At 45.1% G+C, this 71475-nt stretch overlaps 4 protein-coding genes across 4 annotated transcripts; 2 read left to right on the forward strand and 2 right to left on the reverse strand.

The window, feature by feature from the left end:
- Nucleotides 1-15542: 15542 nt before the first annotated feature.
- On the forward strand, nt 15543-19036 carry LOC125552871 (uncharacterized). Its single transcript, XM_048716574.2, has 8 exons — nt 15543-16021; nt 16119-16268; nt 16470-16527; nt 16610-16702; nt 17421-17453; nt 18181-18272; nt 18390-18449; nt 18569-19036. Exons 1-8 carry the CDS (start codon nt 15614-15616, stop codon nt 18776-18778), a joined length of 1104 nt encoding a protein of 367 aa, XP_048572531.1. The 5' UTR covers nt 15543-15613; the 3' UTR covers nt 18779-19036.
- Nucleotides 19037-19231: 195 nt separating this feature from the next.
- On the reverse strand, nt 19232-21555 carry LOC125552870 (putative serine/threonine-protein kinase PBL7). Its single transcript, XM_048716572.2, has 2 exons — nt 21054-21555; nt 19232-20424 (listed from the first exon to the last, which is right to left on the reverse strand). Exons 1-2 carry the CDS (start codon nt 21298-21300, stop codon nt 19346-19348), a joined length of 1326 nt encoding a protein of 441 aa, XP_048572529.2. The 5' UTR covers nt 21301-21555; the 3' UTR covers nt 19232-19345.
- A 138-nt stretch (nt 21556-21693) lies between these two features.
- Nucleotides 21694-23079, reverse strand: LOC125552872 (uncharacterized). Its single transcript, XM_048716575.2, has 4 exons — nt 22923-23079; nt 22700-22864; nt 22160-22347; nt 21694-22037 (listed from the first exon to the last, which is right to left on the reverse strand). Exons 1-4 carry the CDS (start codon nt 23012-23014, stop codon nt 21823-21825), a joined length of 660 nt encoding a protein of 219 aa, XP_048572532.1. The 5' UTR covers nt 23015-23079; the 3' UTR covers nt 21694-21822.
- A 5003-nt stretch (nt 23080-28082) lies between these two features.
- On the forward strand, nt 28083-32531 carry LOC125529013 (ABC transporter F family member 1). The gene is made up of 5 exons (XM_087517350.1): nt 28083-28466; nt 29288-29361; nt 29447-29657; nt 29842-30076; nt 31295-32531. Exons 1-5 carry the CDS (start codon nt 28260-28262, stop codon nt 32344-32346), a joined length of 1779 nt encoding a protein of 592 aa, XP_087373476.1. The 5' UTR covers nt 28083-28259; the 3' UTR covers nt 32347-32531.
- The last annotated feature ends 38944 nt before the right edge of the window (nt 32532-71475 follow it).

Genomic DNA, 71475 nt, shown 5'->3' on the forward strand with positions numbered 1-71475 from the left:
GGGCTTTGTCGTCGCAAGGATTTCTCTCTCTCAAAGTCTTCAAGGTGGGTTGCTCTCAATACAACAAAAGCCGTGCACTAACTCTGAGCAGCCACCAATTTATGGTGTAGGGGGTGGGCTATTTATAGCCACTAGGCAACCCGACCTGATATGTCCGAAATGACCCTGGGTCACTAAGGAACTGACACGTGTTCCAACGGTTAGATTTCAAACACACGCGGCAACTTTACTTGGGCTACAAGCAAAGCTGACTCATCCAGCTCTGGATAAGATTTGCTCTCATTGTCTTCGCTCGAAGACATAGGATTTTGGTTGAGCATCACTTCAGTCACTCTGACTTTGTTCACTTGGACCCCACTTAACAGTACGGTGGTTCCTATGACTCAACAAAGAAGAAAAGGAAACAACGAAACGACTAAGTCTTCGCGCTCCATAGTCTTCACTCAATGTCTTCTCATGCCATAGTCTTCAATATGAATATCTTCACATACTACCATTGTCGTCAATGTCATCATACATTTTTAGGGGTCATCTCTGGTAGGTAAACCGAATCAATGAGGGACTACTACCTGTGTTATCCTACAATTCTCACAAACACATTAGTCTCTCAACCAGGTTTGTCGTCAATACTCCAAAACTACTAGGGGTGGCACTAGATGCACTTACAATCTCCCCCTTTTTGGTGATTGATGACAAACTGGTTGAAGTTTTCAACGGGGATAAAAGTATGTGAAATGTAAAGGATTTAGGTATTGTCTTCATAAGTGGCAAAGGCTCCCCCTGAAGATGTGCATATTAGTACTTTGCTTTTGGAATGCAAATGCACATGGCAGGTTGTACTTGTGGAGATCCTCTTCACCATATGAAGACAATTCATCATGCATGATTTGATATAATGAAGATAATGACATGCATAATGAAAAATGGACGTATGCAAGATGACCTAATTGCGGAAGTTATCATCGCACATGCGGAATTTATCATCGCATCACAGAATAGCAAATAAGTGGCAGACGACCATCGAGTTTAAGTGTTACAACTCAAAGAACCAAATGTATCAAAAACAAGAGTTGTAAAAACTAGGCAAAATATAAAACCACCACCCATATGGACCCGCTTGAAGACTATCAAACTCATATGCTTCTCCCCCTTTTGTCAGTAAGGACCAAAAAGGTTTGAAGACATAGAGCATCTACTCGTTCCCATGAGGAGTAGGTGAAGCAGCAGGGTCGTCGTCGTTGTTTGGCGGTGCAGACGAACTTGGTGCAGTGTCGATACGCGCTGAAGGTGGTGAAGTAGCATCGTCTTCATCATCGATGACTCTGGCATTCACAGTTTCCGCGGAGGAAGAATAGTCAGAGTCTTCAAGGGATGGAGTTTGACGTAGGACAGCATTCCGTGGAGGAGTGGAGTCAAACTTGAATTTTTCAGTGAAGCCATCATCTTGAAGATCTGCTTCAGCACTGAGCAGTGTCAAACTCTTCCATGATCGCCGACAGGTCTCATGAGTGACAAAAGCATTCTTGGTAGCAAGATTGCGAATGCGATTGACGTCCACCAATAGACTTTGCATCTGTCGCTTGAGCCAGTCATGATGCTTATCTTGTTTCTGATGCAGTGCCACAAGAAGTTCTCGGTCATTCAAAACACGAGAGCGCTTGCGAGGCCTTTGGGCAATGGTGCTATCAGTAGCTTAAGTCTGCGCACGGTGAGGCAAACGAGTAATTCCAGCCAATGGATAGACACGTGCAACAGCTTGAACTCCTTCAATGTTTTGCGAGAAGCTTTGGTGATCAGCAGTCTAAAGACTAAGAGGCTCCTTGGCAGGCTCTGGGTATATGGCTTCAACAGACAGATCAACTTCTGGCAAAAAGATGATATGATTGCGTGGAGAGGGTTGATAGTTGAAGGCAGAGTGGAGCTTGATCGGACGCATGATCCAGGGAGCATATAACTTCAGGCCAAAAATGTCAGATCCTGATGTAGCAAGTTGGCGGATAAAGAAGTCTTGTGCATTGAAGCTTTTGCCGTGAAGAATATGGAAGACCAAAGTCTTCATTGCACCTTCAAGCTTTGCATGAGGAGAATGTCCTTTGATGGGCCAGAGAGTTCGCCTTATAATGTGATAGATAGTACGTGGCAGATACTCAAGGTCTTCAACAAGGAACTCCTTAGGATATTCCGCATTAGGAGACAAAGGCTTCATCATGCTAAGAATCTGACTCATGTTGGGTTCAGGCTTGTGAAAGATGCTCTCCATAGCAGCACTGTGAAGCTGACAAGCAGGTTCATAAAGATCACCTGGAGTGGGCAGGCCTGTGAGCTCAATGACATCAAAGGCTTTGGCTTCATGATGAACATTGCCTGTCATCCACTCAAGGATCCAAGTCTTCATGATGAATGGCAGCAGGTGTCAATTCCTGATCAGTATTCTTGACATTTTTCTTTTTCATCTCCATCTTCTTGGAGATACGAGAGAGATCTTCAGACTGCACACTGTCTTCAGGAGGTGCAGTAGCCAGTGGCTTCGCACGTGAAGCTTTTGAAGGTGCAGTTGACTTTGAAGCTTTAGCCTTCTTTTGCTTCTGCAGCTTCGGAGTAGGATCTGGGGCTTCATCAGTGTTGGCATCATCGTCAGAATGATCCACTTTGGCACCTTGAACAGAAATGTGAGTGATGAGGCCATCAAGGTTGTAGAATGGTCCGATGATATTGGGTTCAGCCTCACGTGAGCCGTCAGCCCGGGGAGCAGAAGGACCAGGGTTGAAGTCTAATCCCAATGACTTCTTATTTTCCTTGGCCGATGCCTTTGCGTGCTGGAAGTTACGCTTGAAGAGATTATCGTCACGACACCAGAGCAGTGATGATGGGTCGGCATTTTCAGGCTGTGGTCCTCGGACCATACAGGGATAGAAACCCTGAGCAGTAGCTTCAGCTCTTGTCTTGGGAGGAAGGCTTTGGAAGAGAATGTCACCTCAAGGACTCTTGATGGCATTCTTCTCAGCATACTCCTGGGTCACGAACTTGTATTTAAACCATTGTTCGGCCCAATATCTTCGAATCCATTGGATTCGTGTCTTGCGCTGATTGTAATCCTCCTCTGGATCTGTCTTGTACAGCTCTGAGAGGTCATCAGGCAAATCTCTTGATGTTCCCCCACGACACTGTCTGCCACCCTTCCTTGCTGATTTCTCTGTAGCCATGAACTTCAAACTGAATGGCTTCAACACGTTCAAAAAGGCTTCAAAGGCTTCCGCTTGCTGGACAAACAGGAACTTGCTTCGGGAGAGTTAATGTGATGCTGTAAGAATTCTGCAAACGAATGCAGACTATGAGAACCAAGGGATTCTCCCACGGACATGTACCTATGACAGCATTAGAGATGCGAGGGAAGGGGAGAGGTCATATGCATTCTCAGAAGATTTTGAAGATAAATCAGTTTGAAGACATTGACCTCATGATGCGAAGACATTCACTTATGTGCTGAGAGTTGGTTCCAGATTTGTACGAATCCACGAATAAGTACAAGTGAGGAATCTAACTAGATGTGAAGCTTAAGTGAATATACTAGGCATTATATGAGATGCAGACAGGATAGATCTAACATTGAGTAGGCAGAAACCACTTTCGGTAAACAGGATGAATCTTTTAGGATCAAAAACATGGTAAAAAAGAGAGTTTTATTTACCACACTTTGAACTGCTAGATGGGAAGAGTAGGAGACCGAGTAGTTCAATCCACCGTGCCCTAACTTGGCGACGGAGGACACCTACGGCGGCGGTGGAGAGGACGATGTCCGTGGCCGGCGTGAGGACGGCGTCGGTGAGGTCGCGGCAGCTAAGCGCTTCGTCGCCGGCGTCGTCGAGAGCTAGCGGTGGCGCTAGGGTTTTGACGAGGTGGAGAGGTGGAAGAAGGTTTTCTTTACCGTAGGGGACATGTATTTATAAGGAAGTATGCGGCACAACGCAATTACGCAGGTGCCCCTGGCGGTTCACATCTAAGGGACACGTGGCAAGCATGCAACATACTCGGAGTTCTCCCACGTTCCCACGCCCACCCGAACTGTCGGATGGTCGTTCCGGCTTCTCCGGATTTCAGGCAATAAGGATAGAGCATTTAAAAACAGACTTAATGTTTGTCTCTGTATCTTCTGCTGACAAGGACGCAGAGAAGACATTCGACAGTTTCAATAGAATGCATATGATTTGGACAGATAGAGTTTGAGATAGAAAGCATAGATAGATTAGGGTCCGATCACATTCACTTAGTTCAAAAAATTCAACAAGGAAGATATAGCTATAAGTGAATGCTGTAGAGGACAGAACACTAGTATATGTCAGAAAACAACACAGTGAAGATAATCATGAAGACAAGTTGAAATTTAAGACAAACCAAATGTGAAGACATAGCAAATGTAACGCCATGAGTAAAACACTTCAAACAGAAGAATTTGGTGGTGGCGTTACCCAACGTATAGGAAGTATTAGACCCAGACACGGCGCACAATTATCGTGGCATTCCGAAGTCAAATTCCACGTTAATGTATTCACACTCAGAATGTAAGTCTTCATTGATTGAAGATATACTTTACTTCGTGTGTTGCACATCTAAGTCATTATCATGCATAAGTGTTAGGATGTGTGCCTGATCACAGGACATTTGAGGATTCCAAGATATTTAGCTCACACCGTAACTTGCAAAACCTTTTCTCATCCAAGGGCTTTGTGAAGATATCTGCCAGTTGCTCTTCAGTGTTGACGTGAATGATATCAATATCTTCCTTCATGACATGATCTCTGAGAAAGTGATGACGAATTTCAATGTGCTTTGTCTTCGAGTGCTGAACTGGGTTGTTGGCAATCTTGATGTCGCTTTCGTTGTCACAGAAGAGAGGTACTTGTTTTAGATTGATGTCATGGTCCTTGAGAGTTTGCTTCATCCATAGAAGCTGAGCGCAGCAAGATCCAGCAACAATGTATTCAGATTCAGCAGTGGAGAGTGATACGCAGTTCTGCTTCTTTGAAGACCAACAGACAAGTGATCGTCCCAGAAAGTGACATGTGCCCGATGTAGACTTGCGATCCACCTTGTCACTAGCATAATCAGCATCCGAGAATCCAACCAGATCAAACTCTGAGCCCTTTGGATACCATAATCCTAATGTTGGGGTGTAAGCCAAATATCGAAGAATTCACTTCACAGCTAGGTGATGCGATTCCTTTGGTGTCGCTTGGAATCGAGCACACATGCAAACACTAAGCATAATATCTAGCCTAGATGCACATAGGTAAGTAAAGAACCAATCATGGAGCGGTATACCTTTTGGTCGAACTCTTTACCATTGTCGTCGGGACCCAGATGGTGTTTGGCTGGCATTGGCGTCGTGTAACCTTTGCAATCTTGCATTCCAAACTTCTTCAGGCAATCTTTGAGGTATTTTTCTTGAGATATGAAGATGCCATTCCTTTGCTGACGAATTTGAAGACCGAGGAAGAACTTCAGCTCACCCATCATGGACATCTGATATTGCTCTCGCATCATGTATCCAAACTCATCACTATACTTCTGGTTGGTGCAGCCGAAGATAATGTCATCCACATATATTTGGCACACAAACAGTTCACCATCATATGTCTTCGTGAAGAGTGTGGGATCGAGGGATCCAGGTTTGAAGCCTTTGCTCTTCAGGAAGTCTTTGATCGTATCATACCAGGCGCGAGGAGCTTGCTTGAGGCCATACAGTGCTTTGTTTAGCTTGTACATCATATCAGGATGTTTTGGATCTTCAAAGCCAGGTGGTTGTGCGACGTATACTTCTTCTTCAATCTTGCCGTTGAGAAATGCACTCTTCACATCCATTTGATATAGCAAGATGTTGTGATGATTTGCATAGGCTAGCAGTATCCGAATAGCTTCAAGCCTAGCCACAGGAGCAAATGTTTCATCGAAGTCAATCCCTTCAACTTGAGTATAACCTTGAGCGACGAGACGTGCTTTGTTTCTGACGACTTGACCATGCTCATCTTGCTTGTTTCGATATATCCATTTTGTGCCAATTATGTTATGCTTGCGAGGGTCAGGACGCTTGACAAGTTCCCAAACATTGTTCAGCTTGAACTGTTGAAGCTCTTCTTGCATAGCTTGAATCCATTCAGGTTCCATAAAGGCTTCAGCAACTTTCCTGGGTTCTGATATTAACACAAAAGAAAAATGCCCACAGAAATTTGCTAACTATGTTGCTCTTGAGCGAGTAAGTGACCAGGTGCATTGATGCTATCAATTATCTTCTCGATCTGTACTTCGTTTGCAACACGAGGATGAACTGGATGAAGATTTTGCTCTTGCTGATCATTATCAATATTGGAAGGATTGTCTTCAGGCTGAGCATTGTCTTCAGGTTGGTTAGGTGCAGAGATAATAAGTTCCTCTTCAGGCTGTGCTTCAGAAGGCATGATTTCACCAGTTCCCATTAGCTTGATAGATTCACTGGGTGAAGCTTCGTCTAGTGTATTTGGCAGGAGCTCTCTTTGTGAACCATTGGTTTCATCGAACCGTACATCCACAATTTTGATGATTTTGTAGAGATAGAGGTTGAAGACTCTGTAAGAGTGTGAGTCCTTTCCATAACCGAGCATGAAGCCTTCGTGAGCTTTAGGTGCAAATTTTGATTTGTGATGTGGATCCTTGATCCAGCACCTAGATCCAAATACTCTGAAGTAACTGACATTTGGCTTCTTGCCAGTGAGTAGCTCATAGGATGTTTTATTCAGAAGCTTATGAATGTAAACCCGGTTGATGACATGACATGCTGTATCAATAGCTTCAGGCCAGAACTTTCTTGGTGTCTTGTATTCATCGAGCATTGTTCGAGCCATCTCAATGAGGGTTCTGTTCTTGCGCTCCATGATGCCATTTTGCTGAGGTGTGTACGGAGCAGAGAACTCATGAGTGATTCCCATTGTATCCAGATAAAGATCAAGTCCAGTGTTCTTGAACTCAGTGTCGTTGTCACTTCTGATATGCTTGATCTTGACGCCATAATTGTTCATGGCACGGTTGGTGAAGCGTCTGAAGACATCTTGCACTTCAGTATTGTAGAGAATTATGTGCACCCATATATATCTTGAGTAATCATCAACAATGACGAAGCCATAGAGACAGGCAGTTGTTGTGAGGGTAGAGTAGTGAGTAGGGCCAAATAAGTCCATGTGTAGCAGCTCGAAGGGTTGAGATGTCGTCATGATTATCTTCGAGGGATGCTTTGCCCTAGTCATCTTCCCAGCTTCGCAGGCACCGCACAAATGATCCTTCTTGAACTTGACGCCTTCGATGCCTATGACATGCTTCTTTTTGGCGAGTGTGTGTAAGTTTCTCATGCCAGCATGCCCCAGCCTCCGATGCCATAGCCAGCACTCTGAAGCTTTTGCAAGAAGACATACGGCAAGCTGTGGTCCTGCTGAGAAATCTACTATGTACAGATCATCTTTCCGGTACCCTTCAAAGACTAGAGATTTGTCAGATTCCATAAGTACAAGGCAACGATATTTTCCAAATATCACAATCATGTTCAAGTCGCAAAGCATCGAGACAGACATTAAGTTGAAACCAAGGGATTCAACAAGCATCACTTTATCCATGTGCTGATCCCTTGATATTGCAACTCTACCTAGACCCAATACCTTGCTTTTACCAGTGTCAGCAAATGTGATGTGACTCTTATCAGATGGACGTAAAGTTGAGTCCATGAGAAGACTTCGATCACCAGTCATGTGATTAGTGCATCCGCTGTCCATAATCCATTCTGAAGCACGAGGTGTCATACCCTACAGTACAATTAGGGGGATAGGCTTCACCAAGAGCATTGTGAAGCATAAACATTTGACGGGCAAGAGGATTATTGAAGCTCAGATCAAGATTAGGACTGATAGGATGAATGGCAAACGATTCAGGAACAAAATACATAGTAAGACCATTTGGGCATTTGATCTTGCGCCCTACAAGATGTTTTAGGTCCCCAGCAATAGCATCAGACGCCTTTGATTTCTGGCTGGAGACCTTTCCCTGCAAGAGAAAGTTAATTCTTCTTAACCACCCACATCTTCAGGGGTGGCTTAGAAGCGATGAGTCTAAGTGCAGCATCTGAGAATTTGGGCTTTGGAGCCCTAGCAAATAGCCTTGCAGGAGATGAATGATACTCATATGAATAAGCAGAAAAATTCTTAGTTCTATGAACATAGCGGTTTGAAGACACACGCTCATATTCATAAGTCTGAGTATGGTTTCCCTGCAAAACATTGGCGTTAGGGTGACTCAGGTGAGTCCTCGGTTTGTATGAAGCCTTTGGACCGTATGAAGCCTTAGGTCTGGGGTTTGTCTTCTTCCCAGGTGGTGTCATGATGACATTCACTGGAAGATTCTCAAGACAGCTTTTGGGAACCCAGATCTTCTTCATAGGTGGCCCATTCCTGCAGTTAGTACCAACATATCTAGCAAACACTTCACCATTCCGATTCTTGAACAGTTTATAGTTTGCATCAAAGGATTCATCAATGACAACAGGGTTAGCACAGGTAAAGCCAGATAAGGTGGATGGGTCCACTGAAGGTCCCTTTGCAGCAACCCATGTGGTTTTGGGGTACTGCTCAGGCTTCCAGTAGGAACCATCAACATTCATTTTCCTCTCGAACCCAACACCCTCTTTCCTAGGGTTTCGGTTCAGGATCTATTTTTTGAGGACATCGCACAGTGTCTGATGCCCTTTCAGACTTTTGTACATCCCTGTTTCAAGCAATGTCTTCAACCTAGCATTTTCATCAGCAATAGTAGTGGTATCCTTAGCAGAGGGGTTAGTTACCACATCAGTAGTTGAAGACAATGCAACAGTAGCAGCAGTGGAACATTCAGCAACAGAGGTAGCGTTATCATGCTCAAGACATTTTAGACATGGTGGTTCAAATCCATCCTGAGCGGGACTGATCTGTTGAGCGTGAAGTGACTCATTCTCTTTTTGAAGATCTTCATGAGCCGCTCTCAATTTCTCAAGCTCTTGCTTCCTTTGAAGATAATCATAGGAGAGCTTTTCATGAGTGGTCGAGAGCGTTTCATGACGACTTTCAAGTTCTTGGTACTTAGCATGAAGATTTTTTATGTCTTCAACTAAGGACTGTGAACGGGTCATTTCCGCGTCCAACAGGTCATCGCTTTTGTCTAACAGTTTTTGAGTATTGTTCCATAGCCTTTTGTTGTTCAGTTGCAATTTTAGCAAGTGTTTTGTAGCTGGGTTTGGATTCACAATCAGAGTCATCTTCACTAGATGTTTGAAAGTAAGCATCGCGTGATTTTACCTTGGCACCACGTGCCATGAAGCAGTAGGTGGGAGCAGGGTCATCCTGATCATTAGCTTCAGCGTTGGTGTGGAAGTCATTGTCTTTAGTGTTGAAGATGGACTTGGCAACGTAGGCTGTGGCTAGAGCTAGACCTGCAACGCCGGGGTCGGACTCCTCCTCAGACTCCACCTCCGCCTCCTCAGAAGCAGACTCCTCCTCTGAATCCATCTCCTTGCCAGATGAGCTCTTCTTATGAGATGAAGACTTGGATAAGGACTTGGAAGAAGACTTTGAAGATTTCTTCTTCTTCTTGTCATCAGAATCATATTACTTGCTCTTCTTCTTCTTCTTCTCATTGTCCCACAGTGGACACTCAGAAATGTAGTGTCCAGGTTTCTTGCACTTGTGACATGTTCTCTTCTTGTAGTCATGAGTGGAAGCTTCATCATTTCTTGAGCTGGATCGTGAAGACTTTCTGAAGCCCTTCTTCTTAGTGAACTTCTGGAACTTCTTCACAAGCATAGCAAGTTCCTTTCCAATGTCTTCAGGATCATCAGAACTGCAGTCAGATTCTTCTTCGAATGAGGAAACAACTTTTGACTTCAAAGCATGAGTTCGGCCATAGTTGGGACCATAGATATCTCTTTTCTTAGACAGCTGGAACTCATGTGTGTTGAGCCTCTCAAGTATATCAGACGGATCGAGTGTCTTGAAGTCAGGACGTTCTTGTATCATGAGGGCAAGGGTGTCAAAGGAGCTGTCAAGTGATCTCAGTAGTGTCTTGACGATTTCATGCTTGGTAATCTTAGTGGCACCGAGAGCACGAAGCTCATTTGTGATGTCGGTGAGGCGATCAAATGTGAGCTGGACATTTTCATTGTCGTTTCTCTTGAAGCGGTTGAAGAGGTTGCGAAGAACACTGATCCTTTGATCTCTCTGGGTTGAGACGCCTTCGTTGACCTTGGAAAGCTAGACCCAGACTAGCTTCGACGTTTCCAGAGCACTCACGCGGCCATACTGTCCTTTGGTCACATGACCACAGATGATGTTCTTGGCAGTAGAGTCCAGTTGAATAAACTTCTTGACATCAGCAGGGGTGACACCTTCACCAGTCTTGGGAACACCATTCTTGACGACATACCAGAGGTCGACATCAATGGTTTCAAGATGCATGCGCATCTTATTCTTCCAGTAGGGATATTCAGTTCCATCGAACACGGGGCAAGCAGCGAAGACTTTGATTATCCCTGCAGTCGACATAGCTAAAACTCTAGGTGGTTAAACCGAATCACACAGAACAAGGGAGTACCTTGCTCTGATACCAATTAAAAGTGCTAGTTATCGACTAGAGGGGGGTGAATAGGCGATTTTTATGAAAGTCTTCAAAACATGGAAGTTTCGAAGACAAACAATAGAAATGAACCTATTGAAATGCAGCGGAAGATATACTACACTAAGCAAGCCATAGTCAAGTATGCAAGGAGAGTACGAAGACAAATAGCAGCTAGGTAGTAAGGATCAGAATGGAAGATGGTATGAAGCCAAACAACAATAGATGTCAAACAGTGAAGACAAATAGGTAAAGCAAACAGGCAATGACTTCACAAAGACAAACTCTAAGTAAAGAGAGGGAGAGGATAGAACCAGTCACTTGTTGAGGACACAGGATTTGTTGGACCAGTTCCAGTTGTTGTGACAACTGTACGTCTGGTTAGGGAGGCTGAGACTCAACTCAGAAGACCGCGTCTTCACCTTATTCCCCTTGAGCTAAGGACACACAGTCCTCGCCCAATTACTCTGGTAAGTCTTCAAGGTAGACTTCCAAACCTTCACAGACTTCGTTCACCGGCGATCCACAATGACTCTTGGATGCTCAGAACGCGACGCCTAACCGGCTGGAGGATTCACAGTCCTCAAGTGTAATAAGTCTTCAGGTCACGCAGACAGAAAGACTTCAGTGATGCCTAACACTCTTTGGCTCTGGGTGTTTGGGCTTTGTCCTCACAAGGATTTCTCTCTCTCAAAGGCTCCGAGGTGGGTTGCTCTCAATACGACAAAAGCCGTGCAGTAACTCTGAGCAGCCACCAATTTATGGTGTAGGGGGTGGGCTATTTATAGCCACTAGGCAACCTGACCTGATATGTCCGAAATGATCCTGGGTCACTAAGGAACTGACAGGTGTTCCAACGGTCAGATTTCAAACACACGCGGCAACTTTACTTGGGCTACAAGCAAAGCTGACTCATCCAGCTCTGGATAAGATTTGCTCTCATTGTCTTCGCTCGAAGACATAGGATTTTGGTTGAGCATCACTTTAGTCACTCTGACTTTGTTCACTTGGACCCCACTTAACAGTACGGTGGTCCCTATGACTCAACCAAGAAGAAAAGGAAACAACGAAACGACTAAGTCTTCGCGCTCCATAGTCTTCACTCAATGTCTTCTCATGTCATAGTCTTCAATATGAATATCTTCACATACCACCATTGTCGTCAATGTCATCATACATTTTTAGGGGTCATCTCCGGTAGGTAAACCAAATCAATGAGGGACTACTACCTGTGTTATCCTACAATTCTCACAAACACATTAGTCCCTCAACCAGGTTTGTCGTCAATACTCCAAAACTACTAGGGGTGGCACTAGATGCACTTACAGTTGGGATATCCAACTGTGACAGAGCTCGGATCTTGGCCGGATTTGCTTCAATTCCTCTGCTGGATACAATGAAGCCTAGGAGCTTTCCGGCTGGTACACCGAAAACGCATTTTTCCGGGTTGAGCTTGATGTCGTATGTTCGGAGGTTGTCGAATGTGAGCCTCAAGTCGTCTATTAGAGAGTCAACGTGTTTGGTTTTGACGACCACATCATCTAGGTATGCCTCCACTGTTTTGCCGATCTGGTTCGCCAGACATGTCTGAATCATGCGCTGATATGTTGCACCGGCGTTTTTGAGCCCAAAGGCATTGTGTTGAAGCAGAAGGGGCCGTATGGTGTGATGAATGCCGTTGCGGCTTGGTCGGGCTCCGCCATCTTAATTTGGTGGTAGCCGGAGTATGCGTCGAGGAAACACAATGAGTTGTGTCCTGCGGTAGCATCGATAATTTGATCGATGCGGGGGAGGGGGAAGGGATCCTTTGGGCAAGCCTTGTTGAGGTCCTTGAAGTCGACGCACAGGCGCCAGGAATTATCCTTCTTTGATACCATCACCAGGTTTGCTAGCCAGTCCGGGTGTTTTATATCTCTAATGAATCCGGCCTCCAATAACTTGGCTAGTTCTTCTCCCATAGCTTGCCTCTTAGGTTCGGAAAAACGCAGAAGCGCCTGCTTGATAGGCTTGAATCCTTTTAGAATATTGAGGCTATGCTCGGCCAGCCTGCGTGGGATTCCTGGCATATCTGAAGGATGCCAGGCAAAAATGTCCCAGTTTTCGCGCAGGAACTCTCGTAGTGCGGCGTCTATGGCGGGGTTTAGCTGTGCCCCGATGGAGGCTGTTTTGGTAGGGTCCATTGGATGGACTTGGAATTTGACTATTTCGTCTGCTGGTTTAAAGGAGGTGGACTTGGATCTCTTATCGAGTATCACATCGTCCCTGTTCACCGTGGAGCGCAGCGCAGTCAGTTCCTCGGCCGCTAGGGCTTTGGATAATGCCTCGAGGGCCAGTGCGGCTGGCATGTTTTTGGCGCGGAGTGATGTGTCCGGATCACTGGCAAGAGTGATGATTCCATTGGGCCCGGGCATTTTTAGCTTCATGTACCCGTAATGGGGTATGGCTTGAAAGGTTTAATCCGCTGCCTCCGTCCATGAGTACCTTGGTGAGTCGAAAGCCGTCCACTATTGGACTGAGGACCAATGCGGCTGGTGCTCGGGCTGTTCGGAATTTAGGTTCGTCACTGGCATTGAAAGTAATAGCCGTGTCACTCCATGGATTTATTGTTGCCACATGGTGGATTTCGGCGAGGCTGCAGAGTGTTCTCTTTCGCCTATTCTTTGATGCGAAGGTCTCAAAGACTGTTAATACCGTATTGTTATCCTTGGGATGGTGCTCTGTGGCTTCTGGAATGAGAAGATCCTCGCCACTTTTGGCTACCTGCTGGAGTATCCAACATGCTCTAAGGCTGTGTGTTGGTATGGCACCCTCTGTACTATGAATTTTACAGGGTCCATTGAGCCATCCCTCCAGTACGGTTCCGTGCCCTGTAGAGGGTTTTTGCTTCTTGGTAGTTAACCCGGATGTTTTGTGATAATGCACCCTTTTATCCTGGACTGAGTTCGAATTCATGGCCGGATTATCCCAAAATTTTATTTCGGTTTTCCAGGCACTTTCCATCGCACAGTACTTTCGTACTATGGATGCCAAGTCGGCAAAGCGTGTAATTTCACGGCGACTTATGGCGTTAAGGATGCCCTTGTCCGTGCAATTATTGCAGAAGAATGAGATTGCGTCTTCCTCGCGACAGTTTTTAACCTTGTTCATTACAAGAAGGAATCTGGCCCAATAATGATGTACTGTTTCTTGGGGCTCTTGCCTGATGTGGGAAATATCACTTATGTTTGGGTGGGTGGGTGGAATTGAATCCGAAACCTCACCCGATCTGAGACCCAGGGGCCGAGGAGTTTCCAATCTTAGAAGTTCGGGCTCTGGGACGTTGCCGGATGAGTCTAGCCCGCTGCCTGACTCTAGGTTCAGGGCTTGGGTGGTATCTTCCCGTGAACGGGTATCCGGCTCGGAGGACTCAGGAATCCGGACATATCTAGTCCTCAAGATAGAGGAAGGGTCGCCGCATTGCTCCTCCACCACCGCAACATGATGGGTGACCAGGGGAGAGTTAATTTCTCTCTGATCGGGTTTAAGCCCAATCCGATCATAGTCCATAGCGACTCCCAGGGCGGCGATGCGATCTAAGAGCTCGCTCAGGGAGGAGAGCTCCATTGGATCCAACTGCTCGGCGAGTTCCGAGTTGACGTGGAGACTGCTTTCGATGACCCGAGAGGTCGTCGTTGGTGCAGCAGCCGAACAGGCGGTCATGATGAAACCACCTAGCCGGAGAGTTTGGCCGACAGCCAAAGCTCCCTCAGCGCTAGTGCCGTCTTTAAAGACGAGACGAGGCATCCTTCCTTATGGCGACGGCACAGAGGAACTCTCAATGAAAGCACCAATGTCGGTGTCAAAACCGGCGGATCTCGGGTAGGGGGTCCCGAACTGTGCGTCTAGGCGGATGGTAACAGGAGACAAGGGACACGATGTTTTTACCCAGGTTCGGGCCCTCTTGATGGAGGTAAAACCCTACTCCTGCTTGATTAATATTGATGATATGGGTAGTACAAGAGTGGATCTACCACGAGATCAGAGAGGCTAAACCCTAGAAGCTAGCTTATGGTATGATTGTTGTTGTTCTACGGACTAAACCCTCCGGTTCATATAGACACCGGAGGGGGCTAGGGTTACACAAAGTCGGTTATAAGGAAGGAGATCTACATATCCGTATTGCCAAGCTTGCCTTCCACGCCAAGGAGAGTCCCATCCGGACATGGGACGAAGTCTTCAATCTTATATCTTCATAGTCCAACAGTCCGGCCAAAGGTTATAGTCTGGCTGTCCGGATACCCCTAATCCAGGACTCCCTCATCAGGGTATTGAGTCAAACTTATTTGGCTAGCGTGTAAATTTTTTCTCTCCCGTTGCAACGCACGGGCATGTTTGCTAGTATTTAAAAAAATCATTACATTGTCATAATTCAATGTCAGGAGTGTCATGCGGTGATCACTACCTTAGGATTCATCATGTTTTTGGATGCATTGTGATCATGTAGGCACAACCTCTTTGACGGTGGGGTCAAAAGAAGGATAAGTCACGAAATGACGGTGTGTCGCATTGAAACGAAATACACATACCGGTGAAGAGTCTTGAGTCATGCTTATTCGGTTATGGCTATGTGATTTTCTTTCTTTCGTTGCAACGCACGGGCATATTGGCTAGTTCTTATAAACGTAGGCAGGCATCAAGATATTAATTTCACATTCATTTAGGGATCCCCTATTTTATATATATATATATATATATATATATATATATATATATATATATATATATATATATTCGTCTAATGAATACCTTGGTAATAACTCTAGAGCGTTCTTTTCTTTTCTTTTCTTGGAAGCAAGGAAAGAAATTCTTTCTTCTCTTATAAATAAATAAATAAAGTAATAAATCCCAAGCGACCGTCGTGGAATCTAATCCAGTCCAAATCCAAATAGGAGTAATTCTTGTCGAGACCCAGCCAAGGATGTCCATGGCGGCGACCCGGATGCTGGCGCGCCGCGCCGCCCCCGGCCTCCTCCGCTCCGGCACCAGCCCCGGCCTCCTCCGCTCCGGCGCGCTGCCGGCGGTGCTGCAGGCGCAAGGGCGGTGGTACCGCGCAGCAGGAGGGGACCCGTCGCCGTCGTTCTACGAGCCGCCGCCGACCCCGGCGAACCTGGGGCTGAGCATCGTCCCGGAGAAGAAGGCGTTCGTGGTGGAGCGGTTCGGCAAGTACCTCAAGACCCTGTCGTCGGGGATCCACCTCCTGATGCCCGGCGTGGACCGCATCGCCTATGTGCACTCGCTCAAGGAGGAGGCCATCCCCATCCCGGACAACTCGGCGATCACAAAGGACAACGTCTCGATACAGATCGGAGGAGTGCTATACGTCAAGGTCTCTTTTCTTGGATTTTCTTTTCCTTTGATTCTTGTTTAGCTTAGAATCTACTTAGTATTCATGAATTGAATTGAATCGAATTGGATCGAACCAGATCGTCGACCCCTACATGGCCTCTTACGGCGTGGAGAACCCCATCTATGCTGTCATCCAACTTGCGCAGACAACCATGAGGAGTGAACTCGGCAAGATTACCCTTGACAAGACCTTTGAGGAGAGGGACACGCTCAACACCAACATTGTGGTATGTACTAGTATAATTTCATCTTCAGAGGGACTCCATCTTCAGTATAGAGATTTCAATGTTTAGGCGGTGGACATTATACATACTTGGGTTGTGATTCATGTGCTGTTAACTTGTCTTTTCATCACCACACAGCAGAACTGACACCTAACCAACAACCCTCCCAATTTGATTTCTTCTCTTTTGTTTCCCCAACTACAGAAGTCAATCAATGAGGCAGCAGAAACTTGGGGTTTGAAGTGTCTTCGCTACGAAATCAGTATGTTTCTTTTCTTCCTTTTCTTTCTTTCTTTCTTCTACTAGAGTATGTTTCTTCAACTGAAGCTTGTCTATCTTTCTAGGGGACATCACTCCTCCAGATGGAGTCAAGAAGGCCATGGAGATGCAGGCCGCAGCAGAGCGCAAGAAACGTGCTCAGATCCTCGAGTCTGAAGGTAGTGGCTTTTACTAACTTGATCCTTCTTCTTTAGTTTAACAACCTTCTTCAGTTTTTAATGAATCCTGCTTGCTACCTGACTCATGTCAGACAAGTGCTCTTGCTAGATGCAAGTTGCAAATTAAATCCTGCTTCCTATCAGTTTAACAACACTAAATCCTACTATATAGTGTTGGATTTCATCGTATGGCAAACTGCTCTTCAGTTTAACAACATTCTGTTTTTATGTGAGACAAGTTGCGCATTCAGTTTGTAACAACACTAAATCCTACTACCTGACTGATATTGACAAGTGCTCTGGTTCACCCCATATTATATACTAGTGCTAGATGTAAGTCGCAGACTAATAAATCCTGCTAACTTACTCGTGTTGGAATCCTGCTACCATACTCATGTTGCCAAGTAGATAGTGTTCGATTTCGTCAGACCAAACTTGTATGGGCTCTTTGGTTTAACAACATTCTATTTTTATGTGATGATAAGTTGCACACTGAATCCTGCTTGCTACCTTATGTTCAGCCCATGTGCTATGGTAGATATAAGTTATAAATTAAATCCTGCTATGCTACCTGACTGATGATGTTGCCCTTAATAGTGTTAGATTTCATCAGACCAAACTCGTATGGCCAACTCTGTTTGATCTCTTACACCATGTTTTGTACAATAAACTACAGATTTAACTCCAGGTTTTGTTTTGTTTTGTTCTCTTGTGCCAGGTGCTATGATGGAAAATGCAAACAAAGCAAAGGGTACGTGACATCTGTTTTATAATGCTACTCCGCAGATTCTGAAATATTTTTGCTTGCTCAGCTTGTCAAAAATACTATACACTTGCCCATTTATGCTGCTACATGCATGATTTGAGGAAATCCTGTTCCTCTGCCTTCTGCTATCCAGCATTCTAACCTTAGTTTCTGAAAGCATGCATATAACATTATACTTTTTCTTATTGTGAAACATTAAAATGTCAAATATTTTGGGATTTTTATAATTCTTATGTTATTGCAAGTCCTGCTATTCCTTGGAACTGTTCTTAGGATTGGAAGTAATAATGGATAATACCGCCTCATGGACTTGTTGTTAATTTCTTTCTGCTTGCATGTATTTTTCCTCATCCATTCAAGGAGATTGAACCTGATGCATTTCTACACAGGGCAGGGGTTTAAATTATGTCTCACTTGTACAGAAGGTTCACTAGACACATGCATCTTATGGCAATGAATTTCATGAAACATCAAGTATGCATTTTAGCACAGATGTTCAGTTCTACTGTTTGTATTGTTGGACGACTATACATACTTGAAGAGCTATTCTGATTATAATAATGTCCCAGTTGACAAAACCAAAAGTCTTGTCGTTTCTACTATAATTATTATTTGCTTGGAACATATTTCGATTGTTGCCCTCTGGTCTGGTGAAGCTAAAAAGTGTTGCTTGACTCTTGGACTTACGCTTGTTTTTCTATGTGGACACCAGGTGAAGCTGAAGCGATTCTTGCCAGGTCGCAAGCCACTGCTGAAGGGATCAGGATGGTCTCGGAGTCGTTTAAAACTGAAGGCAGCACAGAGGTATCACACTTTTCTTGTAAAATCTTAATGGAATCCTTCAAGTAAAGAGATTTTGACGGTCCTTTTCCCTTTGCCTGACAACACACACACACATTTTGCTGCTTGTAATTTGTGCAGGCTGCCAGCTTGAGGATTGCTGAACAGTACATCAGAGCATTCAGTGAACTGGCTAGAAGTGTGAGTTGTTGAATCTTAATAATTATTATAGTATATACACGACTCTTGGCGTTTGCTAGCTTAGCTGATATGAAATTTCATTGTACTTACTGATGCATGTGTGTTTTGCCAAACTGCAGACGAACACGATGCTTCTTCCCAGTGACGCAGGCAATCCGGGGACAATGATTGCTCAGGCGCTCCAGATATACAACCACACGTACAAGCAGAAGCTGACGCTGGGAAGCCCAAGCCCCAGCCCCAGCCCCAGCAAGCGGGCAGAAGAGGCTGATTTGTCCCTTGGGATGCCATCCGTGAGCGACCTCGGCACCTTTGAGCACCACAAGTAGAGTATCTTTTTTTCTTTTTCTCTTCTGTTAGGGAGGAGAGGAATGGATAGCTAGACTGGATAGATAGATTGCTAGGGAGGCAGCGCAACTTTGTCACGAGTGAAGATTTACTGATTAGGTCGGTCGGTCGGTTGGATAAAACACGATACTCTGTTGGTTAGGAGCAGCTTTGAGAGAAAGCTTTTTATCTGTCTATATGAATTGAGTGGTGTTACACGCACAACCTTTGAATATGTTGCACGAGATTTTTTAGTTTAACTGACACTGTTTTCAGTTTTTTTGGCATGAAATCTGATAGTGTTTACTACACAAAAGAATGCTGCCTAAGTTGATTGTTAAATAATGTTGTGCTAGCTCTTTTGTTTGTTGCTTTGAGCCCATGGCAAGTTGTAGATTTGGTGTCAATTAGCAGCAGGAAATAAATAAATCTTATTATCCTAATATGGACGGACGGGCATGCACAAACCAGGTTAGGTTACTTGCAGAGAAATAATCCATGAGATAACAAGAAGACTTGGTTGCATATATACATGTTCCACAGAGAGATATGCATGTTTGTTGTTATAGCTAGTCAGTGGCATCATCGTCCTCCTTGGGTGGCGACTGATGTTGAGGATGGGTAGGGCTAGGGCTAGGGGAAGGCGACTGTTGTTGAGGGGTAGGGCTAGGGGAAGGCTTGGCGACGCCGGTGAGGTAGTCGAGCGCCGTGACAACGTCGGCGATGGAGGGGCGCATGGTGGCATCCTCCTGGAGGCACATGGCGGAGATGGCGAGCGCCTGGTAGAGCCCCTTGGTTGGGTATGCGCCGCGGAGGAGCGGGTCGGCCATCTCCCTGAAGCGCTTCTTGCTCTTGAAGCGCGGTGCCGCCCACTGCACAAGGTTGTGCTCATCACGGGGCCTGGACGTGTCGATGACGCGCCGCCCCGTGATGATCTCGAGGAAGACGACGCCGAAGCTATAGACGTCGGACATGGTGGTGAGCTTGCCCGTGAGCGCGTACTCGGGGGCGCAGTAGCCGTAGGTGCCCATGACCCTGGTGGAGACATGGGTCTTGTCGCCGACGGGGCCGACCTTGGCGAGGCCAAAGTCGGAGAGGTGCGCGCGGAAGCAGCCGTCGAGGAGGATGTTGGAGGCCTTGAAGTCGCGGTAGATGACGGGCGGGCCGGGGCGGCGGGAGGCGTCGTGGAGGTACTCGAGGCCCCGGGCGGCGCCCTGCGCGATGCGCATGCGCATGGCCCAGTCGAGCCCCCGGGACGACGGCAGCAGGTCCAGGAGGTGGTCCTCGAGGGAACCCTGGGGCATGAACTCGTAGACGAGCATGCGGTGGTTGGCGTCGGCGCAGTAGCCGATGAGAGTGACGAGGTGGGGGTGCTTGAGGAGGCTGAGCATGAGCACCTCCACCAGGAACTCGCGCGTGCCCTGCAGCCCGTTGCGGTCCAGCTGCTTCACCGCCACCTCCGTGCCGTCCCTCAGCCGCCCGCGGTACACGGGCCCGAACCCGCCCTCGCCCAGCATCGACTCCACCCGGAACCTGCCGCTGGCCTCCGAGAGCTCGGCGAATGTGAATGCGCGCGCCGTCACCGCCGCCTCCTCCTTGTTCATCCCCAGGATCTCGTCAGCCACCCGCCGGTTGTGCTCGTACGTCGCTGCAATTCAATACCACATTGCAAATCTCACTCAGTCATCCATCCATTCATTCATTCATCACTGTCTCTTATTTCACCTAGTACCTATCTATATATTCATTCATTCCCCTCTCTTGTTTCAAAAATATGTGTATAGTGTGCATTTTGTTTATTTATTTATGTAGCACAAGTTTATGTCGTCGTTTTTCTTTATATATACAACAAGGTCATCTTGTATTTTGAATCTCACTTTGACCATCAATTTTACCAACAGGGCATAAAAAAGTACTCTCTCCGTAACAAAATGCAATTCAGTTTTTTATACCCTATCCAAAACCAAAAAAACATCTTATATTTTGGTACAGAGGTTGTATATCTTTAAAAGTGCAAATCCAATGGTATATATACTCTTTGTGTCATAGTATAACTCTTATTTTGTTGGTCTCATCAAAGGTAGACAAAAAAAAAGAGGTGATCACATCATCACAAATTTAAAGGATTATTACTTGTTGGTCAGAGGCTTGCCTTAATGAGAAAACAAAATGCAATATCATACAATACAATATTTTGATTGGAGCTAGTTTCTTAAGGACATTTATTTATGTATGTATGTATGTACATGGATGGATAGATGATGAAGATTTGTGTACCTGATTCTGCAACAATCTCATCGACGAGGGTGGCAAGGTTGTTGTTGTTGCTGCTGCTGCGGGCGCCCTCCTCCTCTTGATGATCATCATCTCGTCGCAGCAGATTAGGGGGGCGGACGGTGACGGCTGGAGCGTCTCGGGGAGGCGGCTTCTTGGTTGTGGAAGCAGGTACGGCCGCCGGACCACCACCATGACCATGATCCAGGAGCTTGTCGGCGCCGGACTGGAAGCAACACAAGATGCCCATCCTTCCTTGCTTGCTAGGTGGTGAATGCTTGAGCAAATTCTATTCTACTACCTAACGATACATAGAAAGAATTTGCCCAAGCATTCAATCCAATCCATTTTGTTTCGATTCCTCGATCCAATCCCAATCGACACGATGAGCAAGGTCATTGGCGGCCCGCCGGAATCCATGCCATGCCATGCCACCCACATGCTAAGCTAAACAAACGTAGGGTTGATGGTTTGCCCGGCTGGCAGGCCTAAGCACCAAGTGCATGCATGCATGCCCCCCTCCTAATTTTAGTTACTACTGTACATTTCTTTCTATCTATCTATCTATCCCTAGCCTGCTTCTTGTTTCAGGCACATAGGATAGGATAGGATAGGATTCAGACATCAAAGCAAGTGAGTGAAGTGATGCTCAACTCAATTCAATTCAATTATTGCCATCTCCATCAAACCAAATTTCTATGAATATTCTTTCTTGTCAACTATCTCCCTCTTGTTGCAACGACAAGAAAAGAAAAGAAGAAAGGCTCAACTCTCAACTGATTTCCCCACCACCAGCAGTATCACTAATCTTACAGTTGTCGTCGTCATCAGCAGAAGTGCTGCTCATCAGGTTTAGGTTCATCACGACTGGTTGCTGACCCTGACTGCCATCATCTGAAGGTAGTGCTTCCAGCTGCAGTTCCAGGCGAGCATCCATGGCCAGTATCTCCCAGTCGTGGTGGCGCAGAAACGAAAGCACACCATCCTCTTTATGCACAAGTAACACAAGACAAGATAAAGCAGACATTATAAGAAAACTAGGTACTGAAGGAAATCCACGAGTATCTATCTATGTATGAGTGTCAAGAAAGAAGTAGCTGTTGACAAACCTCCATTCCGGACGGCCTCGATCTGAAACACTCCCGAACCCCGTGGCCCTGTGACCGGGAACGTGCACGACACGGATCGGCGCCGATGACCCAAAACGACAGATGCATCGTACCATGGGCCTCTAGCTATAGGCACCCCGATCGCCTGTACGACCTCTGGGTTCTCGCTAGCCTTGTCGATCGCCTTGCTGGATTGTAGGCACATATCATCATCATCATCATCATCATCATACAAATCATGAAAGGAAGAAAGAAAGAAAGATTTAATAGGAGATATATGGAGTATGTTCTTCGTTGGTGCATATATATTTATCTAATGTTCCTAATAATAACTGAAAAAGGGTCCAAACCTGCATATAGTACAGGTACAGGTACAGGGTATACATAGAAAGAAGATTATTCGAATAAAGGTGATAAATTCCAAGAAAGCAGAGCAGTTATATCATGTACTAATGTAGATGTTGAATTGATTCTAGAGAGCAGAGCAGAGCAGAAGCAGAAGCAGATGCAGATGCAGATGCAGATGCACATCCTAGAGACCTGGTGCATCCGTGGAAGATGGCGAGGTCGTTGATGGCGCTGAGGGCGACTCCCCCGGCCAGGCTGATGGCCCCGATAGCCACCACCTTCCGGACTGCCGTCGACCTCTTCTTCTTCTGGCTCGTCTCTCCGGCGGCACCGGCACCGGCAAAGTAGGAGGAGGAGCTGAAACCAACTCAGTCCATGAGCTGGAAAGAAAACCAAACAAGAGATGGTTGCTCACCGGCCATCTCCAGCGGATCTGCTGCTTCGGCCGGCGAGCAGGGGAAGGCCAAGCACGAGCTTCCTCGTCCTCGTCCACGCCGCCGGCGACATCGAGGACTGAGGAGGAGGAGGAGGAGGGTGAGTGGGTGTGGGCTCAACTGAACTGAAATGATCAGGTCAGGCCTTCATTCGGTGGGCCGGACAGGCAGGCCCGGCCCAGCCCAGCCCAGCCCAGGGGAAGCTATCTAATCTTCCTTCTCCAATCCTTTCCTCATAAAAAAACAAATATTCCTTCTCGAGTAGTAGTAGTAGCAGCAGCAGTCGTCGTCGTAGTAGTAATGCTGTAATTTGGAAGTTTGCTCCCCCTAACTCCTTTTGTTGGTATGCCAAAGTTATTTAAAAGAGGTTCAACTTCACATCTTTCCACCGCTCATTACAAAGAACATAATAACGGCTTTATGTTTTATTTACTTACTAGCAAAAGGGCCCGTGCATTGCAAGAGAAGAAAAAATAATTCATAATCTTCAACGGCCACATTTTATTCACATCTCATCGCGTTTTTTTTAAATTTGTTCACAAATGCAAGACAAATGTTCCTTCTTCAAAATTCATTCACAAATTAAAGCAATGTTCACATTTTCGCAAAAAATATCATGGTTGTCAGAAAACTTGGTAATTTAAAGAATTGTTCTGAATTTCAAGAAACATTCTTTTTAAACATACTATAAATTCTGACCCAACCCGGCAGTTAATTCTTCAAAATTCACGCGGGTATATAGTCACAAAGACACAGAAGCATTACTGTTTGACTACATATGCTTGATCATTCATGAATATTTTCAAAAATTTGGGAACATTTTTTTACAAATTTGTGAACATTTTTTATATTGCGAATGGTTTTTAAGCATTTTCTTCTGGATCAGTAAAACTATGATACCTTGACCTAGGGTCATGGTGTTTACCCTGACGAGTAAAACTATGATACCAGAATAAACATGGATGTGTATGGAGGCAAACTAGTCATTTTCATATAACTAGCAAGATGTGCGTGCATTGCACGGAACATCAAGATACATTTGTATGAGTAGTTTATCTTGTAAGAGAAAAGGATGAACGAGAGAAGTCCTTATTTGCAAGTGTGGAGAGAGATGCGGGTATCTTTTTGCAAAATTGTCATAGTTTGCTTTCTATTCGTCAGATATAGATCGGACGGTCTATATTACACGATGGCAGGCACAACATCATCACCAACTCGGTCTTTTATAAGAGTAGAGACTTACAAAAACTAATCCGTAAGAAGTTGTGTCAATTTTTTTGATCTCAACACCGCACAAACACATGGAAACCTTTTTTTACGTGACTCGCGAGTACCAAATAAAATCATAAAACAACCTCTACAAATCCCAAAAAAACCTCTATGTAAGCATGTTAGTTCTGTTTGTTATTTACAAATCTGTTTGAAGTTTTGTGAATATTTTCTAAAATTTACAATTTTCAAATTCCTGAATATGTTTTGAGTACATGGTCATTTTTCCTAAAATCATGAGTGTTTTTTTGCAAACATACTTTCAAAATCATGATTTTTTTATAATATGAAAACATTTTTAAAATACCGGACATTTATGATTTTCCAAACATTTTTGAATTCATGAAAAATTTATGATTTCTCAAAAGCAATGCATACAATTTTTAAAATATTGGAAATTTTATGATTTTCCAAACATTTTTTGAATTCATGAACATTTCACAATTTTTAAAATAAAATTCAAAACTCACAACTTGTAAAATCCTGAATAAATTTGAAGAAGGAAAAACATAAAAGGAAATAAGAAAAGAAAAAAGGGGCATCATGGCCCGACCCATGAACGTGTGCGGGGGTGGAGGAGGCACTCTTGCTGGTAAGAGAGAAAAGGTAGGGGGGGAAAGGGGGAGTACCATTTTTCTAAATATGCAAACAATTTTTAAAATACTGGACATTTATGATTTTCCAAACATTTTTTGAATTCATGAAAATTTTATGATTTCTCAAAAGCAATGTGTACTTTTTTAAAAAATATTGGATATTTTATGATTTTCCAAACATTTTTTGAATTCATGAACATGTTATGGTTTTTCAAATAAAATTCAAAACTCACAACTTTTGAAATCCCTAATTAATTTGAAGGAGAAACATAAATAGAGATAAGAAAAAAAAGGGGTGTCATGGGCGCCCCATGAACGTGTGCGGGGTGGAGGAGGCACTCTCGCTATTAAGAGAGAGAAAAGTAGGGGCAAAAAGGGAGGTACTAGGATCAAACCCAGAGTCTCTGGGGTGGAAGACAACGACTATAGCCATTGCACTACGCTTGTGCCTATGATATTTCTAAGGGTATCACTGTATAAGAGTCGGACCCGACGACAACGACTTTGAAAAAAAAATTGAATCGTTTTCTTCACTTATTAATGGCATTGTGGATGATTTACGGCAACTTCGGGGGCAATTTTTGTGACGTACCATCAGAAGCGATAGCTACTTTATTATTTTAGTTAGGTATAGATAGATACACTTCTTTGATATGAGCGGATCTGCTGCTGCGGCCGGCGGATCTGCTTCCGGCGAGCAGGGGAAGGCCAAGGAGGAGCTTCCTCGTCCTCGTCCACGTCGCCGGCGGCATTGACATTCTTTTCTTTTTAGCGAAGCGAAGGTTTCTCTTCTTGGTTGTGAGGAGGAGTGGGCCGGGCCGGAGAGTCAGGCCCAGCTCAGGGAAAGTTATCTCATCTTCCTTGCTCAACGAGGGCAGGGGTAGAAGTAAAATGCATAAAACCACCACTTACGCATCATAGCTCTAGGAAAACCATCACTTTACAAAACATGATATTTTGCATCGAACGAAAAATTGACAGTGGCAAAAAACACTCTTGATGCAGGCAGGAGTCGGTCGGTGTGTGGAGTGATAGTAGTAGATGCAGAATCGTTTCGGTCTACTTGACACAGACGTGATGCCTCTATTCATAATCATTGCCTTGGATATCATCATAACTTTGCGCTTTTCTATCAATTGCTCGACAGTAATTTGTTCACCAATAGTATTATTTTCCTTCAAGAGAGAAGCCTCTAGTGTAGGGCTGGAATTCGAGCCGAGTCGAGCCAGCTCGGCTCGATTCGCTAGAACTCGTTTCGTTAACGAGCTAGCTCGACTCGACTCGTTATTATAACGAGCTCAAATCCAAGATTGGCTCGACTCGTATAACTCGCGAGCTGGCTCGTTTAGCTTGTTAAGCTCGTTAAAGATATGAACATAAAACCCTCAAATATTATAAAAATGATTATGTATATATTAAACACATATATCACTAACAATAGTAATTTCCTTCTAACGCTTGAGTCTCGTAGGCGGTTGGGCCTTCAACGGCTAGGCCTTGTGTTGTGCGCCTAGGGCATAGGGTGCTGAGTGGTTGATCTTATTTTTGTATTGGGAGTGGCTGATCTTTTGTACCGAGCCTAACGAGTTACACTCGTACTCGTGAAATTGACTCGTTTAACTTGGTCTATAAACGATCTTAAACTAAAGCTTGGCTTGACTCGCTATTCTTCGAGTTCGAGTCGATTCGAGCCGAGTCACGAGCTACTCGTTTAGCTCACGAGCTCTGAGCTTTTTTTCCAGCCCTACTCTAGTGAAACCTATGGCCCCTGGGTCCCTTTATCACGTCGGGTGCAAGTGTTTGCTTGTTTGTGTAGGTACGTAGATTGGAGACTTGTTTGTACCTCATACTGGATTGATACATTGATTCTCTAACAAAGGGAAATACCTATCTCTACTTTGCTGCATCACCCTTTCCTCTTCAAGGAAAAAACAACGCAAGCTCAAGAAGTAGCAGTGCACCGGACATGGTTTGCACATTAACAAATGTTTGAAAAATTTCGGGAAAAAATTAGTGCATTGACACAAAATCATTCAATGTTGTCACAAAATTTCATATCAAAATTTGAAAGATTGTGCGAGATAGAAAAATGGCAAATTTGATATCAGTATGATAATGGGCCGAATCTAAAGCCCAACTTTGAAAACTATTAGCATATAGCAAGTATAATAGAAGAAGAAGACGACCCAAGGTAAGTTTTTCTTTAAAGGGGTACCCTATTTGGCGCCTGGGGCGTGCCCTAGCAAGGTAGCGTGTACCCCTCCAGCCTTTGATCCTACTTTTGGGCCCGCCCATTCACGGATTTCTTCCGCGCCGGTTGTGGAAAGGTTCTAGAACCTTCCTTGAATTGTTTTTTTCCTTTGTTTTTTTACCTTTTCGTTTTCCTTTTTCTTTTTTGCTTTCTGTATCATTTCCTTTTTCTGTTTTTTCATTTTTCATTTGAAAACGTGTTTTCTTTATTTTTTTTTCCTTTCATGAGAGGTAATTTAGAAAATGTTCATGATTGCAAAAAAATGTTCGTAATTTCAAAAATATGTCATGTATTTGGAAAATGTTCACGAATTCTAAAAATATTTGAGATAAAAAAACAGTTATGTTTTTGAAAACTGTTCATGATTTTTTTTAAATTGATTAGTTTGAAATATGTTCGAGAGGCATGGTCGTGTCTTTCGTGGAAGCAAAACCATGCCTCTCATGAAAGGGAAAAACTTGTTTTTCTTTGTTTTCGAGAGTCATGATCATGATTTTCATGGAAACAAAACCATGCCTCTCACGAAAGAAAAAAAAATAAAACACATTTTTTTCCGTTTTCAAGAGGCAAACCGTGCCTCTCACGAAAGGGAAAGCGTTTTTCATTTTTCAAGAGGCACAACCGTTTGCAGACGAGACGAGGCGAGAGAAGCAGCCATATGGTGTCGGACGCCAGCAAGAAAATGCTGAACCGGAGAAACATCCAAAAAACCAAAAACACATGTGAAAATAAAAAAAACAAAATTCAGAGGAGCGCGACATGTGGCAGCGGCTGAGAGTTTTCGGCCCATCTCAAATGATTGTTGGGAGGCTTCTTTTCTCAAGGAGCGGTCCTTAATTAGTTGCTCCGTGAAGCATCCCAAATGATTGTTTTGTTCGCTTTCATCCCTTTATTTTTTGTTGATTTAGAAAAAGAATAAGAAGACGGCCCAATACACACACACACACAGAGTGACAGAGAGACGTGTCCAGCCCAGGTTTTTCCTTTTTCCTTTTCCTGTGGTGTTGTTTGTTGACTAGTCCAACCCAATCCAACCCAACAAAGTACTACTCGTAGACTAGAAGAAGAGGGAGGGTTCTGGAAGGAAGGTAGGAACTTTTTTTCCTTCTTCTTCTCCACCTCGCCTCGCCGGCCGGCGCCGTCTGCCATCACCCACCACACCACACCACACCACACCACACATAGCTCGGAGAGGAGAGGAGATGGTGTCGGACGCCAGCAAGAAGAAGGCGGCGCAGAAGAAGGCCGCCGCAGCCGCAAAGAGGGGCGCCAAGGTGCCCACCTCCTCCGCATCATCTTCCGCCTCTAACAACAAGACGACGGATAAGGGGGCCCTCGCCGCCGTCCAGCTGTCCGACCGCACCTGCACCGCCGTCCTCACCTCCCACCCGCTCTCACGCGACATACACGTACGTCTCCTCTCCTCTCCTCCTCTCTGTCAGATCAGATCCCTCTTCCTCTCTTTCTATCTATTCTATCTATTATATTTCTTTCAAATAAATACTACTGTATAAATATATTGCCTGCGCTGCGCTGCAGATGCACATCAGCACCTAATCCAATCCAATTCAATCCAATCTAATCCCCAACAAAACTAGTCTTCTAGTAGTACATGTACAAAACAAGCACAACTTTTTTTGTCTTGCTGGATGGGTTGGATTCATTATTTTTTTATTATTATTATGACTTGTGTGCGCCTCGCCCACTCTCTTATTATTATTATTATTATTATTATTATTATTATTATATCACAAGAAAGAAAGACTACAATATGGAAATTTTTTCTTTCTATTGCCTTAGATGCTTCTCTACTCTACTGCTATGATAGATCAGCTCAGCACTGGAGGGGAGGGGGGGAGGCATACTAATATTCTACTCCCTGGTCCATTTGCAGCAATTCCTAGCATATAAACATCATGGATTAGATTAGATTAGATTAGATTAGATGGTGAAATAGTATGCACAAACCCTTCATGTTTGGTAGGTTTATAACATTCATTGCCCACTACCTTCATTCTCTGCAACTGCAACTGCAACTGCAACGCTACTACCTTTCTTCCACTAAAGGAAGGTACATATTCCCTACGTAAAGAAATATATGAGCATAAGTGATCTAAACGCTCTTATATTTGTTTACTCTACGGAGGGAGTACAAGATATAATGATGAATGGTCTAACTCTGTTTTCTATCTGTCTGTCTCTTGATGAATGTATGCCACTTCACTTGCAGATAGAGTCTCTCACTTTAACATTCCACGGCCACGATCTACTTGTAGACACTGAGCTGGAGCTCAACTACGGCAGGTTACTAGTGCATTAATTATTCCAAGCAACCTCTTGCCGCTGTCATCTTGGATGTTTAACGGCTTTATTTATTATTCCATCTCAGGCGCTATGGTTTGCTTGGTCTGAATGGCTGCGGCAAGTCCTGCCTTCTCAAAGCAATAGGGTGCAGGGAGCTTCCTATCCCTGACCACATGGATATATACCACCTCAGCCATGAGATCGAGGCTTCAGACATGTCTGCGCTTGGAGCCGTCATTAGCTGTGATGAAGAAAGGGTCAAGCTGGAAAAGGAAGCTGAAGTTTTGGCTGCTCAAGTATGTTTCTCTTCTCATCAATCAATCAATTTTTCTGCTATCATCATCATCATCATCATCATCTTGCTCTTCAAGCCCCCTATGTACCTTTCCTTTTGCAATGCCTGCCCCTGCTCTGTTGTTGTACTACTACTTATATATATATATGCTCTAACCGAATACCTACCTGTGCTGGCATATTTAGGATGATGGCGGTGGTGCAGCTTTGGAGCGCATATATGAGCGGTTAGAAGCAATTGATGCATCCACCGCTGAAAAGCGTGCTGCTGAGATTTTGTTTGGCTTAGGCTTTAACAAGCAGATGCAGGCCAAGAAAACCAGGGACTTCTCTGGCGGTTGGCGCATGAGAATTGCTTTGGCAAGAGCTCTCTTCATGAATCCAACCATCCTTTTGCTCGATGAGCCTACCAATCATCTTGGTGAGTTCTTCTCCAACCCATGTGTTACAACTAGTAAAGTGGGCCTGGTGCCTTCTGTTTCTTTAATACCAAATCACATGCTTTTCAGCAAGCTTTACCGTGACCGGTTTTAGGAGGTACGTATATAATTATGGGTCATCTTAGATGCGATGCATTGGCCTGTTGGGATTGTGGAGATGGGACATAACGGCTGCGCCATATATTTAGTCCAATGCATTTTCTACAATCTCATTTAGAGCGCCCGTGAAAGCATATGGAGCTTTTTGTGCTTGTTCGAGGCGGAGTTAAATCACATCAGTTTTGAACATATTTGTTTGGATATCAGTTTTTTATTTATAATAATTAAAAAAAGATCGCATAGGATTGTCACACACGTAGGGGAGCAGCAGCTGAAATACTAGGCTAGCTGAATATATATGCTGGTTATCTCGGTTTAGCTAGATAATGTCTTCAATATAGGGTCTTATCTTCAATACAAAGCTTAGGCCGAAATGCCCCTGTTTGAAGGGCGATCCATTATCAGTGAAACTAGGGAACATGCACAATGATGAGCTCATAGTTGTCAATGAGTCAATGGTTTTTATTATTTTATATTAAAAAAAATGCCTTTCAATTTTGCCAAGTTAAAAGGTTCTGCCATGGCTTCCTTTGTTACGATGAACAATGATGTGCGCCTTGCTGTAGGAATGCCTGGCTGTTGGAGCAGCCATACTGGAGAACCTGTTGGTCCGCTGACCACAAAATCACCATGAATGTAGGTTGTTACAGGTTTTGATTATACATGTCTCGGCACATTTGGGTCTTAATTCCTGACTTTTGTTGGACTTCACTTTGTTGGGTGGTGGTGGGATGAAACTTTAAAAGCTACACTTATAGTTCTCTAGTGGACCTGTTTTTTGCCCAAGATTTCCTTGCGCTGATTGTGAGATGGTGTTGGTAGATTATTTTGATAACTCCATTTTCTCATCTTCCATTGACACAAGCACTTATACCATGTTTAGGAATGTTTGTAAAAATAGCATGATTACTGCTTAATATTAGCTGCCATGCGACTATTTCTCTTAGAAAAGTGGCACATGCATGTTTGAGTTGATGCTGACTGAGATAATAATACAGTACCTAGTACAAAATGATTTCTGAAGCCAAATAAATAAATAAGCTTTTGTGGATTAATTAATAGTAATAATATTGCTGGCGATTCTTTGACAACATTTGCAGATCTTGAGGCATGCGTGTGGCTGGAAGAAACACTGAAGAAGTTTGACCGTATACTTGTTGTGATATCACACTCCCAAGACTTCCTGAATGGAGTATGTACCAACATCATCCACATGCAGAACAGGAAGCTGAAGCTGTACACTGGGAATTTCGACCAGTATGTCCAGACCCGATCTGAGCTGGAGGAGAACCAGATGAAGCAGTACAGGTGGGAGCAGGACCAGATTGCGTCGATGAAGGAGTACATCGCGCGCTTTGGGCACGGGTCCGCCAAGCTGGCACGGCAGGCCCAGAGCAAGGAGAAGACGCTGGCCAAGATGGAGCGCGGCGGGCTGACGGAGAAGGTGGCGAGGGACAGGATCCTGACGTTCCGGTTTGCCAATGTGGGCAAGCTCCCGCCGCCGGTGCTGCAGTTTGTGGAGGTGACGTTCGGGTACACGCCGGACAACCTGATCTACAAGAAGCTGGACTTTGGGGTGGACCTTGACTCGCGGGTGGCGCTGGTGGGTCCCAACGGGGCGGGGAAGAGCACGCTGCTGAAGCTGATGACGGGGGAGCTGGTGCCGCTGGACGGGCTGGTGCGGCGGCACAACCACCTGCGGATCGCGCAGTTCCACCAGCACCTGGCGGAGAAGCTGGACCTGGACCTGTCTGCGCTGCAGTACATGCTGAAGGAGTACCCAGGCAACATGCGGGCGGCCATCGGCAGGTTCGGGCTGTCGGGGAAGGCGCAGGTGATGCCGATGCGGAACCTGTCGGACGGGCAGCGGAGCCGGGTGATCTTCGCGTGGCTGGCGTGGCGTGAGCCGCAGATGCTGCTGCTGGATGAGCCGACCAACCACCTGGACATCGAGACGATCGACTCGCTGGCGGAAGCGCTGAATGAGTGGGACGGCGGGCTGGTGCTGGTGAGCCATGACTTCAGGCTGATCAACCAGGTGGCGCAGGAGATCTGGGTGTGCGAGAAGCAGGCGGTGACGAGGTGGGAGGGCGACATCATGGAGTTCAAGGAGCACCTCAAGAGCAAGTCGGGCGGCATGTCGGACGACTGAGCCGAGGCATGTTTGTTACCGAGAGAGATTTATCTATCTATCTATCTATCTATCTATCTATCTATCTATCTAGTATGTTTATTAGAGAGAGAAGAGGATGCGTTTCGGCTGCTGGTTTATTAGAAGAAGATGTAGTATTTGAATGATGAAGTTATCCAGTTGATGCATATGACGGATGATGTTTTGTGTGCTGCGTTGCATTCCCTCCCCTCTTGTGGTGGCCGTGTTGAGGGCCTTGAGGCAGGCCATGGCCATGGCTCCTACTATGGCCAGTCCAGATATATAGACATAAATCTCCATGCATGTCATAAAAAATTAATATCGTTGAAAACTATGTTCAATTATAAATTCAATGATATAATTTTGTTGTTGACATTTTGTTAGTTAAATCTTTAGTTAAAATTTGACATAAATTGCAAAGAGGACCAATAAACCAGCATGATGGAGGTAGTAACATATTATGTTACTGTCACATAGCATTTCCCAACAATAGTTGAGTCTACAAGCTAATAAATGCAACTATATATGATACTATTTCTATCACACTTTGCACTATGAAGATAATAACATAAACTAGCGTTTAGTCTAACTTACTCTCTAGGCTAGTTATAGTGGGAGTAACATAGGTAGTAACATGCATCTACATGCAATGCCAACTAGGCAAATTGGTGAGTTGGCACACTATTAAATGAGGAAAGAGAGGAAGGTGGTAACATATTATGTTACCATCACATACTCCCTTCGTCCGGTGAAGAGTGTACATCTAAATTTTTTAGGACAAATTATAGAGTTGAGTAAAAAATGCATTGGAAAGATGCAACCCATCATCTATCTCTTTAATTATCTAACCCCCAATGAGCTAAGTGCATGTAGAAATTAAGAAGATCATGTGTAGATTGCTATTGATTTTGATTACCGTGTGATGGGAGAGAAATATTTTTTCCCCACTTTAAAGTGCATTGGGAAGATATAAGTACACTTTTTTATGGACAAATTTTAAAGCTAGATGTACATTCTTCACCGGACGAAAGGAGTAGCGCTTTGCAGGAAACAATGAGTCTATTACACTAATAAATACAACGATGTATGATACTACCTCTAAGTTACTTTGCATTATGAAGATAGTAACATAGACTAGTGTCATATGCATGACACTAGTTTAAGTTACTCCCTACTATGATTAGCCTAAGGTCCATTCATTTAATTCTTTAACATCTAAACTCTTCATTTAAGTGTTATGCATAGGTCCGTGTACTTGGCATTGGTTCTTCATGCGGTCATCAAACTTCTCTCTCCTTTTAACTACCTTGTCACATCAGATTTTTTATCCATGTGGCATACTTAGTACCGCTACCTAATGGAGCATTAGGAAGGGTCATGCTCTTAGACTAGTACCATGTTACTAGTGTAAAGTATTGTTAGAGTTGTGTCAAATATTATTGTACAAGTTAGGTTATAGTTGGACTTGGAGTCGTACGGTGTAGACAGGATATGCAGTCGTGTCCAAGTAGGACACTTGTATCCTAGGCCTCTCATATATAGCGGGGCTAAACACACGATGTAACCTATGCCAACATAATAGCACGGGCACGCGGGGGAGCCGACGGCGTGTGCCGGCGCCTGGGCGGCCGGGGTGCGGTATTGTGACGGTGTCACGGGGAGGAGCGCCCATAGTCAGGCTCCGGGGATGTAGCCATATCGGTGAACCTCGTTAACAAATCTCGGTGTTGTGCTCGTGTGATTGCTTGGTCCTCAGATGATCGACGGTGTGCCTCGGATTTATTCTAACAAATGGTATCATGAGCAATGTTCGATTTGAGGCCGTGATGTTGATTTGGAAGAGGAGGATGAGAGAAGATCGTGGCTGCGGAAGTTGTCACGGTGACGTCCGTCGACAAGAAACAGGTAGCGGAATCGATCGGTCGTTTCGTCCACGGAAGCAATCGGAAACAGGTGAGATCTCGACATACAACAGGAACCGCAACAGGAGCAGAGTTATCGGCGAGATTTCCAAGTTTTTTTTTGAAAGTTCCAACCCAACTTTATTAAACTAAATTAGGAATTTCGTCTGAAACAATGCTAAGAATACAATCTGGGGGGACCAAGTCCCAAAAAACCGAATCACTAGAACTCACACCCAGTTTAGCCAACGCATGTGCAGCTCCATTTGCCGTTCTCCGAACCCAGGTGAGCTTGAATTGTTCTCTTGACTTGATCAGAACTTTAATTTGTTCTACCACTTGTCCAGCGTGTGACAAGTTCTTCTCCTCACTCACCAGCATTCCCGCCACCACTTGCGAGTCCGTTTTCAAGTGTAGCCTTTGTATGTTCCTCTGAACTGCCCACTGAAGCGCTCGTTTACACGCCAATAGCTCGGCTATCTCCGGTTTTGAGCATACAGGAAAGAAGAAGCTAGCAGCCCCTCTGAACGCACCATTTTCATCTCGAAAGATAACTCCCCCACCTCCCGCTTGCTCTGACCTCGCCATGGCGCCATCCACATTAGCTTTCACCCATCCAAATTCCGGAGATTTCCAAGTCGCTGTCGAAGCGGCGACGGCGAAACGTGCAAGCAGCGGAGTCTTCAAGAGATCGATCACTGGATTGGTTTGGTAGAGGCAGCAGGCCAAACAAGCTGCGGGGGCGCAAGGGCCAAGCGAGGCCCAAGTGCGGGCGTGGCACTGAGGGCAGGTGGCCTAGTAAAGCACGTGGCTGCTAAAGGAAAGGAGTGCGTGTGCGGGCAGCCAGGAAAGCGATGCGGTCTTCTACGGCACTTGGGAGGCTGTTTGGTACGTGGCCGGCTCAAGGAGTGGCCGATTGATGCTGCTGGTGTGACCACAAAGAGCAAGGATTTGTTGAGAACAAAATAGGCTACACACAAGAGACTTAGGTGCTATCGGTTGGAAAAGCTAATGGACCAAGAGCCTACAGATGCATGTGGTGGAGTTTGGAGATTTTTCCATTGATCTTCGCAGTGAAGTGCATACGGGAAGGCTTATATGGTGGAGTTGGCTTTATTTATTTGTACATGGTTGTGTACGAGGATGGTAGCGTGAGGGTCAATGGTGTGCGTGGCAAGGATAACGACATGTGTATAAGCCTCGTGGAGTTTGGAGCATGTCGTGCAGTCGGATATGTTTGGCTGGGTCGGACTGGACAGTCTGACGGATCGACGCAAGTTGGTTGGTACAGAAGACGGTGGTGGAATCAGCGAGGACGATATAGGAGCATGATGCTGATGGTGGCCGACTTCTGGGCGTGGAAACACGTGGTGCAGGCTTAAGGGCTTGTGCGGCTTCAACAGACTATGGCGCGGGGTTGATTCAAGACAGTGCACATGAGAGCTTGGAGTCGACAGGGCGCGGGAGGGTGGCACGTACAACCACCATGGAGTCATGTTGAAGGTGGAGTTGGAGTCTGATGAAGGACTACACTCTGTGCTGATGGAGGGGCTATGGCGTAAGAATTCGGAGAGTCGAAGCCTATTTCAGCCGGATAACGAGAGAACGTGGATCGGACTGGGTACTAGTGGTCTGATGGAGACGTGATACTCGGCATCGGTCGGTGATGATCGGTGGTTCTCTGCAGTGGGGGTTGAGGCAGTGTGGGCCAGCTGCCCGAGAGACTCGACCAGGACAGCACAGGCTCGACGCAGTGATAGCGGCGAGGCGTGCGGTAAGCACGGGACACAGCGACAGGCCAATGCACTAATGGTGAGACATGTGGTCAGACAAAGTGTGCAGGGGGTGCTGAAGCAGTGTTGACGAGTACCGGATTCAAGTTGGTGACTGGGTCTATCGGTGCCGGTTGATAGACGAGAGTTGACCATGGGGAATCTGAGAAAGTGGCGGAAAGTCTGAAATTGTCAAAACAGAGAGAGTACATGGCCGTATATTCTGTGGTGCTCGGTGCACATGGCAAAGTGCGGATGACAAGACAGAAGGAGGCGGAGTGCTATAGCTGTGGGACATCCTAGAGACTATCCGGAAAAAAGGATGAGACAACTGCGAATTTGACTCAGGGTGACACAGGGTGACGGTGAAATTCCTTCAAGTTTTAGACAGACGGTCAAGAAAGAGCGGTGATGTTGAGTTCAGGTAACTCTTGTATGTAACATCCAATATGTGAGTTGTTTATTTTCACACAGATAAATTATCAGTGTGTGATGGCGTTGAACGGAAACTCCGAAAGTTGGTAGCACAAAGTAGAGTAATGAGAAACTTAATTTTGCTCGAGTGTTGACTGTGAAGAAGACGAGAAGGGACTACAGTTGCAGGTGGAGTCATATGGAGTCTGGGAGTAGCAGCGGTGCTCATGGCGTATCTCAAGTCCAATGTACATGGAGGTTCGACGCACAGGCGAATTCAAGGTGGTGGAGAATATTCGCCAAGATGGAGTTTGTTAGAGTTGTGTCGAATATTATTGTACAAGTTAGGTTACAGTTGGACTTGGAGTCGTACGGTGTGTAGACAGGATATGCAGTCGTGTCCAAGTAGGACACTTGTATCCTAGGCCTCTCATATATAGCGGGGCTAAACACACAATGTAACCTATGCCAACATAATAGCACGGGCACGCGGGGGAGCCGGCGGCGTGTGCTGGCGCCCGGGCCGCCGGGGTGCGGTATTGTGACGGTGTCACGGGGAGGAGCGCCCATAGTCAGGCCCCGGGGATGTAGCCATATCGGTGAACCTCGTTAACAAATCTCGGTGTTGTGCTCGTGTGATTGCTTGGTCCTCAAATGATCGACGGTGTGCCTCAGATTTATTCTAACAAGTATCACAGTAGTAGTAGTCTAATAGATGACTTTATTTATTAGCTCGTAGACTCATTTTTTCTTGAAAAGCGCTTAACATATGTTAACACAAACACATCTCTTCTCATTAACTACTTTCCACATAAGTAAACACTAATAGGGAAAAGCCTAGCAGTAGAGCGGGTTTTAGGCCTACCAGTAGCGCGGGTGGCAACGCTACTAGTACGACGCTACAGCTAATGTTTAGCAGTAGCATGGGCTTAACCGCGCTACTGCTATATCCACTTAGTAGTAGCGCTTGCTTGAAAGGGCGCTACTGGTAATTACTAGTAGCGCCTCTCGCAGCCCGCGCTACTACTACTATTCCGTATCATATTTCTTTTTTATTTCATGTTGTATTCATACACCTTTATACAAGTTTCCATACAACAACAATTTAGAGATTGTTTTTACATCATAATGAGTTATTACATCGCTTGGTGAAAGAACTGTGGACTAGTTTCAAGTGGATGGACATCCACTTGAAACTAATCCGCGGTTCTTTCATCCAATGATATAATAAGTATCATCATCATCATCATCATCATATCATTAACAACTTATCATCATAATACATCATTGTCATATAACACCTCCTTATGATTATCATTTTCATCAATGAGACATCATATAGCAAGTTGGTCACTAGTCATAATCACAACTTATCGTCATCATCATCAACTCTAACACATTGTACCACATAATAACACATTCGACCTAGGACCTACTTCTCTCTCATAGGACCTACTACCTTCTGTTAGGTAAAATAGCATAAAACAAGATAGGCCCTGACTCTTCATTATGGAGAATGAGGATCATCCTGTCTTCAATTCTTGCCTTTTGCACAATGTTTCTTCCAACTACCTCCTTACGACTGTCCATTTTTTTTTCATTCTTTGATTTTCATGTCTTCACCGGTTTTAGAAATCCGATATGGACAAGTGTGATTCATAGGATGACCTGGCAGTATGTTCAAAACATTAAGGCGACCATTCCGAAACATCAAATGAGGCACACAATCCTTCGGGATTTTCTGTTGAAAAACATAGTAATAACTTCGTAGTTAGCAATGTAGTCCAGTTTTAGAAGAATTTATGCAAAACATGCACGGATGTCGTAATAGTAAAAAATCTTACCATGACAGCTCCATGGATGTTACCATAGTTCAACACGTGCACTAGTGGCACGTATTGACCATAATGTGGAGGAGTTTGATAATGGATATTGTAATTCTCAAGATCAGTACAAAATGCGATCAGATGATTTTTCTCCTAATAGGTTAATTCTGAGCCATCGGTGTAGTAGGTTCTGTCTACCATCTTTCGCACATTGTTTGAAGAATGAAAATAAGTTGTCAATGAAAATAAGCTGTCAACTATTTTGAAATAAACAATATAAATTACTTAATAACTATGTTTGAGAAACTCATATAGCGGTAGAATTGGAAGCGTATCAACAAGGACCCAAATATCCATATTGTCTTGCTCGATGTCAGGATCACCAAGATCCATGGTGACAAGCATACCCTCATAAAAACCATACATCTTGCAAAGTGCTTCTTAATTTGTGCAATCAAAATGGGTTACGCTCTCAGAATTGTACAGATTTACTTAAAAATCCATACCATGATGGGTCCTTAGGTGAATTTTCTTTGTTTTGGAACTTTCATGGTCTTCAAAATCCATCCTCTCCCAGACATAGCATCTTGTATGGCATGGGATAAGCTAGTCGAATGGTAAAAGGTGAAAATCACACGTTGAAATAGTTGAAGTCGTGCTTAACTATGAAAAAAACTTGTCGTCGTTGCGTACCGTTTCAACATCGAATGTCTCCTGGAGCTTAACGCTGAAGCGCCGATCTTCGTCTAGGTGAGGCCTGTCACACAGACCTCGGTCGTCGTTGCACCAGGCGCACTCCCCCGGGAGACTTTCATCGTCCGGTGACGATATTTCCTATGTTCATAATTCAAAGATTAAACTTGTACAATTAAATATATGTACTACAAAAACTAAATTAGATTATTATTATTCATCACGAGCATAATGTCGTTTAATTATCTTTCTAGAAATTCCAGGCCACTCGATATTTCCTACATATTCTAGCACAAGTCATGCCAAAATTCATGGAAAAATCCGGCATGACTTTTGCTAAAAAAGGACATATCGAGCGCCTGAAATTTGCCGGAACGAAAATTAATCAACACTCCGGCAAAACATAGGCAAGCACATATCCTATTTGAGCTACACAAGATATACATGTTTTTATCTACATCATATGAGCATTCAAATTTGATGGTCATTGCATTTCAATGGTTGAAAATATGAACAAAAACATTTCAAAATATCTTATAGGACTCATATTGACATGGAGATTTGGCTGGTCTCACCTCGAGGTCGGAGAGGGTTGGTGACGGGGACGATGACGGGGATGATGGAGGGGCTCCTTGATTTCTGCAAAAACAAAAACCCGATAAGCTATCAACTAATCAAATGCAGACACCTTGCATAGTGGGGTCCAATTTGAGCATTCAATAATCAAAACCAAATTGTAAAATAAATAAGTATTCAAATTAGCATGCATTCAATAAGCAAAAATAAATCATCTCTTGCGTCCGTACATCGTCAAATATTATCACTAACACATCTCAAATAGTATCATACATATAACATCACTAATACAACTAAAACCTTAGCGAACGACGAGTATCGGCGCGGGTGGTGGACACCCAAAGCGAAGGAACCATCACATGATCATAGCTCTAGTGAGATCCCTGAAGAACCTGCCAGGTATTGGAGAACCTGCCCTCCAACGCAATCATGTAGCGACGGACATGCGCGTCCTCCTCGCTAACACGGTGACGTACCACCTCCACGGGGTCCTCAAGCCTCCGTACCGTCACTGGCCCACGCGTCCGCCACCAAAGAAGGTTCGGGTCAGCGACGGGCTGGCTCCTCACCAAGCTGCACCCCTCGGTAGGTAGCACCTCTCAGTACCAGCCCGGCGGAGCCCAGTCCTGGACATGGCCCCTCTGATTAAGGTGTCCTTCGCCGAGTCGATGACGAGGATGCGGGATAGGCATCGTCGACGTCGATGCGGGAATAATTGCTTTAACTAAAAAAACAACTAAACATAATTTTTCTTACTAAAAATAAACTAGTTCTATTAATTCAACTAAACACTTACTATAAATAAAAATAAACTAGTTCTTACTAAAAATAAACTAGTTCAACTAGTTCTATTAATTTTCTTACTAAAAATACACTAGTTCTATTAATTCAACTAGTTCTTACTAAAAATAAACTAGTTCAACTAGTTCTATTAATTTTCTTACTAATTCTATTAAACACTACCGCCCTAGTTCTTAAGCATCTACAAGTACTAACTAATTAGATGAACCCTACCTAGGAACTACTGCCCTAATTAGTATCTAATTTGATGAACCCTAACTAATTTGATGCAATCTAAAATTTGATGAACCCTAGGAACCCTAGCTAGGCGGAGGTAGGGGAGGAGGAGGAGGTGTAGGCGTGCTCACCTCGGGTGCTGGCGGAGTTAGGGAGCGGCCGAGGGAGGGGTAGGCGGCGTCGAGGTCGGGGTCAGGGCTTGGGCGCGCGGCGTCGAGGTCGGGGTCGGGGGCGGCGTTGAGGGCGTGCGTGTGACGCCCGGATAATTAAGCTATAGTAAACCTGTGCTAATGATGCCACGCCATCGCGGTTATTGTTGTTAATCTCACGTTAGTTCAAACCAATTCAAATTCAAATTCAAAATCAAGCAAATAGTAAAAGTTTTCAAATATTACAACTAAAATGTTCGGTGTGTGCCAAATAAATCCTAAGTAATAATGGTGGAGAAACCAACATTTTAAAAGCATCTGAATGCACTAAAATAAATAAAACAACAACTGAAACAATAACTTAAATGCTTTTTTATTAATAAAGAATACAAGGTACTTTGGTTTTGTCCCAAACTTTTTATGAGAATAGTTGATTTTACAAATCTAATTTAGGAGTGGGTTTCACTTTTTGTAAAACTATAAACTATTAAATAAGTAAAAGAAAACAGAGACAAGAAAATAAAAAAAGTGAAAATAAACAAAAAAGGGGGCCCCAACCCCCACCCCCCGACGGGCCTCGGCCCAGCTAGCCGCCGAGCTGGCCGGCCCACCCGTTGCCTCCTTATCCCTCCACTTGCTCACAAACCCTAACCCACCCGCACGTTGTTCCCCACTCCCCCACGATTTGGATCGAGCGCTCAACGCGCTCGTCGCCCCTGACGCCCTGCACTCGCCCGTCGCCGTCCAACGTCGCCCAAGGTCCCCGCCGCCCCTGGACATCGGCGCCGTCGCCGTGCGCTACACCACCGCTGCCCGGAGACCTCGCCGCCTCGACCCCTTCCCCATCGTCGACCCCGCCGACCCGTCCCTATCCTCCTCCACGCCGAACCACATCGAGCCTCGCCGCCACCTCTGCTCTCCAACGCCGGTGAGGGCCGTGCCCTCCTCCTCCCTCTCTACCCCGTGTGCCACGACCTCGTCCGCCGTTCGCCGTTGCCACCTGACCCGCGCACCGGCCGCACCCAGTGTGTGCCCCGGCGGCCGCCGGCGGTGCTCTGTCCGCTGCTGCTGCGGCCCGCGAGCTACCTGCGCCCCACCTCCGCCTCTGCCTTGCCACCGCGCCGCATCGCTGCGCGCCGCCCGCGAGGCCGTCGCGCTCTCCCCGTTCGACCCGCGCCTCACCTGCGCTTCGACCGATGCCTTGCTTCCCCCTCGTCGCTGCACCACGCCTTGCATGCGCCCCCACCGCATCCTCCCACGCGCGCCTCTCCGACCGGCCCCCTACCGGCAGATCCCGGCGAGCCCCCCCCCTCGCGCTCCTGTTGCGGCCACGGCCACCGGTGCCAAGCCGTGTGCCAGCCCCTCGCAAGCCGCCCCGCAGCGCCTGCACGGGCGACGCCCGCGCGCCCGCTAAGGCTACCTCTGGGCCAATGACAAATGGGGCCCACGCCCCTGAGAACGAAAATGGATTAAAAAGAAAAGGTTTAAAAAAATAATAACTATAAAAAATATATCAATTAATTAACTTAATTACTTCTAATTAATTAACCTAATCACTTAGTTAACTAAATTAATCATGATTAGTTAACCTAGCCAATGACAATTGGGACCCACATACACTATTCACTTTGGACTAGTCAAAATATTGACTGGGTCAACCCAGCCCCTGGCCCCACATGCCATACGTATACACACATTGCTGGGTACACTCTTGTGTACCCATAGCAGTTTGTCTTTTTATTATTTCAAATTACATTAAATCCAGAAATTCCAGAATTTGTTTAAATCTTTGAAAAATCATATAAAATAAACCGTAACTCGGATGAAAATATTTTGAACATGAAAGTTGCTTAGAACGACGAGACGAATCCGGATACGCAGCCCGTTCGTCTGCCACACATCCCTAGAATTGCGAACACGCAACTTTCCCCCTCCGGCTCCTTTGTCCGAAAACGCGAAACACCGGGAATACTTTCCCGAATGTTTCCCCCTTCACTGGTACCACCTCGTACCGCGTTAGGGCACACCTAGCATCATGCTTTGTCATGTCATGCATCGTCATGCATTTGTTTGCATTATATTTATTGTTTCTTCCCCCTCTTCTCTCGCTAGACACCGAGACCGACGCCGCTGCTACCTAGTACGAATACGGTGTTGACGACCCCTCTCTCTTGCCAGAGCAGCCAGGCAAGCCCCCCCTTGATCACCAGATATTGCCTACTCTCCTCTATACTGCTTGCATTAGAGTAGCGTAGCCTGTTACTGCTTTCCGTTAATCCTATTCTGATGCATAGCTTGTCATTGTTTCTACAACTGTTGATACCTTACCTGCAATCCTAATGCTTAGTATAGGATGGTAGTTTACCATCAATGGCCATACATTCTTGTCCGTCTGCCATGCTATACTATCGGGCCGTGATCACTCGGGAGTTGATCACGGGTATATATCTATACTTAATATATGTTACTTGTGGTGACTAAAGACGGGTCGGCTCGTAGGAGTACCCGCGAGTGATTCACGGATTGGGTCCGAAAGGACGTTTGTCCTGACGGCCCTCTGAGTGGATCTTTGTGGCGAAGCGACAGGGTAGGTTGAGACCACCTAGGAGAGAGGTGGGCCTGGCCCTGGTCGGCGTTCATGGTTATTTCAAGATAACCCATTCAACGAGATCTTGGTATTTGATCTGAGTCTGGCTACTGGCCTATACGCACTAACCATCTACGCGGGGATAGTTATGGGCACTCGATGTCGTGGTATCAGCCGAAGCCTTCGTGATGTCAGCGACTGAGCGGCGCGCCCCGGATTGGACTGGAACGCCTGCTAGGCTAGGTCTGCTTCCGGCCGCGTTCGCAACATGCAGGTGTGCAATGGGCGATGGGCCCAGACCCCTGCACCATAGGATTTAGACCGGCGTGCTGACCTCTCTGTTGTGCCTAGGTAGGGCTGCGACGTGTTGATCTTCCGAGGCCGGGCATGACCCAGGAAAGTGTGTCCGGCCAAATGGGATCGAGCGTGTTGGGTTATGTGGTGCACCCCTGCAGGGAAGTTAATCTATTCGAATAGCCATGATCTTCGGTAACAGGACGACTTGGAGTTGTACCTTGACCTTATGACAACTAGAACCGGATACTCAATAAAACTCACCCTTCCAAGTGCCAGATACAACCGGTGATCGCTCTCTCACAGGGTGACGAGGGGAGGATCATCGGTTAGGATTATGCTACACGATGCTACTTGGTGAACTTACCATCTACTCTCTTCTCCTGCTGCAAGATGGAGGTTACCAGAAGCGTAGTCTTTGACAGGACTAGCTATCCCCCTCTTATTCCGGCATTCTGCAGTTCAGTCCATATATGATAGCCTTATTCCTTTTGATACCAATGCATACATATGTAGTGTAGCTCCTTGCTTGCGAGTACTTTGGATGAGTACTCACGGTTGCTTTGCTCCCCTTTTCCCCTTCCTATACCCGATTGCTGCGACCAGACGATGGAGTCCAGGAGCCAGACGCCATTGTCGATGACGACTACTACTACTCGAGAGGAGCCTACTACTACGTGCAGCCCGCTGATGACGATCAGGAGTAGTTTAGGAGGATCCCAGGCAGGAGGCCTGCGCCTCCTTCGATCTGTATCCCAGTTTGTGCTAGCCTTCTTAAGGCAAACTTGTTTAACTTATGTCGGTACTCAGATATTGTTGCTTCCGCTGACTCGTCTATGATTGAGCTCTTGTATTCGAGCCCTCAAGGCCCCTGGCTTGTAATATGATGCTTGTATGACTTATTTTATATGTAGAGTTGTGTTGTGATATCTTCCCGTGAGTCCCTGATCTTGATCGTACACGTTTGCGTGTATGATTAGTGTACGATTGAATCGGGGGCGTCACAAGTTGGTATTAGAGCCAACTGCCTGTAGGAATCCCCCTTCCACACTCCTTGGACGAAGTCGAGTCTAGACATTACAAAACTTTTTACTAACATGGCTGTGTGCCTTACGGGCCCACGTCGCCATCTGGGTGGTATTAGGATCTTTTACTCCTAGATCCTTACTCCGGGATTCTGATCTCTCTTCTATTCGGGTTAAATGATTTTGCTAACTCTAACTCTATGTTCTCCTAATTACTTTCTTCCGGAGAGCCCCTTATTATAGATGATCGCCTGCTGCACCAGAAGATTACGAAGATACTCTCCGATATTCTCTCGAGGCTTTGTGCCCGTTGCTTTTGCAATTCCCTACCACCGAAACATCCCTATGGATAAATACTTACACATGTCGTCTGTCGTTCTTACTTTTATTTCCAGTCGATCTTGTTATTACAAGATACCCCGAGAATACTTTGTGCCTACTGCCTTGCAGTTCCTTGCCACCTGAATACCCCTATGAATAATTTCTCGCACTTATCGAGGATTCACTCATTCCCAGTTGATTCATGTATTTCACAATAGTCTTGAAAATACCATTCGATCTTCCAAAAATCTTTGGCAGCCTATTGCTCTTGAAACCCTTGCTTGCTTTCATTGTGGTTAATCCCATAAGTCTAGTAATCTTATTGGCATCCTTTGACACTATCATTTTGAGTCTGTTGATTCTATATGTGTGCGGATGCACGCAATCATTAGTTGATCCTTATAAATTATCTTTCCGTCTCAGACGTCTTTCGAACATGAGCTGGTTCTCGGCCAATCATATTGCCATTGATTGTACCCCTAAGTCTATTCAATTATTCAGATGTTCTATAAACCGGTGGATTTGCATTCTTTCTTCCTCTGATTGGGTATCAATACTCACATCAGCTCCATTATGGATTGCCATATCCACTGTTGGATTATTATCCGATAGTGTCCTTCATAATTAATCACCTTGTGAGTTCTTTCTTCGATACATAATGCCTTTGGTAAATTGTATCCTCTCCTTTTGTCATCTATGCTCTATTTTCGAGCTTGTGTTAGTTACTCTTGAAGCTTGTGGTATATGTTTCTAAGATAACCTGATGGGTTGAACCTATACCTTCTCTAAAACCGTGTGAACCTAAAAGTTTTCATGAGTCATATTCTCCCGGTGATTTACCAGATAAAATTTTAACACTACAACTCCATCAAAAATGAGGAGTGAATGATAGGTTATGCATTGGAGAAGTGGGAGTCGACCTTGAACTTTGTGTTCATGCCCATGGACACGATGTAGATCTTGTCATGGAAGCTTCTCGTAACAATAATTACCCCTTGATATAATTTCATCTTATATCTGGGATTTGGTCTTTTGCTATCGTGGTTTCCCACCATATTGTTCTTCTTTGATCCAAATTTCTCGGACAAGTTCAAACACTTGTCTTCTGGAGAGCAATAACCTAGTCCAACCTCTACTTTGATCTGTCATCGAGTATTACCCCCATGGTATCTCGAAATTATCATGGAACTGCATAACTTCTTATGAGTTCTTCATCAAGTACTACATTCTCACTGATTCCATTTTTTCACGGGCTCTGAGTTATTAAACACTCAAAGGCACCAATAACTGAACCGAGTATGCACTATGGTTCAACAACTTTTAGTAATCTTCTTTGCTTACGAGTCTGTACCCGACCACGTCATTCCTAGCCTGATCGGCTAGCACAATTTTGGACGATGAGGTAACCTTACGCCGATCTTCCTCATCGTATCATTTCGCCTTGAACACCAAGCTTGATTTCGAGTTCGTGTCATACTCTTGGTTCCAATAATCTTTCGCCTCATCATTCCTTTGACTTGATGTCGTCACCGATCGATTACATCTTCATGAAATCTCGCGACAAATGTATCGTGAACATCATCAACATTCTGAGCTCTTCCAAGATATCTATCGAATTCTTGATGAGAAATACCACCCTTTGCTCTCGATGATTTGTGTTATCATCGACCACTTTATTGCCTTTCATTCAACACAAACTTGTTCGTGCTTTGTGATATACCTTGAGATCCTTTCTATCCAGCAATTGTTCTTCTTTACCTTGGAGTATTACCATCTTTTATGTCAAAAATGTCATGAGGGTTACTCCACCTCTTAAGAATTCTTGGTATAGTGATACTTCTCACCATCACCATTCTTTCTTGGTCCCCGTGTTGATTCCAACAAGTGAACGGTGTTGTTTGGATTATTTCCTTCTAGCAACCCTATTGCTTTGAAGTTAATGTCGGTCGTTCATTCTTAGACTATTGATTATTGAATCACCATGCTGACATTGGTCGTGCAACCCAACCCATGTTTCGGGCGCACCTTTTAACCAATGTTTAATTGTGTATGTTTTCCTTGAGCATACTTCATTATATCATTTGATCTAACAAATGCTATCTCCTTGTTCACATAATTGTGGAAATCCATCTTTTGGAAATCTCGTTGAATTCTCGTTGAGTTCATCAGCCACCTCCTCATCCTCTCCTTGGTTTACTGATGAACTTTGGTTTCGGAACTTGCTTCCGTAGTTCAATTCCCGAGAATCTTACAATGTCATCTCGACAATGTGTGTTACACCTTTCGTTCTCAGGCATCCTAAGTTGGAGGTATCCTGACACCGGTCGGATCCGAACCTCGGTCAGATATGATGGTTGGAACATATCTCCAAGAGTTATAGCATTGGTCTTTATATGACTCGGTAATGTGGTGTCATGCCTAACACACCTACCCGGAGGGCCTATTGTTATAGTTTCCTTTTTAGCAATGTTAGCCATTCTTCCATGAGGAAATTATAAGACTTATTCTATAAGTTGTTCCTGATGGATCCTTTGTGTATCCAAAGTCTGATCTTTACCCAGTGACCATGTCAATGCTATCTCGAAGCTTGTCTATGGTACTCCTATTTTCAACAAGAACATTTGAAGCCCAATGCTAAATGTTTCCTGGTCAATTACCCAAACACCACTGTATGGGTAATGTCATGAAATTTTCTCTCACCTTACCTAAAGAGTTTTTTTACATTATATCCGGTCATGGATATCATGCTCTGCTTGTCCTTGGGAAGGATATACCCCTGAAATGTGTGTTTAAACGTATATTTTTTCTTTCCATTGTTTTGTTTAACCTTTCTTGTAATCTGACTTAACTGAGCAGAAATAATTCCCTGCTTAGGTAAGCACCTTGTTGTACCACTCTGTCAGTAAGACCCTGTTACTATTGTTGATGACCTTCCGGTAACCACTGACGGACGAGAACTTTTCCTATTGGTCCGCCTCATTCAATGAGCAGGAAAATGGTTCTCTTCGTCCCTCGCCCTTGGTACCGATGTGGTTGTCGACATAACTGACAGGCTATTTCTCTGACATGCCTTGCTATCATGATCGTGCAAGATGTCAGCACTCTTTCTACCTTTACCCCACATGGTGGGCCCATAACCCACCATTCCACAGGATCGAAACCTGACTCTCCTATACACCCCTGTTCTTAAGGTTGTTCCTCGCACTTGGCCTCGTATGTGATTCACGAGCCACCTTCCGAGAGATCATCAATTCTGGCATCGGATACAGTAATTGTTTCCGTTGCTTTGAACCCCTCTCACGCCCTGTAACAGGCATCGAATGATTGCCTGCTCGCTCAAAACTGCCCATGATACCTTCTTACCTTGCTCTCGATATTTTCTTAAGTTTCAATTCGAGAGTTACTTTCCGCCACCTTCCCCGATGTTATCGACCAGATGGTCAACCTTGCAGAGGATCGTTCTCCCAGAAGACCCACCCTTGATTCTTTCGTAAGTACGATGGAGATCCCGAAGAAAAGGACGACTTCACTATGATGACCTGAAGCAGAGAAATGAAGATGTCAATGTAGTGGATCTACCTCTTTGAGAAGAGCAACCAAGACCGAGAACACTCGCTAGAATTTCGTAACCAGAACCTTCCCCCTTACCCCCCTCTTAAATCTCAGGACGAGATTTCTTGTAGTAGAGGAGAATTGTGACGCCCGGATAATTAAGCTACAATAAACCTCTGCTAATGATGCCACGCCATCGCGGTTACTGTTGTTAATCTCACGTTAGTTCAAACCGATTCAAATTCAAATTCAAAATCAAGCAAATAGTAAAAGTTTTTAAATATTAAAACTAAAATGTTCGGTGTGTGCCAAATAAATCCTAAGTAATAATGGTGGAGAAACCAACATTTTAAAAGCATCTGAATGCACTAAAATAAATAAAACAACAACTGAAACAATAACTTAAATGCTTTTTTATTAATAAAGAATACAGGGTACTTTGGTTTTGTCCCAAACTTTTTATGAGAATAGTTGATTTTACAAATCTAATTTAGGAGTGGGTTTCACTTTTTGTAAAACTATAAACTATTAATAAGTAAAAGAAAACAGAGACAAGAAAATAAAAAAGTGAAAATAAACAAAAAAAGGGGCCCCCAACCCCCACCCCCCGATGGGCCTCGGCCCAGCTAGCCGCCGAGCTGGCCGGCCCACCCGTTGCCTCCTTATCCCTCCACTCGCTCGCAAACCCTAACCCACCCGCACGTTGTTCCCCACTCCCCCCACGATCTGGATAGAGCGCTCAACGCGCTCGTCGCCCCTGACGCCTTGCACTCGCCCGTCGCCGTCCAACGTCGCCCAAGGTCCCCGCCGCCCCTGGACATCGGCGTCGTCGCTGTGCGCTACACCACCGCCGTCTATCGAGCCTCGCCGCCACCTCTGCTCTCCAACGCCGGTGAGGGCCGTGCCCTCCTCCTCCCTCTCTACCCCGTGTGCCACGACCTCGTCCGCCGTTCGCCGTTGCCACCTGACCCGCGCACCGGCCGCACCCAGTGTGATAGCCTGGCTTATTAGGGATGGTAGACTACTCATATCAATAAGGAATTCCTTCTTTTCCGGGATCCCATTCGGACAAAACTCCAAAGTTAAGTGTGCTCAGCTTGGAGTAGTGTCAGGACGGGTGACCGACCGGGAAGTTGCTCCCGGGTGCGCATGAGTGAGGACAAAGTGCGCAGAAAAGACTAGTATTGATCTGTGGGGCCAGTCTAGATCCCGCCAGGAGTAACGACCACCGGCGGGTGTGTCGGGGGCGTTACAAGTTGGTATCAGAGCCGACCCTCGCGGTTACACGGATGGTTGCGGACAGGTGCGTGGTCATGTTGTTCATGACGTTTGTGACCCGTCGTGGCACCCGACATGGCACATGTACCAGACTGGAAGCACAGACGTTTGTGCCAAGAGGGAACGTTCCTGTGGCCCGACGAGGACGTCGGTTCCTCTGAGTGGGGGTGTATGTGATAGCCTGGCTTATTAGGGATGGTAGACTGCTCATATCAATAAGGAATTCCTTCTTTTCCGGGAGCCCATTCAGACAGAACTCCAAAGTTAAGTGTGCTCAGCTTGGAGTAGTGTCAGGACGGGTGACCGACCGGGAAGTTGCTCCCGGGTGCGCATGAGTGAGCACAAAGTGCGCAGAAAAGACTAGTATTGATCTATGGGGCCAGTCTAGATCCCGCCAGGAGTAACGACCACCGGCGGGTGTGTCCGGGGCGTTACACCCAGTGTGTGCGCCGGCGGTGCTCTGTCCGCTGCTGCTGCGGCCCGCGCGCTGCCTGCGCCCACCTCCGCCTCTGCCTCGCCACCGCGCCGCATCGCTGCGCGCCGCCCGCGAGGCCGTCACGCTCGCCCCATTCGACCCGCGCCCCACCTGCACTTCGACCGACGCCTTGCTTCCCCCTCGTCGCTGCACCACGCCTTGCATGCGCTCCCACCGCATCCTCCCACGCGCGCCTCTCCGACCGGCGCCCCCTGCCGGCAGATCCCGGCGAGCCCACCCCCTCGCGCTCCGGCTGCGGCCACGGCCACCGGCGCCAAGCCGTGTGCCAGCTCCTCGCAAGCCGCCCCGCAGCGCCTGCACGGGCGACGCCCGTAGCCCGCGCGCCCGCTAAGGCTACCTCTGGGCCAATGACAAACGGGGCCCACACCCCTGAGAACGAAAATGGATTAAAAAGAAAATGTTTTAAAATAATAATAATAATAACTATAAAAATATATATCAATTAATTAACTTAATTACTTCTAATTAATTAACCTAATCACTTAGTTAACTAAATTAATCATGATTAGTTAACCTAGCCAATGACAATTGGGACCCAAATACACTATTCACTTTGGACTAGTCAAATTATTGACTGGGTCAACCCAGCCCCTGGCCCCACATGCCATACGTATACACACATTGTTGGGTACACTCTTGTGTACCCATAGCAGTTTGTCTTTTTATTATTTCGAATTACATTAAATCCAGAAATTCCAGAATTTGTTTAAATCTTTGAAAAATCATATAAAATAAACCGTAACTCGGATGAAAATATTTTGAACATGAAAGTTGCTCAGAATGACGAGACGAATCCGGATACGCAGCCCGTTCGTCCGCCACACATCCCTAGCATAGCGAACACACAACTTTCCCCCTCCGGCTCCTTTGTCCGAAAACACGAAACACCGGGAATACTTTCCCGAATGTTTCCCCCTTCACCGGTACCACCTCGTACCGCGTTAGGGCACACCTAGCATCACGATTTTGAAGGAAATATGCCCTAGAGGCAATAATAAAGTTATTATTTATTTCCTTATATCATGATAAATGTTTATTATTCATGGTAGAATTGTATTAATCGGAAACATAATACATGTGTGAATACATAGACAAACAGAGTGTCACTAGTATGCCTCTACTTGACTAGCTCATTAATCAAAGATGGTTATGTTTCCTAACCATGAACAAAGAGTTGTTATTTGATTAACGGGATCACATCATTAGGTGAATGATCTGATTGACATGACCCATTCCATTAGCTTAGCACCCGATCATTTAGTATGTTGCTATTGCTTTCTTCATGACTTATACATGTTCCTATGACTATGAGATTATGCAACTCCCGTTTGCCGGAGGAACACTTTGTGTGCTACCAAACGTCACAACGTAAATGGGTGATTATAAATGTGCTCTACAGGTGTCTCCAAAGGTGCATGTTGGGTTGGCGTATTTCAAGATTAGGATTTGTCACTCCGATTGTCGGAGAGGTATCTCTGGGCCCTCTCGGTAATGCACATCACATAAGCCTTGCAAGCATTGCAACTAATGAGTTAGTTATGAGATGATGTATTACGGAACGAGTAAAGAGACTTGCCGGTAACGAGATTGAACTAGGTATTGAGATACCGACGATCGAATCTCGGGCAAGTAACATACCGATGACAAAGGGAACAACGTATGTTGTTATGCGGTCTGACCGATAAAGATCTTCGTAGAATATGTAGGAGCCAATATGAGCATCCAGGTTCCGCTATTGGTTATTGACCAGAGACGTGTCTCGGTCATGTCTACATTGTTCTCAAACCCGTAGGGTCCGCATGCTTAAGGTTTCGATGACAGTTATATTATGAGTTTTGATGTACCGAAGTTAGTTCGGAGTCCCGGATGTGATCACGGACATGACGAGGAGTCTCGAAATGGTCGAGACATAAAGATTGATATATTGGACGGCTATATTCGGACACCGGAAGTGTTCCGGGTGATTTCGGAGAAAACCGGAGAGCCGGAGGGTTACCGGAACCCCCCGGGAGAAGTAGTGGGCCATATGGGCCTTAGTGGAGAGAGAGAGGGGCTGCCAGAGGTGGGCCGCGCGCCTCCTCCCCCCTGGTCCGAATTGGACTAGGAGAGGGGGGGCGGCGCCCCCCTTTCCCTCTCCCTCCCCACTTCTTTCCCCCTCCTAGTAGGAGTCCTACTCCTACTAGGAGGAGGACTCCTCCTGGCGCGCCTATAGGGGTCGGCTGGCCTCCTTCCCTTGCTCCTTTATATACGGGGGCAAGGGGGCACCCCTAGACACACAAGTTGATCTTCATGATCGTTCCTTAGCCGTGTGCGGTGCCCCCTCCACCATATTCCACCTCGGTCATATTGTAGCGGTGCTTAGGCGAAGCCCTGCGACGGTAGAACATCAAGATTGTCACCACGCCATCGTGCTGTCGGAACTCCTCCCCGACGCTTTGCTGGATCGGAGCCCGGCGATCGTCATCGAGCTGAACGTGTGCTAGAACTAGGAGGTGCCGTAGTTTCGGTGCTTGATCGGTCGGGCCATGGAGATGTACGACTACATCAACCAAACGCTTCCGTTGTCGATCTACAAGGGTACGTAGATCACACTCTCCCCCTCTTGTTGCTATGCATCACCATGATCTTGCGTGTGCGTAGGAATTTTTTTGAAATTACTACGAAACCAACAGATTTGTCATGTCATGCATCGTCATGCACTAGTTTGCATTATATTTATTGTTTCTTCCCCCTCTTCTCTCGCTAGACACCGAGACCGACGCCGCTGCTACCCAGTACGACTACGGTGTTGACGACCCCTCTCTCTTGCCAGAGCAGCCAGGCAAGCCCCCCCTTGATCACCAGATATCGCCTACTCTCCTCTATACTGCTTGCATTAGAGTAGTGTAGCCTGTTACTGCTTTCCGTTAATCCTATTCTGATGCATAGCCTGTCATTGTTTCTACAACTGTTGATACCTTACCTGCAATCCTAATGCTTAGTATAGGATGGTAGTTTACCATCAATGGCCATACATTCTTGTCCGTCTGCCATGCTATACTATCGGGCCGTGATCACTCGGGAGTTGATCGCGGGTATATATCTATACTTAATATACTTGTGGTGACTAAAGACGGGTCGGCTCATAGGAGTACCGGCGAGTGATTCACGGATTGGGTCCGAAAGGACGTTTGTCCCGACGGCCCTCTGAGTGGATCTTTGTGGCGAAGCGACAGGGTAGGTTGAGACCACCTAGGAGAGAGGTGGGCCTGGCCCTGGTCGGCGTTCGCGGTTATTTCAAGATAACACATTCAACGAGATCTTGGTATTTGATCCGAGTCTGGCTACTGGCCTATACGCACTAACCATCTACGCGGGGACATTTATGGGCACTCGACGTCGTGGTATCAGCGACTGAGCGGCGCGCGCCGGATTGGACTGGAACGCCTGCTAGGCTAGGTCTGCTTCCGGCCGCGTTCGCAACATGCAGGTGTGCAATGGGTGATGGGCCCAGACCCCTGCGCCATAGGATTTAGACCGGCGTGCTGACCTCTCTGTTGTGCCTAGGTAGGGCTGCGGCGTGTTGATCTTCCGAGGCCGGGCATGACCTAGGAAAGTGTGTCCAGCCAAATGGGATCGAGCGTGTTGGGTTATGTGGTGCACCCCTGCAGGGAAGTTAATCTATTCGAATAGCCGTGATCTTCGGTAACAGGACGACTTGGAGTTGTACCTTGACCTTATGACAACTAGAATCGGATACTCAATAAAACTCACCCTTCCAAGTGCCAGATACAACCGGTGATCGCTCTCTCACAGGGCGACGAGGGGAGGATCATCGGTTAGGATTATGCTACACGATGCTACTTGGTGAACTTACCATCTACTCTCTTCTCCTGCTGCAAGATGGAGGTTACCAGAAGCGTAGTCTTCGACAGGACTAGCTATCCCCCTCTTATTCCGGCATTCTGCAGTTCAGTCCATATATGATAGCCTTATTCCTTTTGATACCAATGCATACATATGTAGTGTAGCTCCTTGCTTGCGAGTACTTTGGATGAGTACTCATGGTTGCTTTGCTCCCCTTTTCCCCCTTCCTATACCCGATTGCTGCGACCAGACGATGGAGTCCAGGAGCCAGACGCCACTGTCGATGACGACTACTACTACTCGAGAGGAGCCTACTACTACGTGCAGCCCGCTGACGACGATCAGGAGTAGTTTAGGAGGATCCCAGGCAGGAGGCCTGCGCCTTTTTCGATCTGTATCCTAGTTTGTGCTAGCCTTCTTAAGGCAGACTTGTTTAACTTATGTCTGTACTCAGATATTGTTGCTTCCGCTGACTCGTCTATGATCGAGCTCTTGTATTCGAGCCCTCGAGGCCCCTGACTTGTAATATGATGCTTGTATGACTTATTTTATTTGTAGAGTTGTGTTGTGATATCTTCCCGTGAGTCCCTGATCTTGATCGTACACGTTTGCGTGTATGATTAGTGTATGATTGAATCGGGGGCGTCACAGTGCGGAGGGCGACAGGAGAGCGCGTGGCGGCCGATGGCGACGACGGCGGCGAGAGCAGATGAGTTCGATTTGGGGGAAGTGGCCGTGAGGAATAAGGAGCACGCGGGTAAGTCAAAAGTAGCAGTACTGCGTTCCAGGAAAAGCGCTACTGCTACATTAGCTATAGCTAACTTAGCTATAGCGCTGGATGACATGACGCGCTACTGCTAAGTTAGCTATAGCGCTTGTCCTGAAAACACGCTGATGCTACTCCTTTCTCCTTTATTTCCCTTTTTCATTTGTTTTCCTTCACATTTTCTTTTTTTCCTTCCCCTTTTCTATTTCTTTCATTTTCATTTACTTTTCTATATGTTTTACATTTTATTTTCCTTTCATTAGCAGTAGCACTTTTTATGCGAAACACGCTACTACAACAAGCTTAGCAGCAGCGCGCTTTGCTTAAGCTCGCTACTACTAATGGTAGCCTGGCGAGAATAGTAGGGGAATTGTAGTTGTAGCGCTTCTTCCCTGAGACGCGCTACTGCTATAAACGTAGCTGCAACGCGTTTCTCTGCCACACGCTAGTGGTAAGTAGTAGTAGCGCTTGTTTTTGTCCCGCGCTACTGGTAAGATTCTGTGTATAAGGTTTTCCCTAGTAGTGAAATTTGCCTTGGGGTGCATTATGTTACTAGCTACGTTACTCTCATTATGGCCAGTCTTAAGGCGTTATATCATGCTAATCATAGTGAGAGTAACTTAACTAGTGATTAACATAGCACATCCCAAGATAAGTTTGCTTAGACTAGCCTAAGTGGGAGTAACTTCAAGAGTAACATCGGGTCCAACTTAGCAAATTTGCCTATGTAACAATTAGTTAGTGACGAGAGTTGTAAATTGAGTAACTTAACTAATTTCTCATTCTATTAGTAACATCACACGTACCAAGACAAAATGAGTATATAACCTAATAAATGGAGCTTTGCATGACACTACACATATGTTACTACCCACTATGGAGGTAGTAACATAGCGTAGGGTAAAATGTATATTACTAGTGTAACTAACTCTCCAGTGTGACTAGCCTTATGTGGCAGCTAGTTAATGAGGAGAGGGGTGTTTGGAGTAACATATTATGTTACCTTCACATAGAGCTTCACAAGAAAAATTGAGTCTACAAGCTAATAAATGCAACTATATATGATACTACTTCTATGACATTTTGCACTATGAAGGTACTACCTCCGTTCTGGTTTATTGGTCCCTTTTGTTTTCCGTGAAATTTTTTGACCATACATTTAACTAACAAAATATGAATGCATGTGATAAAAAATTATATCCTTGGATTCGTATTTGTACATAGTTGTCACTGATGCTATTTTTGTGACATGCATTAACATTTTGTTATTTAAATATAAGGTAAAAATTTGGCACAAAATACAAAGGGGACCAATAACCAGGACGGATGTAGTAGTAACATAGACTAGTGTCATATGCTTCTCACTATGACCAGGCTTAGACGGTGGAAATCTTTTAAACGCAACCACTCGAATAAATTGTTGCCAATTTTTTTATCAAATGGCATGCGCACAAATAGAAACACCACTGATACAAACTTGACTAGTGGCACGTAGGCTCGTAGTCCACGCTAGTAGTAAGTGGGCCCCAACAACAGGCCCGAGAGAAGTTACTAATGGTGTGCAACATTGTAAAGCACACCATTAGTGTTGTCATAGGATATCTTCAACACAGACCATCAAATATTCGTGAACACATCCATACATGTTCACGGATGGCCAGAGGGTTGGAGGCCATCCAAACGGAGTCACCAAATGTCTGCCCTTGCCCGGGCTCTTCCCTTTGACCATTTTATCTAGATCAATAGCAATTCAATCATACACTTAAATTTGCATTTGAATGCAACTACTACCAAAAGCATTGGATGTTCTGTTGGGGAATGCAGTATTTCAAAAAAATTCCTACAATCACGCAAGATCTACCTAGGAGATGCATAACAACGAGAGGGGAGAGTGTGTCTACGTACTCTCGTAGACCGAAAGCGGAGGCGTTTAGTAACGTGGTTGATGTAGTCGAACGTCTTCACGATCCAACCGATCCTAGCACCGAACGTACGGCACCTCCGTGTTCAGCACACGTTCAGCACGATGACGTCCCTCGAGCTCTTGATCCAGTTGAGGACGAGGGAGAGTTCCGTCAGCACGACGGCGTGGCGACGATGATGATGAAGTTACCGACGCGGGGCTTTGGATAAGCACTATGACGATATAATCGAGGTGCTAAACTGTGGAGGAGGGCACCGCACACGGCTAAAAGATGTCTGTTGTGCCTTTGGGGTGCCCCCCGCCTCCGTATATAACGGGGAGGGGGGGGGGGGGAGGAGTTGGCCGGCCTAGGGTGGCGCGCCATAAGGGAGGAGTTAAGGATGACAATGGATCGGGTTCGGCTCGGGTTGAACAATGTTGAATCCATATCTGTTAGAGTTGTGTCGAATTGTGTACAGGGTATATTACATTTGGACTCTGATTAGTATTGTGTTTAGATAGGATATGGAGTCGTGTCCTAGTAGGACACTTGTATCCTCGGCCTCTCATATATATCGGGGCTAGACACACGATGTAACCTATGCCGACATAATAGCACGGGCACGCGGGGGAGCCGGCGGCCGGGCGGTCGGGGTGCGGTATTGTGACGGTGTCATGGGAAAGAGCGCCCGTAGTCAGGCCCGGGGGATGTAACCATGATGGTGAACCTCGTTAACAAATCTCGATGTCGTGCTTGTGTGATTGCTTCAGTAGATCGACGGAGTGCCTCGGATTTATTCTAACAAATGGTATGATGAGCAAGGTTCGATTTATGATCGTGGTTCTGTTGATCATGAGGTGATGTCGCTGAAAGATGAGATCGGGTCTATTCCGTTGGTATGTCCTGCGATATGTGAGATTTCACAGAGATCGAAGGCCGGAAGCTAGTAGAAGGGACGACGGGATCGTAAATCAGGTCGGCGAGACTGGAAGCAATCGGAAACAAGCAGCGGTAGCGCTCGGCGAGATCGAATCTGTTTCGTGGTGGCGGCGTAACGTGGACAGCCGGGACTGCGACGCGTGGACGAAAACCGCTCGGGGTCGGATGCTCTGCCGGTGTGCTCGAGCGCGCGTGTGGCTGCAGCCCAGTGCGGGCCGGTGGACCAGATCAGGCTGGAAAGCCCAGCGTGGCGTGTTGTCCAAGTGTTTGGGCGCTGGTGGGCAGTCCGGGACGTGGTGGCTGCGCGTAAGAGCCACAGACGCAGACGATCCAAGGTTGAGGCGCTGAAGTTACGTACGAGATTTTGTTGGCTAAAAAAAGGGAAGCGTCTGGATTCATGGATACGCGTTGGACGTGGTGCTGTCTATCCTGAGCAAGGAGACTAGGAGAGGAAGGCAAATCAGCCTAGAAGCTACAAGTAGACATGGAAAAGTGGTGGAGTGGATCTCTACCATCGTGTGCATATGGAAAGGCTACTAGTGGGATTTCTTTATTGGCTCTCTTTGCTTGGTACATATACAGATTATGTACGGGATGACAGTGTTTGTACGCTGCAATGAATAAAGACGCGGAGTCGCAGGTTCAGGTGGAGATTGCCTGGTTCGATCAGCTACATGTAATCAAGTGTTGCAACGGGATGCAGATGATATTTTTACATCAGGTGACCATGAAGTTGGGATATTGTCAATATTGACAAAACAGAGAACTTTGGATAATGGCATTTGTGGGTAAATAGTCTGTTAAAACAACGGGTATGCTTGATGGTGTAGCGAGATGCCAAGTCAATCAAGATGGATCTGCGGTGAAAGGCGACGCGCGTATAAGGCTCGAAGCAGGAGTCTGGAGCCCGTCGTGGCAAGATCATGCATACACAGGGCGTTAGGCAAGGCATGGAGATGTGCAGGGCGAACACGAAGCATGATTGCAGTCGGACGAGTTCGGCTAGGGTCAGACATATAAGGCAGACGGCCTGGACAGTCTGGCGGACCGACGTGGATGTTGGTCAAAGCAGAAGAAGGTGGTGATTTCAGCGACGATGACATAGGAGTGTCATGCTGATGATGGCCGACTTCTGGGGCGTGGAAACACGTGGTGCGGGCCTGAGGGCTTGTGCGGCTTCGACAGACTATGGCGCGGGGTTGATTCAAGACGGTGCACATGAGAGCTTGGAGTCGACAGGGCGCAGGGGGTGGCATGTACAACCACCATGGAGTCATGTTGAAGGTGGAGTTGGAGTCTGATGGGTGACTTCACTCTGAGCTGATGGAGGGGCTACGACATAAGTTAACGGAGAGTCGAAGCCTATTTCAGCGGGATAGCGAGAGACATGCGGATTGGACTGGGGCCCAGCGGTCTAATGGAGACGTGATACTCGGCATCGGTCGGTGATGATCGATGGTTCTGTGCAGTGGGGGTTGAGGCAGTGGGGGCTAGCTACTCGGGAGACTCGACCAGGACAGCAGAGGCTCGACGCGGTGATAGCGGCGAGGCGTGCAGTAAGCACGGGACACAGCGACATGCCAAGGCACTGGTGGTCAGACATGTGGCCAGACAAATTGTGCAGGGGTGTTGAAGCAGTGTTGACGAGTACCGGATTCAAGTTGGTGACTGGGTCTATCGGTGCCGGAAGATGGACAGGAGTTGACCATGGAGAATCTGAGAAAGTGGCGGAGAGTTTAAAATTATCAAAAGCTGAGAGAATACATGGCCATATATTCTGTTGTGTTCAGTGCATATGGCAAAGTGCGGATGACAGGGCAGAAGGAGGCGGAGTGCTATAGCTATGGGACATGTCAGAGACTATCCGGGAGAAAAGGGTGAGACAACTGCGAATTTGATTCGGGATGACTACAAGCAACGGTGAAATTCCTTCAAGTTTCAGACAGACGGTCAAGAAAGAGCGGTGACGTTGAGTTCAGGTAACTGTTATATGTGGCATCCAATATGTGAGTTGTTCATTTTCATGTAGACAGTGGTCGGTGTGTGATGGCATTGAACGAATTCTCCGGAAGTTGGAAGCACAAGGTAGAGTAATGAGGAACTTAATTTTGCTTGAGTGTTGACTGTGAAGAAGACGAGAAGGAACTACAGTTGCAGGTGGAGTCACATGGAGTCTGGGAGTAGCAGCGGTGCTCATGGCGTATCTCAAGTCTAATGTACATGGAGGTTCGATGCACGGACGAATTCAAGGTGGTGGAGAATATTCGTCAAGGTGGAGTTTGTTAGAGTTGTGTCGAATATTGTGTACAAGGTAGGTTATAGTTGGACTCTGATTAGTATTGTGTTTAGATAGGATATGGAGTCGTGTCCTAGTAGGACACTTGTATCCTCGGCTTCTCATATATATCGGGGCTAGACACACGATGTAACCTATGCCAACATAATAGCACGGGCACGCGGGGGAGCCGGCGGCGTGTGCCGGTGCCCGGGCGGCCGGAGTGCGGTATTGTGACGGTGTCACGGGGAGGAGCGCCCGTAGTCAGGCCCCGGAGATGTAAACATGATGATGAACCTCGTTAACAAATCTCGGTATCGTGCTTATGTGATTGCTTGGTTCTCGATAGATCGACGGAGTGCCTCGGATTATTCTAACAATATCCATGTCCATGAAGACATCTTTTGTCCACTCACAAAAAAAACACGGGTAAAAAATTATGTCCATGTCTAAACCTGATGAATATCCAACGGATATGGATATCCATCAGATGCTCTCAAGACTTGTACAAAATACCTCAAGAAACAACAAAAACGTGTATCGATTCTTAGATTAGCAATTCAGACAATATCAAATAAGCGGATGTGCACAACACATCAGTTCCCGTTATAGGTTTCTCACAAGTAGGCTTAGCACAATACCAAAAGGCCCTCAAATTCTCAAAAAATAACATAGCATGAGAACACATAGCCATGTAGGGGTTTGCTGGATTAACATTTCCAAGCACAGCCACACCGTAGCCTTGTGCTCCATCTTGAGAAGACATTGACCTGACATAATAATACATAACAAATCAGTTTCTTTACCGCACCATGCAAAAAATAGTCTACAGCATCAGCTCAGGTGAACAATATATACAAACTTCAAAGAGCTTTGGTCCCTAAATTGCAGTCTTATAGCTATAGATAACTAGTAACTAATTAACCATAGTTTGACCAAACATGGAACTAAGTAATGAAACATGTCGATATGCCAATAATAAATTCCAGGAGATACTTTGCATAAAGCCACAAAAGAGCATATGTTTGGAATTCTTATGGTCAAACGTGTACGTATAATGCATGGGCTCCTACACTAGTGAAAACCAGAGAGAGAGAGAGAGAGAGAGAGAGAGATGCATCGCTGAATTGCTGCTCCAAGCATGTGCTCGGATATAGAGGAGAAGAAGCTAACGAGAGATAGAGGGTCAGCAGCTAACAAATTCCATGAATTCTTTGGACGAACAAGCATCTCCATGTACAAAAAATAGATGAACATTAGTAACAGGAAGAAGAAGATTACCCCAACGCAGGATGTTGGCGCAGCCGTAGACTACTCCGCGTGGTCCTGCTCCTCGCCCTGGTCTCTGCCGGCTCGGGTCGGGTTTGGACATTGTCCATGGACACAAAAACGTATCCAAACTCTGTCCATTCGGATAGGATATCCACAGGTATTCATGTCAATGGATAAAATTGCCATCCTGACTGTTGGCCTCCCCGTATCGTTTACTCATGAGGCCTTTCTTCTGGTCCGGCATGCCGCATCGCCGTGCTGTGCTTCCTATTCCCTCTTTTTCGGTTTATAGGGCTTATCTCAACTTTTTTGTTTTTCTAATTTAAAGGGCTCATCTTCATCTCATTTTAAGTTTCCGAGGTGCATTAAATCTTTACATGCAAGAATTGAAAAGAAACACACCAATGCATGTAATGTTCCTACTCATCCAATGGTCAAGCACGCATGCACTGCAATTAATCCAAATTAATGCATAAGTTTAATTTGAGTAGTTTTTTAAAGTACGAGATACATTCCTCCACTCATAAAATGCCTTGCTTGATGAAATTTTAGATTTGAGCTCTATAAATCAAAAAGAAGGGTGTAGGTCGCAGCTTGTACTGTCGCGCCGCCGCATTGTGTTCTGCACTTCTGCGTTAGGAGTAAACTCAAGGAGATGAAAGGGTGAATATTTAATGAGAAATGGGAAGGGGAGATGATTCGACGGATCGTTTAACGAGGAGAATGGAATGGGGCTGAGTAAATTATGTACGGATGGAAATTTGCTTTGCTTTTCTTGTTTAGATTAAAGGAAATTACAATGGGGGTAAGGCATGATAGTGTGGTGTGGGAGAGCATCAGATGATACTGCTCCAGATGTCACAATATCGGGTCGGGTTCGGGCATGGCCATGGGTACAGAACTATGTCCATGCCCTACCCATGACTAAGTCCTACTTGGACTCCTAGTCCCCCCCTCCTTCCTTCCATCGGAGAGGGAAAAGGGGAAGGGAGAGAGAGGAAGAAGGAAAGAGGGGGGCCGGCCCCCTACCCTAGTCCAATTCGGTTTGGGCAAGGGGAGGGGGGGGGGCGCCCCTCTCACGTGGCCTTTCTCCTCTCCTCCAATAAGGCCCAATACTTCTCTCGGGGGGTTTCAGTAACCTCTCGGTACTCTGAAAAAATGCCCGAACCACTCGGAACCATTCCGATATTCAAATGCAACCTTTCAATATATGAATCTTTACCTCTTGATCATTTCGAGACTCCTCGTCATGTCCGTGATTTCATCCGGGACTCTGAACAAACTTCGGTCATCAAATCACATAACTCATAATACAAATCGTCATCGAACGTTAAGCGTGTGGACCCCATGGGTTTGAGAACTATGTAGACATGACCAAGACACATCTCTGGTCAATAACCAATAGTGGAACCTGGATGCTCATATTGGCTCCTACATATTCTACGAAGATCTTTATCGGTTAAACCGCATAACAACATACGTTATTCCCTTTCTCATCGGTATGTTACTTGCCCGAAATTCGATCGTGGTATCATCATACCTAGTTCAATCTCGTTACTGGCAAGTCTCTTTACTCGTTCCGTAATGCATCATCCCGTAACTAACTCATTAGTCACATTGCTTGCAAGGCTCATAGTGATATGCATTGCCGAGTGGGCCCAGAGATATCTCTTCGATACATGGAGTGACAAATCCTAATCTCGATCTACGCCAACTCAACAAACACCATCAGAGACACCTGTAGAGCATCTTTATAATCACCTAGTTACGTTGTGACGTTTGATAGCACACAATGTGTTCCTCCAGTATTCGGGAGTTGCATAATCTTATAGTCAGAGGAACATGTATAAGTCATGAAGAAAGCAATAGCAATAAAACTAAACGATCATTATGCTAAGCTAACGGATGGGTCTTGTCCATCACATCATTCTCTAATGATGTGATCCCGTTCATCAAATGACAACACATGTCTATGGTCAGGAAACTTAACCATCTTTGATTAATGAGCTAGTCAAGTAGGGGCATACTAGGGACACTCTGTTTGTCTATGTATTCACACATGTACCAAGTTTCCAGTTAATACAATTCTAGCATGAATAATAAACATTTATCATGATATAAGGAAATATAGACAACAACTTTATTATTGCCTCTAGGGCATATTTCCTTCAGTCTCCCACTTGCACTAGAGTCAATAATCTAGATTAGATAGTAATGATTCTAACACACATGGAGTCTTGGTGCTGATCATGTTTTGCTCGTGAGAGAGGCTTAGTCAATGGGTCTGCAACATTCAGATCCGTATGTATCTTGCAAATCTCTATTTCTCCCTCCTTGACTTGATCGCAGATTGAATTGAAGCGTCTCTTGATGTGTTTGGTTCTCTTGTTAAATCTGGATTCCTTCGCCAAGGCAATTGCTCCAGTATTGTTCAAAAGATTTTCATTGGACCCGATGGACTAGGTATTACACCTAGATCGGATATGAACTCCTTCATCCAGACTCCTTCATTTGCTGCTTCCGAAGCAGCTATGTACTCCGCTTCACACGTAGATCCCGCCACGACGCTCTGCTTGGAACTGCACCAACTGACAGCTCCACCATTCAATATAAATACGTATCCGGTTTGTGACTTAGAGTCATCCGATCAGTGTCAAAGCTTGCATCGACATAACCATTTACAACGAGCTCTTTGTCACCTCCATAAATGAGAAACATATCCTTAGTCCTTTTCAGGTATTTCAGGATGTTCTTGACCGCCGTCCAGTGATCCACTCCTGGATTACTTTGGTACCTCCCTGCTAAACTTATAGCAAGGCACACATCAGGTCTGGTACACAACATTGCATACATGATAGAACCTATGGCTGAGGCATAGGGAATGACTTTCATTTTCTCTCTATCTTCTGAAGTGGTCGGGCATTGAGTCTCACTCAACTTCACACCTTGTAACATAGGTAAGAACCCTTTCTTTGACTGATCCATTTTGAATTTCTTCAAAACTTTATCAAGGTATGTGCTTTGTGAAAGTCCAATTAAGCATCTTGATCTATCTCTATAGATCTTGATGCCCAATATATAAGCAGCTTCACCGAGGTCTTTCATTGAAAAATTCTTATTCAAGTATCCTTTTATGCTATCCAGAAATTCTATATTATTTCCAATCAACAATATGTCATCCACATATAATATTAGAAATGCTACAGAGCTCCCACTCACTTTCTTGTAAATACAGCCTTCTCCAAAAGTCTGTATAAAACCATATGCTTTGATCACACTATCAAAGTGTATATTCCAACTCCGAGAGGCTTGCACCAGTCCATAAATGGATAGCTGGAGCTTGCACACTTTGTTAGCACCTTTTGGATCGACAAAACCTTCTGGTTGCATCATATACAACTCTTCTTTAAGATATCCATTAAGGAATACAATTTTGACATCAATTTGCCAAATTTCATAATCATAAAATGCGACAATTGCTAACATGATTCAGACAGAATTAAGCATCGCTATGGGTGAGAAGGTCTTATCGTAGTTAATTCCTTGAACTTGTCGAAAACCTTTCGCATCAAGTCGAGCTTTGTAGACAGTAATATTACCGTCAGCGTCAGTCTTCTTCTTGAAGATCCATTTATTCTCTATGGATTGTCGATCATTGAGCAAGTCAACCAAAGTCCACACTTTGTTCTCATACATGGATCCCATCTCAGATTTCATGGCCTCAAGCCATTTCGCGGAATCTAGGCTCATCATCGCTTCCTCATAGTTCGTAGGTTCGTCATGGTCAAGTAACATGACCTCCAGAACAAGATTACCGTACCACTCTGGTGCGGATCATACTCTGGTTGACCTACGAGGTTCGGTAGTAACTTGATCTGAAGTTTCATGATCATCATCATTAGCTTCCCCACTAGTTGGTGTAGGAATCACTGGAACTAATTTCTGTGATGAATCCAATTCGGGAGAACGTACAATTACCTCATCAAGTTCTACTTTCCTCCCACTCACTTCTTTCGAGAGAAACTCCTTCTCTAGAAAGGATCCATTCTTAGCAACGAATATCTTGCCTTTGGATCTGTGATAGAAGGTGTACCCAACAGTCTCCTTTGGGTATCCTATGAAGACACATTTCTTCGATTTGGGTTCGAGCTTATCAGGTTGAAGCTTTTTCACATAAACATCGCAGCCCCAAACTTTAAGAAACGACAGCTTAGGTTTCTTGCCAAACCATAGTTCATATGGTGTCGTCTCAATGGATTTAGATGGTGCCCTATTTAATATGAATGCAGCCGTCTCTAAAGCATAACCCCAAAACGATAGTGATAAATCAGTAAGAGACATCATAGATCGCACCATATCTAATAAATTACGGTTACGGCATTCGGACACACCATTACGCTGTGGTGTTCCAGGTGGCGTGAGTTGCGAAACTATTCCACATTGTTTCAAATGAAGACCAAACTCATAACTCAAATATTCACCTCCACGATCAGATCGTAGAAACTTTATTTTCTTGTTATGATGATTTTCCACTTCACTCTGAAATTCTTTGAACTTTTCAAATGTTTCAGACTTATGTTTCAACAAGTAGATATACCCATATCTGCTTAAATCATCTGTGAAGGTCAGAAAATAACGATACCCGCCGCGAGCCTCAACACTCATTGGACCGCATACATCCGTATGTATTATTTCCAATAAGTCAGCTGCTCGCTCCATTGTTCCGGAGAACGGAGTCTTAGTCATCTTTCCCATGATGCATGGTTTGCAAGCATCAAGTGATTCATAATCAAGTGATTCCAAAAGCCCATCAGCATGGAGTTTCTTCATGCGCTTTACACCAATATGACCTAAATGGAAGTGCCACAAATAAGTTGCACTATCATTATTAACCTTGCATCTTTTGGCTTCAATATTATGAATATGTGTATCACTACAATCGAGATTCAACGAAAATAGACCACTCATCAAGGGTGCATGACCATAAAAGATATTACTCATATAAATAGAACAACCACTATTCTCTGATTTAAATGAATAACCGTCGCATCAAACAAGATCTAGATATAATGTTCATGCTCAACGCTGGTGCCAAATAACAATTATTTAGGTCTAAAACTAATCCCGACGGTAGAAGTAGAGGTAGTGTGCCGACGGCGATCACATCAAATTTGGAACCATTTCCCATGCGCATCGTCACCTCGTCCTTAGCCAATCTTTGTTTAATCCGTAGCCCATGTTTCGAGTTGCAAATATGAGCAACAGAGTCAGTATCAAATACCCAGGTGCTACTACGAGCATTAGTAAGGTACACATCAATAACATGTATATCAAATATACCTTTCACTTTGCCATCCTTCTTATCCGCCAAATACTTGGGGCAGTTGCGCTTCCAGTGACCAGTCCCTTTGCAGTAGAAGCACTCAGTCTTAGGCTTAGTTACAAACTTGGGCTTCCTCACTTTAGAAGCAACTTGCTTGCCATTCTTCTTGAAGTTCCCCTTCTTCCCTTTGCCCTTTTTCTTGAAACTAGTGGTCTTGTTAACCATCAACACCTGATGCTCCTTCTTGATTTCTACCTTCGCAACCTTTAGCATTGCGAAGAGCTCGGGAATTGTCTTATCTATCCCTTGCATATTATAGTTCATCACAAAGCTTTTGTAGCTTGGTGGCAGTGATTGAAAAACTCTGTCAATGACACTATCATTAGGAAGATTAACTCCTAGTTGAGTCAAGTGGTTGTGGTACCCAGACATTCTGAGTATATGTTCACTGACAGAACTATTCTCCTCCATTTTGCAGCTATAGAACTTATTGGAGACTTCATATCTCTCAAGTCGAGCATTTGCTTGAAATATTAACTTCAACTCCTGGAACATCTCATATGCTCCATGACGTTCAAAACGTCTTTGAAGTCCTGATTCTAAGCCGTAAAGCATGGCACACTTAACTATCGAGTAGTCATCAGCTTTGCTCTGCCAGACGTTAATAACATCTGGAGTTGCTCCTGCAGCGGGTCTTGCATCTAGCGGTGCTTTCAGGACGTAATTCTTCTGTGCAGCAATGAGGATAATCCTCTAGTTATGGACCCAGTCCGTGTAATTGCTACCATCATCTTTCAACTTAGCTTTCTCTTGGAACGCATTAAAATTTAAGGGAACGGTAGCACGTGCCATTGATCTACAATAACCTAGACATGAGAACACTATCAGGTACTAAGTTCATGATAAATTAAAGTTCAATTAATCATATTACTTAAGAACTCCCACTTAGATAGACATCCCTCTAGTCATCTAAATGATCACGTGTTCCATATCAACTAAACCATGTCCGATCATCACGTGAGATGGAGTAGTTTTCAATGGTGAACATCACTATGTTGATCATATCTACTATATGATTCACGTCCGACCTTTCGATCTCAGTGTTCCGAGGCCATATCTTAATATGCTAGGCTCGTCAAGTTTAACCCGAGTATTCTGCACATGCAAAACTGGCTTTGCACCCGTTGTATGTGAACGTAGAGCTTATCACAACCGATCATAACATGGTGTCTCGGCACGACGAACTGTAGCAACGATGCATACTCAGGAAGAACACTTGTACCTTGAAATTTAGTGAGGGATCATCTTATAATGCTACCTCTGTACTAAGCAGAATAAGATGCATAAAGGATAAACATCACATGCAATCAATATATGAAACGAAGTTATATTGATGGCATGTGATGTTTATGGCGGTGCTTTGGAGATGCATAAAATATGTAACAAAGTTATCAGCAACGATGGTGATCATGACGGTGCTTTGGAGATGGAGATCAAAGGCACAAGATGATGATGGCCATATCATATCACTTATATTGATTGCATGTGATATTTATATTTTATGCATCTTATTTTTCTTACTACGGCGGTAGCATTATAAGATGATCTCTCACTAAATTTCAAGGTACAAGTGTTCTCCCTGAGTATGCACCGTTGCTACAGTTCGTCGTGCCGAGACACCACGTGATGATCGGGTGTGATAAGCTCTACGTTCACATACAACGGGTGCAAGCCAGTTTTGCACAAGCAGAATACTCAGGTTAAACTTGACGATCCTAGCATATGCAGATATGGCCTCGGAACACTGAGACTGAAAGGTCGAGCGTGAATCATATAGTAGATATGATCAACATAGTGATGTTCACCATTGAAAACTTCTCCATCTCACGTGATGATAGGACATGGTTTAGTTGATATGGATCACGTGATCATTTAGATGACTAGAGGGATGTCTATCTAAGTGGGAGTTCTTAAGTAATATGATTAATTGAACTTTAATTTATCATGAACTTAGTACCTGATAGTATTTTGCATGTCTATGTTGTTGTAGATTAATGGCCCATGCTACTGTTCCTTTGAATTTTAATGTGTTCCTAGAGAAAGCTATGTTGAAAGATGATGGTAGCAACTACACGGACTGGGTCCCTAACTTAAGGATTATCCTCATTGCTGCATAGAAGAATTACGTCCTGGAAGCACCGCTAGGTGCAAAGCCCGCTGCAAGAGCAACACCAGATGTTATGAAAGTCTGGCAGAGCAAAGCTGATGACTACTCGATAGTTCAGTGTGCCATGCTTTACGGCTTAGAATCGGGACTTCAATGACATTTTGAATGTCATGGAGCATATGAGATGTTCCAGGAGTTGAAGTTAATATTTCAAGAAAATGCCTGAATTGAGAGATATGAAGTCTCCAATAAGTTCTATAGCTCCAAGATGGAGGACAATAGTTCTGTCAGTGAACATATACTCAGAATGTCTGGGTACCACAAGCACTTGACTCAACTGGGAGTTAATCTTCCTGATGATAGTGTCATTGACAGAGTTCTTCAATCACTGCCACCAAGCTACAAAAGCTTCGTGATGAACTATAATATGCAAGGGATGGATAAGACAATTCTCGAGCTCTTTGCAATGCTAAAAGCTGCGGAGGTAGAAATCAAGAAGGAGCATCAAGTGTTGATGGTCAACAAGACCACTAGTTTCAAGAAGAAGGGCAAAGGGAAGAAGGAGAACTTCAAGAAGAATGGCAAACAAGTTGCTGCTCAAGTGAAGAAGCCCAAGTCTGGATCTAAGCCTGAGACTGAGTGTTTCTACTGCAAAGGAACTGGTCACTAGAAGCAGAACTGCCCCAAGTATTTGGCGGATAAGAAGGATGGCAAAGTGAAAGGTATATTTGATATACATGTTATTGATGTGTACCTTAGTAATGCTCGCACTAGCGCCTGGGTATTTGATACTGGTTCTGTTGCTCATATTTGCAACTTGAAACAGGGGCTACGTATTAAGCAAAGATTGGTTAAGGACGAGGTGATGATGCGCGTGGGAAATGGTTCGAAAGTTGATGTGATCGCAGTCGGCACGCTACCTCTGCATCTAGCTTCGGGATTAGTTTTAGACCTGAATAATTGTTATTTGGTGCTAGCGTTAAGCATGAACATTATATCTGGATCTTGTTTGATGCGAGACGGTTATTCATTTAAATCAGAGAATAATGGTTGTTCTACTTATATGAGTAATATCTTTTATGGTCATGCACCCTTCATGAGTGGTCTATTTTTGTTGAATCTTGATAGTAGTGATACACATATTCATAGTATTGAAGCCAAAAGATATAAGTTTAATAATGGTAGTGCAACTTATTTGTGGCACTGCCGTTTAGGTCATATTGGTGTAACGCGCATGAAGAAACTCCATGCTGATGGGCTTTTGGAATCACTTGATGCTTGTGAACCATGGCTCATGGGCAAGATGACTAAAACTCCGTTCTCCAGAACAATGGAACGAGCAACAGACTTATTGGAAATAATACATACTAATGTATGCGGTTCGATGAGTGTTGATGCTTGTGGCGGGTATCATTATTTTCCGACCTTCACAGATGATTTGAGCAGATATGGGTATATCTACTTGATGAAACATAAGTCTGAAATATTCGAAAAGTCCAAAGAATTTCAGAGTGAAGTGGAAAATCATCGTAACAAGAAAATTAAGTTTCTACGATCTGATCGTGGAGGTGAATATTTGAGTTATGAGTTTGGTCTTCATTTGAAACAATGTGGAATGGTTTCGCAACTCACACCACCTGGAACACCACAGCATAATGGTGTGTCTGAACGTCGTAACCACACTTTATTAGATATGGTGCGATCTATGATGTCTCCTACTGATTTACCACTATCGTTTTGGGGTTATGCTTTAGAGACGGCTGCATTCACGTTAAATAGGGCAACATCTAAATCCGTTGAGACGACACCATATGAACTGTGGTTTGGCACGAAACCCAAGTTGTCGTTTCTTAAAGTTTGGGGCTGCGATGCTTATGTAAAAACACTTCAACCTGATAAGCTCGAATCCAAATCGGAGAAATGTGTCTTCACAGGATACCCAAAGGAGACTATTGGGTACACCTTCTATCATAGTTCCGAAGGCAAGATATTCGTTGCTAAGAATGGATACTTTCTAGAAAAAGAGTTTCTCTCAAAAGAAGTGAGTGGGAGGAAAGTAGAACTTGATGAGGTAATTGTACCTGTCGTGGATCTAAGACTGACAGTAGAATAGGGGTAGGTATGAGGAGGCAAGATCCTAGCTATGGTGAAGTTGTACACACGAGTTTTACGAGTTCAGGCCCTTCGCGGAGGAAGTAACAACCCTACGTCTTGGTACCTGTCGGTGTCAAAACCGGCGGATCTCGGGTAGGGGTCCCGAACTGTGCGTCTAGGCGGATGGTAACAGGAGGCAAGGGACATGATGTTTTACCCAGGTTCGGGCCCTCTTGATGGAGGTAAAACCCTACGTCCTGCTTGATTATTCTTGATAATATGAGTAGTACAAGAGTTGATCTACCACGAGATCAGAGAGGCTAAACCCTAGAAGCTAGCCTATGGTATGATTGTATGTTGTCCTACGGACTAAAACCCTCCGGTTTATATAGACACCGGAGGAGGCTAGGGTTACACAAGGTCGGTTACAAAGGAGGAGATATGCATATCCGTATTGCCTAGCTTGCCTTCCAAGCCAAGTAGAGTCCCATCCGGACGTGGGACGAAGTCTTCAATCTTGTATCTTCATAGTCCAACAGTCTGGCCAAAGGATATAGTCTGGCTGTCCGGATACCCCCTAACTCCCTCAGTAGCCCCTGAACCAGGCTTCAATGATGATGAGTTCGGCGCGCAGATTGTCTT

The sequence above is a fragment of the Triticum urartu genome, chromosome 4A (assembly GCF_056163025.1).
Source record: "Triticum urartu cultivar PI428250 chromosome 4A, HENAU_Tu73, whole genome shotgun sequence".
NCBI classification, from domain to species: Eukaryota; Viridiplantae; Streptophyta; class Magnoliopsida; order Poales; family Poaceae; genus Triticum; species Triticum urartu.

What these genes read in the sequence shown, in the direction of transcription:
- LOC125552871 (XM_048716574.2), top strand. Translation starts at nt 15,614, where the DNA reads ATGTCCATGGCGGCGACCCGGATGCTGGCGCGCCGCGCCGCCCCCGGC. An exon ending in CGCTCAACACCAACATTGTG is followed by an intron (nt 16,269 to 16,469) that starts GTATGTACTAGT and finishes CCCCAACTACAG; the next exon opens with AAGTCAATCAATGAGGCAGC. An exon ending in TCAGATCCTCGAGTCTGAAG is followed by an intron (nt 16,703 to 17,420) that starts GTAGTGGCTTTT and finishes CTCTTGTGCCAG; the next exon opens with GTGCTATGATGGAAAATGCA.
- LOC125552870 (XM_048716572.2), bottom strand. Translation starts at nt 21,300, where the DNA reads ATGGGCATCTTGTGTTGCTTCCAGTCCGGCGCCGACAAGCTCCTGGAT. An exon ending in TGAGATTGTTGCAGAATCAG is followed by an intron (nt 20,425 to 21,053) that starts GTACACAAATCT and finishes ATTGAATTGCAG; the next exon opens with CGACGTACGAGCACAACCGG.
- LOC125552872 (XM_048716575.2), bottom strand. Translation starts at nt 23,014, where the DNA reads ATGTCGCCGGCGGCGTGGACGAGGACGAGGAAGCTCGTGCTTGGCCTT. An exon ending in ATCTTCCACGGATGCACCAG is followed by an intron (nt 22,348 to 22,699) that starts GTCTCTAGGATG and finishes CCTACAATCCAG; the next exon opens with CAAGGCGATCGACAAGGCTA. An exon ending in CGAGGCCGTCCGGAATGGAG is followed by an intron (nt 22,038 to 22,159) that starts GTTTGTCAACAG and finishes TTGTGCATAAAG; the next exon opens with AGGATGGTGTGCTTTCGTTT.
- LOC125529013 (XM_087517350.1), top strand. Translation starts at nt 28,260, where the DNA reads ATGGTGTCGGACGCCAGCAAGAAGAAGGCGGCGCAGAAGAAGGCCGCC. An exon ending in CGCTCTCACGCGACATACAC is followed by an intron (nt 28,467 to 29,287) that starts GTACGTCTCCTC and finishes CTTCACTTGCAG; the next exon opens with ATAGAGTCTCTCACTTTAAC. An exon ending in CTGGAGCTCAACTACGGCAG is followed by an intron (nt 29,362 to 29,446) that starts GTTACTAGTGCA and finishes ATTCCATCTCAG; the next exon opens with GCGCTATGGTTTGCTTGGTC.